The following is a 72,089-nucleotide window of genomic DNA, read 5'->3' on the forward strand; positions in this document are numbered from 1 at the left end:
AAAAAAAACTCGAACAGCCGAATTTTTTGCAAATCGTTCGGGTTCGTCGAACAACTCGAACACCGCCCAAAACAGCTCGAATTTGAGATTGGCGAACAGTTCTAGTCGAACACCGCTCATCTCTAGTGTTTAGGCCTCTTGATAAAACAAACGCCCTTTTAAAGGCTACCTGCAGTGAATACTAGGTTAGTGTTTAAAGGAGCTGCTCACTAGCTCCATAATACCACCAAAAATAGCTCTTTTCAGAGCAGAAGACACACAACAAAGTCAGAGTACAGGGAGGGAGAGATTGTGTATTAAATATGGAGAGGTTAAAGTGTTCTTCTAGTTTCCATCTTAAAACAGCTCTTGTCAGAGGCAAAGCAATATTTTTCCAGCACACAGTCGTAGCATTTTGTGCTGCCTTTTTTTTTAAAGCACCTGTCTATTTTCCCCACTGTTTTAGGGGTCAGAGCCTGGCTTCTGCTGTCCACATTAGTCCACTTAAAACGGTGTTTAGTGCCAAACGCAAAGCAGTAGTCCAAACATTTCCTACTGCCTCCTACAAAGCATGCACCAGCCCATTTTCCCTGCTGTTTTTGGGGTGACAGCCTTCCTTCTGTCCACATAAGTCCACTTTAAAAAGCGTTTAGTGCACTACAAAAAGCAGTAGTTCAAACATTTCCTTCTGCCTCCTACAAAGCATGCACCAGCCATTTTCTCCGCTGTTTTTAGGGTGACAGCCTGCCTTCTGTCTACATTAGTCCACTTAAAAAGGCATTTAGTGCCCTACACAAAGCGGTAGTCCAAATAATTCCTACTGCCTTCTACAAAGCACACACTAGGCCAATTTCCCCACTGTTTTTGGGGTGTCAGCCTGCCTTCTGTCCACATTAGTCCACTTAAAAAAGCGTTTAGTGCCCTACACAAAGCAATGGTCCAAACATTTCCTACTGCCTGCTACAAACAAGCACCAGGCCATTTTAACCACTATTTTGGGGTATCAGCCTGCCTTCTGTCCACATTAGTCCACTTAAAAAAGCGTTTTGTGCGCTACACAAAGCAGTAGTCCAAACAATTCCTACTGCCTGCTATCAAGCACGCACCAGGCCATTTTAACCACTATTCTGGCTGTGACAGCTAGCTTGGCTTGTGCCGTCAACATCTGAAAATCTGTCAACAAAACCCAAAATGCCAAAAAAGCCTGTTGTTAAGGGACGTGAACGTGGTGCTGTCAGTGGTGCGCAAGAATTCACTCAGTCTGTGTCAGGTCAGAAGAAGCTTGATGCATCCACTATGTTCCTGGAAAAATTTCCCGGTCTGGAATGTAAAAGTGTGTGGAAGCCAAAAGAGCGAGAGCAGATTCTGTCTTGGAGAGCAGACAAGGCCTTTACGCATTTGCCAAGCAGCAACAAATCTTCCACGACCACACAGTCTACTGTCGATACACAGAAGGCAGGCCCATCTAATTCTGAAGCTGGTTCTCCTTCCTTCCGCCATTATCAGTCACAGGAGACATATGACCCCAAGCTTGGCCACTCCGCAACTCTGTTTGATACGTATCCTTTGGTTGGCTCTGGCCTATCACCATGCAGCATTGAAGAGGGACAACAGGAGGTGGCGTGCGTTGATGCTCAAGTATTTGCGGACTTACGGCCAGAAGAAAGCCACTTGGAGGAACGTTATTTACTGTTTCCAAAGGTGGAGGCTGATGATGATGAGACACAGTTGCCATCAGGTCAGCCTACAATGTCAACTGGGAAGGAGGATGAGATGGAAGACGAGGTGGTCGATGATGAGTCCACTGATCCGACCTGGACCGTTGGCATGCATAGCCATGACAGCAACACAGAGGAAGATGGATATGTAGCATGAACACAAGCACCAAGGGGTCATGGTTTGCCCAGAGTGATAACTGGGTCAACTCTTCCCAAGAGCACCCCCGCTGTGGGTGCAAGGGCAAGGGGGTGTTCAGCTGCTGCGTGGAATTTTTTTCTGAAAGTCCTTCAGAGAAAAATATTTGTAATCTTTAGCATCTTGTTATGCACACGCCCAGGCTGACTGGCGTGTGCGTGATTTAGTGATCCCACTGGACCATGAACCGGGGAGTGCCTGGAGGGGCGTAACTAAGTATCTACCCGATCCGACAAAGGTCGCACGACGGCTAACGACGCCTGTGCACCAGGGAGGAACCGAGCAGAGGGACCAGGTGCGACTCCAGGTCAGACCCCGGACACAGTTGTTGACCCACACCGGGGAATACAGGAACAGGCAGGTTAGAGCACAGGCTGGGTATGGTCCAGTACAGACTAGGAGACGGGTTCTGAGCCGCAGGTGCGGTAATCAAGCAGAGTAAAGCGAAAGCACAGGTGCGGTGGACAAGGCTGAGCAGAGCAAAACCGCAGATGCGGTGGACAAGGCTGAGCAGAGCGAAACCGCAAGTGCGGTGGACAGGGCTGACCAGAGCGAAACCATAAGTGCGGTGGACAAGGCTGAGCAGAGCGAAACCGCAGATGCGGTGGACAAGGCAGAGCAGAGAGAAACCGCAGATGCGGCGGACAAGGCAGAGCAGAGCGAAACCACAAATGCGATGGACAAGGCTGAGCAGACATGGCCCCCTTGTTCACCTGATCTGAACCCCATAGAGAACCTGTGGTCCATCATAAAATGTGATATCTACAGGGAGGGAAAACAGTACACCTCTCGGAACAGTGTCTGGGAGGCTGTGGTGGCTGCTGCACGCAATGTTGATCAAAAACAGATCAAGCAACTGACAGAATCTATGGATGGAAGGCTGTTGAGTGTCATCATAAAGAAAGGTGGCTTTATTGATCACTATTTTTTTTGTTTTTTGTTTTTGCATGTCAGAAATGTTTATTTCTAAATTTTGTGCGCTGATATTTGTAAACCTGGTGAAAATAAACAAGTGAGATGGGATTATATTTGTTTTTTATTAAGTTGCCTAATAATTCTGCACAGTAATAGTTACCTGCACAAACAGATATCCTCCTAAGATAGCCAAATCTAAAAAAAAAACCCTCCAACTTCCAAAAATATTAAGCTTGGATATTTATGAGTCTTTTGGGTTGATTGAGAACATAGTTGTTGATCAATAATAAAAATAATCCTCTAAAATACAACTTGCATAATAATTCTGCAAACAGTGTAAACTGCCAGATTTCTGGGCAGCTGCTTGCACTTGAAATATGTCCTTTTAAGCTCGTGTAGACGGAAGCTTTTCACAACCTCATGCTGGCAGTGGCTGGGTGTCCATACTCGGTCCCCAGCCACCACTATTTCTCCCGGTATCGTCTCCGCCTTCCACAAACACGGGTCCCACAACATTACCCGTGCCCTCCCCAGTGCACTTAATGGGAAGGACCACCTAACCATAAACACGTGGACAGGTGAATGTGGCCAGGGACGGTATGGAGCCAGTCCATAACTTTTTTTGCTGAGCGTTGTATTTAGCTCGGTGAAAGAAATGGCATAGAGGGAAACCGTATCTACCCTGGGTGTCATTTCTCCCAGGAAGTCCTCTAATGCAGCTTGTTACAGAAGCAATGGCAGCCCATCCAACATCAACTCGCACTTGTCGGTGGTGCTTTGGCACACACACATCTTTCTTTGCGCATTAAATTTCTTGAATACAGAGTTGGACAATGGCCTGATCTGTAATGCTGTTTAAGAAATAACATGCATAATCTTGGCCAGTCCACATTAAAAAAGCAGCCATCGAGTGTCAGGGAACCTTCGGTCACACTTTTCTTAGCCAGGGCTGCTTCATGGCAGGGTTGGACGGGCCCACCAGGGAACCGGAGACTCCTCCGGCGGGCCCTGGCTTCTCCTTCAAGAGAGTTCATAGTGCCGAGGTGAGGCCATCATGATGATTGAGGCCACCATCTTCTTAGTTTTCTGTTACTTGGAATGCAAGTGCAAGTATGCAGCCAGCCACCCACCCACACACAGGCCGCAACACTAAACTGCCAGATTTCTGGGCAGCTGCTTGCACTTTAAATATGGCCTTTTAAGCTTGTAGAGGCAGAAGCTTTTCTCAACCTCATGCCGGCGGCGGCCGGGTGTCCATACTCGGTCCTCAGCCGCCACTATTTCTCCAGGTGTCGTCTCCGCTTTCCACAAGCACGGGTCCCACAACATTCCCCTTGCCCTCCCCAGTGCGCTTACTGGAATGGACCGCCTAACCACAAACACGTGGACAGGTGACTGTGGCCAGCAACTGTACGGAGCCAGTCCACAACTTTTTTTGCTGAGAGTTGTATTTAGCTAGGTGAAAGGACTGGCATAGAAGGAAGCTGTATCTACTCCGGCTGTCATTTCTCCGCCACCAGGTTCCGCCCATTGTCACACACGATCATGCCTGGCTGTATGTTCAGAGGTGAGAGCCACAGTTCAGGCTGCTGTGTTACAGCTTTCAACAACTCTGCAGCGCTGGGCGGTTTGTCAATTAAGCATTAAGCATGTTATCCTCAGCACAGCCTGTTGCCGCTTGGCCAAGGCAGCGCTGCAGTGCTGTCAGCTTGTGACTGATGTGGTCATTTCAGAGCTGGAGGAGGAGGTGCATTGAGGTGAAATTGGTGACACTGTTTTTTATACTAAAGAAAGATCCTATTGTTTTGGGGTTTTTTTACGTTATTTTTTAAGACAAATGCATTCACCGGGAAATGTCATTTTAACATTTTACAACCTTATCTGGCAATGTGGTGTGTGACACATCATCAGACACATCCTTTTTTATTTATGATGAAGGGACTCTGAAAGTCATAAAGCCTATTTTTATAGGGCCTTCAGACGGCCCTTACTATTCTTAAAAGGCCTGCAGTCGGCCCTCCCTATTGTTAGAGAGCCATCAGCCGGCTCTGCTTTGTTGTTCCCATTATTAACAAGTGGGTCTCCTATACTGTTATTGCGTATCCAGTGACTGCAAGGGCTGCCAAAAATTTGGATGCAACCCAAAACCCCTTTGAAGAGACATAGAGGAGGGTCTCAGTAAAAAAAATGTTCCCATTATAAAGGAGCGGGTCTCCTATAGTGGTAATGCCCATGCTGTGACTGCAAGGGCTGCCAAAATTTTGGAAAAACACCACTAATAACTTAAAGACACACAAAGCAGGGCCACAGTAACAAGTACGACATGTTCCCATTAGAAAGGAGAGAGTCTGCTATACAGTTATAGGGTATGCAGTGAGTCCAACGGCTGACCAATTTTAGGAAAAACCCCACTAAGAATTTAAAGACACATAGAGCAGGGCCACAGTAACAAGGTACGACATGTTCCCATTAGAAAGGAGAGGGTCTGCTATACAGTTATAAGCTATGCAGTGAGACCAACGGCTGACCAATTTTAGGAAAAACCCCACTAAGAATTTAAAGACACACACAGCAGGGTCACAGTAACAGGTATGACATGTTTCCATTAGAAAGGAGAGACTCTGCTATACAGTTATAGGGTATGCAGTTAGTCCAACGGCTGACCAATTTTAGGAAAAACCCCACTAAGAATTTAAAGACACATAGAGCAGGGCCACAGTAACAAGTACGACATGTTCCCATTAGAAAGGAGAGCGTCTGCTATACAGTTATAGGGTATGCAGTGAGTCCAACGGCTGACCAATTTTAGGAAAAACCCCACTAAGAATTTAAAGACACACAGAGCAGGGTCACAGTAACGACAAATTCCCATTAGAAAGGAGAGAGTCTCCCATAGTGTTGGCCTATGCAGTGAATGCAAAGGCTGCCAAAAATTTGGAGGCACTTTAGTGCCCCTTGGAAGAGACGTGGAGGAGGGCCTCATAAAAAAATGTTCCCATGAGAAAGCAGCGGGCCTACTATACTTGTAATGCCCATGCACTAAGTGTATTGGCTGACAAACATTTTCCCCTTGGGGAATACATGAACATACTGTATAAAAAAATTTTTTTACGGGCATCATAAACACCCTTTAAAAAAATTATATGGGTGTTGCATCACGTACCACGGTCACCCTGTGATATGGTGGTGGAGGATGAGGAGAAGGAGGAGTACAAGAGCTAATAGCCAAAATCAGGAAGCATATATCCATGTGTGGGTGTGAAAAGGTGCATGGGAATAAACCTCCCAAGAAAAGACATTGGATTTTAGTTTATGTTACGCTGCTATCATTCGGTGGTGTTGAGAAGTCTGGCCGAATCCAGCCCTTGTTCAATTTTATAAGAGTCAGTCTGTCAGCATTTTCAGTTGACAGGCGGATGCGCTTATCAGTTATAATTCCACCAGCGGCACTAAAAACCCACTCTGATAAAATGCTGCCGGCAGGGCAGGCAAGGACATCCAAGGCATAGAGAGCCAGTTCATTCCAAGTATCCAGCTTTGATACACAATAATTATAAGGCACAGCGGAATCACGGAGGACATTGGTACGGTCGGCAAGGTACTCCCTCAGCATCTTCCCAAACTTTGCACTCCTTGTGAGAGTACCCCGCGCCTCAGGGCCTGTGCGATGGGAAGGTCTGAGAAAACTCTCCCAGAACTTTGACAGTGTTCCCCTGCCTCTGCAGGATTGAAGTTGTGTCTCTCTCGCCTGTACTCCTTGGTTGTCAAACGAAGTGTGCCCTCTGCCGCCAGCGTTTTCAGATAAGAATTTTTTTAATAGCTCCGCAACAAGGGCCTTCTGTAACAGCCCCATTTTTGTAGACCTGTCCACCTCAGGAATAAGAGATATAAAATTCTCTTTGTAGCGTGGGTCTAGAAGTGTCACCAACCAGTAATGACTGTCACCCAAAATTTTGAGAACGCTAGGCTCATGGGAAAGGCAGCGTAACATAAACTCAGCCATGCGTGCCAGACTACTAACAGGCAAGACTTCCGTGTCCTCACCAAGAGGATGACTGACCATGCTCTCCTCTTCCTCCTCCTCCTCTCTGTCCTCAGGCCATCCACGCTGAACAGACGATATGACAGCTGTCTAGGTAATACCGTCTATAGTGCAGGAAACTAGCTCCTGTCCTTCCTCCTCCTCCTCTTCCTCATTGTCACCCAATCCACGTTGGGATGAGATGAGGTTTGGCTGTGTGTAATCACCCTGTATGGTTCCTTGCTCTTTGTGATTGTGCTCTGCCTGCAATGCATCCTCTTTGACTGTAAGCAGAGAGCGTTTCAGAAGACAGAGAAGCGGGATGGTGGCGCTAATTATGGCGTCATTGCCGCTCACCATCTTGGTGGAGTCCTCAAAGTTTTGGAGGATGGTACATAAGTCTGACATCCATGTCCACTCCTGAGGTCTTATGTGTGGAGTCTGAACTGAATACCGATGGCCTTGTTGATGCTGGTACTCAACAACTGCCCTCTTCTGCTCACAAATCCTTCCCAACATATGCAGTGTAGAGTTCCAATGCGTGGGAACATCACACACCAGTCTGTGAGCCAGAAGCTGCAAATGCTGCTGAAACACTGCAAGGGCGGCGGAAGCTGTAGCTGACTTTCTAAAATGGGCACACAGGCGGCGTTCTTTAACAAGCAGATCCGGCAGCTCCAGGTAGGATTTGAGAAACCGCTGAACTACTAGGTTAAGCACATGGGCCAGGCATGGTACGTGCGTTAGCTCGCCTCGCCTCAGAGCCGCCACCAGGTACTGGCCATTGTCAACCATGACCATGATTGGCTGGAGGTTTAGCGGTGTGAGCCACAGATCTTCCTGCTCTTTCAGAGCTGTCCACAATTCTTCAGCATTGTGCGGTTTGTCACCTAACCATATTAGCTTCAGCACAGCCTGTTGCCGCTTGGCCGAGGCAGTACTGCAGTGCTTCCAGCTTGTGACTGATGTGGTCATTTCTTAGATGGAGTCTGAAGAGGAGGAGGAGGCTGAGGAGGATGAGGTGCAGGAGGTGTAGACAGTGGGGGCAACCCTGATTGACCTAGAGCCCGGAATCCTTGGCGTCGGGATGACATGTTCCGTCCCAAGGTCCGACTGGGTCCCGGCTTCCACTATGTTAACCCAGTGTGCCGTCAGCGAGATGTACCATCACTGCCCGCAAGCACTTTTCCATGAGTCTGTGGTTAGGTGGACTTTACCGGTAACTGCATTGTTGAGGGCACGGCTAATGTTTTGGGACACGTGCTTGTGTAATGCGGGGACGGCACACTGGGAGAAATAGTGGCGGCTGGGAACCGAGTACCGAAGGACGGCCGCCGCCATCAGGTTGCAAATGCTTCGGTCTCCACGAGCCTAAAAGGCAACATTTCAAGTGCAAGCATTCGTGAAATGTGAGAATTTAGTAGTGTGGCCTGTGGGGCATTGGCTGCATATTTGCGCTTGCGTTCCAAGGACTGGGGTATGGACAACTGAACGCTGCTCTGGGACAAGGACATGGACGTGCTTCCTGATGCTGCTACTTGAGAATGTGCAACGACAGGTGCAGGGCAGGAGGCATCTTCGCATGCACCATAGACAGGGGATTGTCTTGCATGCACAACAGCGGAAGAAGCAATGGTGCCACCCGCAGACACTGTTCCTGGACCCTGGGGTTAAGCCCACAAAGTCGGATGCTTTGCTGCCATGTGCCTGATCATGCTGGTGGTGGTCAGGCTGGTCGTTTTGCCACCCCTGCTGATGCTGGCCTGGCAGGTGGTGCAAATGGCCTTTTTGGGGTTATCGGCAGAGTCTTTAAAAAGCAACCAGACTTGGGAAGACCTAACAGTTGTACTGGCAACTTGCTTCGTGTTGGTGTTACGGGGAACGGTTGCCTGCCTTCTGTCTGTGGCCACCACACTGCTTCTTCCTGCATGTTGGGATGCTCTGCCCTCCTCCCCCTATGTGCTGCTGTCCCCCTGCCAGGTTGGGTCAGTTACTATATCATTCACCACCTCATCTTCAACTTCAGCACTCTGGTCCTCCTCCTGACTTTCTGGCAATTGTGTCTCATCATTGTCCACCTCTTGTGACACTTTCCCACCATCGCCTTCATGTGACTGTGGCTTCTCAGTTATTTGGGCATTGCTACACGCGATATCCTCTTGCCCCGCTTCAAGTGGACCGGGCGAGAGGCCGAATCTATAAATGGAAAAGTGAACAGCTCTTCAGAGTTTCCAAGTGTGGGATCAGTTGTCTCTGGGTACTCAGCATGGTGGGAGGAAGGAGGACCAGGGTGAGGAATATGTGGTCCAGACTCACGGCTACTGAGACTTGACCGTGTGGAAGACAGGGTGGTGGTGGTGGCTAAGTGACTGGAAGCATTATCTGCTATCCCACCAACAATCTTTTGACATTGCTCTGGGTTCAATAGTGATGTGCTGCGGTTCCCTAGAAATTGGGACAGGAAGGTCAGGCGAGTAGATGTGGGTGCTTGTTGTGGCACAATTTCGGCTTGCCCATGGCCTTTTCCTCGGACTCTGCATGCACCATTACCATTACGTCCAGTTCCCTGTCCCTTGCCCATTTTAAATGGACATCCACATCAATGGGAAATTTTAATAGAGACTCATAGGTCAATATTAAAAACCCATACAAGTAAATTGTATACTGTGTCGACGCAATAAATGGCAGACCTTTCGGATGAGAACACAAAGAGAGAGGAGAACCACTGAATGTCAGGTCCAAAAATCAATAAAACATTGGCTAAATATAAAAGACCTTTATTAAGGTCGACAAAGGACGCTCCAGTCCGAAACGCGCGTTGGGGTTGAGCCGCGATCCCTTCATTTGGACCCAACAACCAGGTATAATCAGTCACTTTGGCTTCCTACCCTGCTATTTTGCATGAGTACTATCCCTTTATAACAGCATATCCACATGGGAGGATAGACATTGACTACATATATCATAGTTGGTTGTGCATGGTGCCTGGTGACACCACCACTTATTCACTTACCTGAAGTACTCTTTATGAAACATTGATACTATTATTATATTTTGTGTCACCATATGTATTCACCATCTATACTATAATTGTTAGACTGACTCTGATATACTCATTGTTATTGTCATACACCGGTTTATTTTGGGATACAAATGAATTATGTCCATTGCAACCACTGTATACCTATTTATTGTGATCTAATTTGATTATGTCTATCAACCACATTGATGTTGCATGCAAATTTTTGTGATTGCGGACAATCTTGTGTCTGTATTACCACTACTACTATTGTGTCTGTATTACCACTATTAATAAAAGTCTTTTATATTTAGCCAATGTTTTATTGATTTTTGGACCTGACATTCGGTGGTTCTCCTCTCTCTTTCCATTTTAAATGGAGGACAGTATCTTCCACGCTCACTACAAACGACTGAGATTGGAGCAAACTTATATGTGATCCGTGTGATGGAGAAAAGAGAGTTTTAAATACCTGGCCTGTAGGTAAGTAGTTTGAACAGCAAACTGCTGTGAATTGCTTCACTGACACACTAAAGGAAATTTTTAATGGAGGCCAGAAATGGCAGTATTTTCTGACAACGTATATGTGATCCGTGTGATGGAGAAAACACAGTTTTAAATACCTGGCCTTTAGGTAAGTAGTTTGAACAGCAAACTGCGGTGAATTGCTTCACTGACACACTGAAAGAAATTTTTAATGGTGGCCAGAAATGGCAGTATTTTCTGACAACGTATATGTGATCCGTGTGACAGAGAAAACAGAGTTTTAAATACCTGGCCTGTAGGTAAGTAGTTTGAACAGCAAACTGCGGTGAATTGCTTCACTGACACACTAAAGGAAATTTTTAATGGAGGCCAGAAATGGCAGAATTTTCTGACAATGTATATGTGATGTGTTTGACGGTGAAAACACAGTTTTAAATAGCTGGATTTCTAGCGCTGTAATATGAAAAGGACCTGGCAGTATTCTGCAGTGCCAACAAGCAAATGGCACGGAAAAACGGTGTTCTCTGGATTGCTATTTAAGCAAATAATGACGATTAAGATCCAAAGAAAAGTATTCCTGGCCCCTGAGACCTTGGCCTTTGTATAGAAATATCTAACAGCAGCAGAAGGCAGAATTGGAATGGAGTCTCTTGTGCTATATGCACTGCACTCTGCTATATACCCTGCCTGCCTATATACACTTCCTGCCTGATATCTCTGCAGATGGATTAGTTAGTCCTCAAAAGGACTGTTTGTTAAGATGGATATGTGTAATGTACGGTTTTTCTCCCTACACTACCTAATACACAAGCAAATCTGTCCCTGATGCAGCAGCACCTCTCCCTACACAAGCAAATGGCACAGAAAACCTGTGTTCTCTGGATTAGTGTTGAGCCACCCCCGTAGTGTTCGAGTTCGGTTCGGTTCGTCGAACACCTGTGTGTTCGCCGAACTGTTCGTCGAACTGTTCGTCGAACACCTTCGAACACCGTTAAAACAAATGGCAGGCAAACAAAAACACATAGAAACACATAGAAAACACCTTCAAAGGTGTCCAAAAGCTGACAAACTGCTCAGAAGACATAACTAACACATGGAAAAGTGACAAGTACATATAGTCATGCGAAAAGAAAAGAGGTGGAGGAGTAAAAGGAGGGGGAGACACAGATATAGGCATGTCATGCCCTTCTAAAACCAAAAAAGTGCGAAGCCGACACGGCCAGTCCGTTCCTGCCCGTGCGACCTCCGGGTCGCCGGGTTTGTGCCAGAGCCGCGGTGGACCCTGACGGCCAGCCCCCCTCTCCCAATACTGGTGCCTGTCCGCTGGTGGGTCGAGCCCCCCCCGCGGTGGGTAGGGAGTAACATCTGCAGAAGAAAGACCATCTTCCAGCCAAACTAAGATGACTACTTCTTTTCGTGGACAATGTGATACGATCCCTTTCTTACGGACACGCCCATCGCTACAAATTCCAGATGAGGCACAAAAACAGCAGGTGCTTCACCGGATATCAAGTGCTCCTTCAAGTGGGCTCTCCTCCACCTCAACTTCAACATCACAAATACTCCAGTCCTCAGAGGTGTCACCCCAATCGCACTGGCTTCATCACAGCTCCCAAGTCTCCAGCTGCCCATCTGAGTATGGGGTAACACAGATGGCTGAGTCTGCCCAGCTGTTTACTCATACTATAGCCTGGGAAACGGAGGTCTGCTCCAGAGCTTCTGTTAATCCAGATGAGGAAATGATCTGATCCGATGCCCAGAATCTTTATAAGTTGGATCCAGGACCAGATGAAGAAGGTTCTGAGCATAATGTAGACCCTTGTTCCCAAACTGTAACTCCTGTTGGTGGAGACAATGATGAAGACGATGATGAGACTCAAATACCTGATTGGAGCGACAACTTGACTTTTCGGTCAGGGCAGGAAGAGGTTGGCTCTGAGGGCGACGGGTGTGATAACACACAGGGTGATGATGACGAGGTTGGAGATCCCACTTACTGTCAACCCACAGTCAGACAGTCGATGAGGTCAGCAGAGGAGGTGGAGGAGGATGTGACTAGCCCTGGGGATGGGGATGACTCGGTACCCGGGCATTTGCCTGGCCTTGGGGATGTCGCGATGGTCGGCTCCCTGGCCCATACCCTGGGGTCTCTCTTTAAAAGGGTGGATAATTGTTAATTTTATAAGAGTTCATGACGCCACCTGTGGTATCTGGTGACAAGCACCAGCGCTGCAGCAGTCCACTGAGGCCGGTGATAAGGCAGCTCGATGGTATAGCTCCCCACAGGTGGAGCTAGGTCTCAGGGCAGCGTATGCAGGGGGAATGCAGGACAGGCGAGACCCAGCTGGGTCAGAGCAAGAACGGGAACGGACACGGTAGTCACTTCAGTACCTTTTACTGGTGGAAATTCAGGCACATCCCGGAGCAATGTAGGGTGAAGGGTGCATATCAGGATCCTCCCCAATGAGCGGGTGTAGGGCCTCCTGTTTCTTGCCTCTGCGTAGTAAGTTTCTGACCTGCCTGGAGCTAGGCCTAACTTTGTCTCTGTCCTGCGCTGGCTGACCTTGTGGTAGGGCCTTCTCTTGGAGTTCACGCTCCCAGTATGCGGGGCCTAAGCGTCTCCTGGCTCTGTTACATATCAGCACCTTAGCGATCCTGGGACTTGTAGTTCTCCAGGGATTCCGGTTATGCCTTACTGGGTCATAGAGATACCGGTAAGCTCGGATCCTGTGTCCGGTAAATGCTTCGGGGTGAGCTGGTTAAGCTCCTCTGCCCCTTATGTACTAACTCGCCACTCGCCTTCGGCCTACTCGGGCCCTCACTAGGCTATACACACTAACGGCAGCTTGCCGCGCTTCACTGATTTTACAGCACCGGCACACCTTAAGCTCTATCTGGGCTCCCTGAATCTAGCAAGCAGGAGCCTCGTGCTCCACTGCTGAACTATTAACTGCGTTCTCTAGACTAGACTGAGCTCCACTGCAGACTGACCTCTCTTAGGATTCTCTACTGCAGGAACTCTTCAGAGGAACTGAACTGCCTAGCTCCACCTTCCCTATTTATATCCCTAACGGGCTCCCTCTGCTGGTCTGAGGTGGAAGGTGGAGATGTGTGAATGTTTATGGCGGCCTCTTGTGGAGGATTCCATCAATGCACTCTTGTAGGATCTGTGATACCAAGCGCAGCGGGGCATCACAGATGCTATTGACGATGAGGTTAGGTTGCGCCTTCCTGAACAGAGACGGAGTACTGGAAGCACGTCAACAACTGCATCCTCAACCACAACTCTGCCTCTGACCACAAGTCATAGTGGCTCTTCAGGTCACATGGGCTCTAAGCCTTGCATAGCCTGGGCATTTATTCAGATCGATAAGGATGACCCAACTCGTGTTATCTGTAATATTTGTCAGCAAAAGCTAAGTAGAGGCCAAAAAATACATAGTTTGAGTACTTCATGCATGGACCGTCACATGGATATGAAGCATAAGTTGCAGTGGGAAGCTCACTGTGCTACAATGCGGCCTAGCCGGCTGGGCCAACCACCGTCTGCCCCATCTTGTTCATCCGCAGCCTCTTCATCCTCTGTGACTGGGGGGACAGCAGTCACACATGTTTTTGGACGCAGACCTGCCACCTCTTTACCCGCAACAGCCAGTGTGATTAGCAGGTCGTCAGTTCATTGGGAAGTGGAAACACCTGCTAGTGTTGAGCACTCTCCGACATCGAGAGCACCACCTTTGGATCAAGTCAAACTAACATGTCCGCCTGCATCTTCCTCACAGACCGGCAGTTGCCGGGGACACCCTACTCAACACTGTCTAAGCACAACAGCCAGCCCTCGGTCCCTCAGATGTGGAAAAGTAAAAGACCATTTCCTCCTAGCCATGAGAAAGCTAAGAGGTTAAATTTCACCATCTGCAAGCTGTTGGCTACAGAAATGCTGCCTTTCCACCTGGAGGACACAGAGGATTTTCAAGACCTTATGTCCGTCACAGTGCCCCAGTACCAGATGCCCAGTCGGCACTACTTCTCAAAGAAAGGTGTGCCTGCGCTCCACTAGCATGTCACACACAACATCACAGCTTCTTTGAGAAACTCTGTGTGTGACAGGGTGCACTTCACCACAGACACTTGGACGAGAAGTCATGGACAGGGGCGTTACATGTCGCTGACTGGGCACTGGGTAACTATGGTGACAGCAGGACAAGGGGCTGCTGTCCAAGTCTTACCGTCCCCACGAGTTGTGTGTTAATCCTCTTTATCTCGAACTTCCTCCACTGCTTCTGCCTCCTCAACCTCCTCTCGGTCCTCCACCTGCACTCAAAGCCTGTCTGGTAATGCCACCTGCTTTCTAACTGCGCAGAAGGAATCCTGCACACCTCCTTACTATGCTGGCAGCAGGGCTCAACGCATCAGTGTTTACTTTGAAATGTCTGGGAAATGTGAGTCACACAGCTGAGGAGTTTTGGTCAGCTCTGGAGACCCAGTTTCATGAAAGGTTGTCTCCACTGGACCTGCAACCAGGGAAGGCCATGTGCGACAATGCTGCAAACCTGGGTGCGGCACTTCGCCGGGGCAATGTCACACACGTGCCTTGTATGGCTCACGTGTTGAACCTGGTTGTCCAGCAATTTTTAGCCCACTATCCCGGACTAGATGGCCTTCTTCAGAGTGCACGGTCGCTGTGTGCTCACTTCCGCCGTTCGCATCCCGCAGTTCAACGACTTACATCTCTACAGAAGTCGTTGGGCCTGCCAGTTCACCGGCTGAAATGCGATGTGCCGACACGGTGGAATTCAACTCTGCACATGTTGCAGCGACTGTGGCAGCACCGACAAGCCCTGGTGCAATACGTTCTTACGTATAGCCTGGGCCAACGAGATCCAGAGGTGGGGCAAATCACGCTGGAGGAGTGGTCTCAGATCAGGGACCTATGCACTCTTCTGCACAGTCTTGAAATGGCGACGAAGATGTTTAGTGCTGAAGATGCCATTATCAGCATGACTATTACGGTGATTTACATGCTGGAGCACATGTTAAACAGAATTCGGAGTCAGGTGGTCGGACAAGAGGAGGTGGAGGAAGTAGAGGAGGAGTCGGATGCGGAAGGGATAACATCTCCAAGGTCCAGACGGTTGGCAGCACCAAGGCGGCAGGCATGGGAGGGTGGGGGAGAAGGATTAACCAGGGCGCATGGTAGCAGCCAAACTGTTGAGGAAGGTGCAGGAGCCGAGGAAGAAGTGGAGGACAAACTGGCAATGGGCATGGAAGACTCATCAGATGAGGGAGACCTTGATCACATTTCTGTTGTGCGAGGTTGGAGGGAGAGGGCAGAGGAAGGAAGCATGATTCTTACCTCGCTACCAACACAACAAGGACTTGGTCCTTCTGGATGCGCAAGACACATGAGTGCCTTCTTGCTGCACTACCTGCAACATGACCCCCGGATTGTCAGAATTCGAAGTAATCCCGACTACTGGGTTGCCACACTCTTAGATCCCCGGTACAAAAGTATATTTGCCGAAATAATTCCTGCCATAAAAAGGTATTGACGAATGCAGGAGTATCTGTTGCAGAATCTTACATGTGCTTTTCCACAAAACACCAGTGGTGCACGTAGTGAATCTCACAGTTCTAACTTGCCAACGGTGGGACTGTCGAGTCTTCATCACTCAAACAGTAACAGTAACACAGTATCTGCTGGTAACAGCAATTTTGTGGAATCGTTTCACCACTTTTTTAGACCATCCTTTGCAAGGCCACAGGAGACAAGAAGTCTGACACATAGTCAATGCCTAGAGAGGATGGTACAGGAGAATCTCCAAGTGAACATCGAAGCCATGACTGTGTCACTGGACCCTTGTTCATTTTGGTATTCCAATCTTGAAAAATCGCCGGAGCTCGCCACTCACGCCTTGGAGATCTTGTCATGCCATGCAGCCAGCGTTCTCTCTGAACGTGTGTTCAGCGCTGCTGGTGGTGTGCTGACAGATAAGCGCACGCGGCTGTCCACTGAGAATGTAGACAGACTCACGTTCATAAAGATGATCAAATCATGGATTCGCAAGGACATTTCTACCCCTGTGTCATCCTTGGGAGACTAAAAGCTTGGGGATTTGGTAAAATCACCTCACCAACCGTTTTAAGCAACAGTGGGGCAATTGATGCCACTTAACCCTAGAACGCATGACCATAAAAATCTACACTTTCACATACCTGGGGCCCTTTAGGCCCGTGTGCAAATAACATGGAATAACTCAAACTCAAATGACAAACAACTATATACATGAAGAATACCTAGAGTTTCAAAATTCTAACTAAAGCAATCTTGCAGAAAATAGAAAACAATTAACTGGGCGGGCCTGCAAGGCCACAGGTATGCGTTCTAGGGTTAAGTGGTGTCTGTGCCACAATTTTGGGAGTCCCCTTGCTGTGTCTTACGTGACGTTGGCATCGTCAATTCCAGGTGGGTTGGGTCGCACCCCCCCTCTTTTAACTGTAAGAAACTACATACACTATGGCTTGGGGTAACACAGATGGTTGAGTCTGAAGAGCTGTTTACTCAGAGGTCTGCTCCAAATCTTCAGTGTCTGCTAGTCAGCGTAGAATTTTTAACTGCATCTAGCCTAGGCAATACTTTGGGCGTAGTAGCCCAGCTGCGAAGCAAGCTGCACCGCCTGTGTATCTAATAAGAATTTTTAAATTAATCTAGCCTAGGCAGACTGTGGGGACCCCCAACCAAACCCAGATGCTCAGCCCCCCTACCGCCCTCCTTTCATGGACAACCCAATAATGTAACTCTTACAACTGGATGGGTGAGGATCGGTCACAGCTTTATTAACTCTTTATACTCATTCCATTAGAAAGGCATTTTATTTCTAAAATAATTCAGCTTGTTGCAGCATGCCCTGGGTCCCCACTCCGGCAAGTTGGCCAACAAGTGTAACTCTCCAACATGTCCTTTCTATTTCCAGGCCACGGAGGATCCAGGGTACTCGTATGCAGGACTCTGACCCCCACCCATCACTCTTAATGCTTGTTCCACTCCGTCCTGGAGTCCTGACAGGAATATGTCCAGTCCAATATCTATTAAGTGAACACCGTCGGGCCGTATGAGGCCTGCTTTATCTCCTTCCAGTTGTCGGTGTCGTATCACTACACCGCCTCTGTCTCTTCTAAATTTTGCCATCCGAATATTTATTACCCGCCTTGTCCATTCGATGGTCGTGATGTCTCGCCCACCTTGCCATACCGCTATCGGCACAATCTCTGGCCATACTATAGCTAATTTTGTGAAAAATTCTCTGAAGCGCTCAGTGTCTAGTTTCATTATTGCCATTAGTTATGCGCTCTTGTGATGACCTAGGTTGTTTCCCCCGGCCTGTATAACTAAGATGACCGGACCTCTTGCCTCTCTCCCTACCTTGATTACCTCCATTAGTACCTGTGGCCATAGCAGGCCTTTAATACCTCTCCAGTTGAAATATGTGTTATGAAACTCTAATTTCCTCCCGCCTGGGCGGACTTTCGCCCTTTTTTGTGCCCAATATATATACGAGTGGCCTATCACTCACACTGTTGGCTTAGCGTCACCTGTAAAAGAAACAAACCACGTTAGGATAACAAGTCCAGTCTTATGTATCTCGCCAAACACGTGGATCGCCATCTCCCTATCCTCTGAACTTCCGTTTCTGACAGTCCTGCTCTTGCTGCTTCCGTGGCCGCACCTATGCGGAATGAGTGTGTCCCGTAATCTTTGGGGTGGTTCCCTGCCAATGTTAGGCATTTATTAAATATAGCTTGGAACAGGTATCTTGATAATGGCGTTCCATCAATGTGTGATACGAAGAAATTACTTTGTGATCTGATGGTTAGATATGTTTTTACTATTGTTACCCGACTCAGTGTACCGTTTGTGGGTTGTAGAAGTACCCAAGTACCCCTGCCCGCTGGAACCGTTTTCGATTGGTGTATGCGTACACGTATTGCATTATTGGCTATGACTACTTCCTGGTGTAATAAGCATCCACTGGTGGTAATTTTGGATTGAGGGACTAATTCGCTTATACATAGCGCCCCGAAGAAGGCGATCACAAATGCAGTAGACATTAGTGTTGCTTCAAATTGTGAGTGTCATGTTAATGGTGTTAGGGATAAGATGTGAGAAATCAGTTTTAGTGACACGGGACGTCTACATTCCTGACTTGGCTGACCCCTTTTCCACCCTTTTATGGATTGTCTGATGATGAATCTTTGTAACATCTCCCCAATTCAGTAGTTGGAAGTGAAATGCTACTCCGGTCAGACACCGCTGCGCTGATGCCCCTGATATGCCCCTCATCATTAGCTGGTGGAGAAATTCTATGGTGACTTGTGATCTGGCTTGTTCACATTGGTCAACCCGTCTGCCTGCTACTAGTCGTGTCCACTCTTCCCATGCCTTACCGTATGCTTGCCACGTTGACAGGGCAACTGACGCTCTGATTAATGGCATCAACTATTCGCCACTAGATCCCATAGGGAGGGTGGGCAACTGTTGCCCGATGGGTGGGCGTTGTGGAAGAGCTCTGTGAAAATCTGCCAATTGAATTGTTATAAAGCGTTAGCAGCAGCTTTATACCCCTCAGCATAGTGGCTAGCGCTGACCCATACATTGTGCTTTAGGCATAGGAATACTAGCCTGCGTAGTAGGCCTAGTACTGGGAGAGACGATGATGCCATCTTATTAATGCAGTGCGCTAGGCTGGTGTTTTGTGTTATGAAGCGTATATTTTTGTTAGCCAGGCGCGCGCCCCATATTTCTATTGCTACCACTATTGGGAAAAATTATTTTCAGGGCTAGATGCAGCTAAAAATTATTATTAATTTCAAAGCTGGTGGAGCTTGGTATAGATGGCCTAATACAATGAGTCCCACACACTGCTAGAAGCCCAAATATTTTTTCAGAGGTAGATGCAGATAAAAATTATTTTTAATTTGCAACCTGATGGAGGTCAGTATAGATGGACTAATAGAGAAAGTCCCACACACTGCTAGAAGGCCAAATATTTTTTCAGAGCTAGATGCAGATAAAAATTATATTCAATTTGCAACCTGATGGAGGTCAGTATAGATGGACTAATAGAACAAGTCCCACACACAGCTAGAAGCCCAAATATTTTTTCAGAGGTACTGTAGATGCAGATAAAAATTATTTTTAATTTGCAACCTGATGGAGGTCAGTATAGAAGGACTAAAACAACAAGTCACACACACAGCTAGAAGCCCAATATTTTTTCAGAGCTAGATGCAGACAAAAAATTATTTTGAATTTGCAACCTGATGGAGGTCAGTATAGATGGACTAATAGAGAAAGTCCCACACACTGCTAGAAGGCCAAATATTTTTTCAGAGCTAGATGCAGAAAAAAATTATATTCAGTTTGCAAACTGATGGAGGTCAGTATAGATGGACTAATAGAGAAAGTCCCACAGACTGCTAGAAGGCCACATATTTTTTCAGAGGTAGATGCAGAAAAAAATATATTCAGTTTGCAGCCTGATGGAGGTCTGTATAGATGGATTAATAGAACAAGTCCCACACACAGCTAGAAGCCCAATATTTTTTCAGAGCTAGATGCAGACAAAAAATTATTTTGAATTTGCAACCTGATGGAGGTCAGTATAGATGGACTAATAGAGAAAGTACCACACACTGCTAGAAGGCCACATATTTTTTCAGAGGTAGATGCAGAAAATAATATATTCAGTTTGCAACGTGATGGAGGTCTGTATAGAAGGATTAATAGAACAAGTCCCACACACAGCTAGAAGCCCAATATTTTTTCAGAGGTAGATGCAGAAAAAAATATATTCAGTTTGCAACCTGATGGAGGTCAGTATAGATGGACTAATACAACAAGTCCCACACACAGCTAGAAGCCCAATATTTTTTCAGAGGTAGATGCAGAAAAAATTATATTCAGTTTGCAACCTGATGGAGGTCTGTATAGATGGATTAATAGAACAAGTCCCACACACAGCTAGAAGCCCAAATATTTTTTCAGAGGTAGATGCAGATAAAAATTATTTTTAATTTGCAACCTGATGGAGGTCAGTCTAGATGGACTAATAGAGAAAGTCCTACACACTGCGAGAAGGCCAAATATTTTTTCAGAGCTAGATGCAGATAAAAATTATATTCAATTTGCAACCTGATGGAGGTCAGTATAGATGGACTAATAGAACAAGTCCCACACACAGCTAGAAGCCCAAATATTTTTTCAGAGGTACTGTAGATGCAGATAAAAATTATTTTTAATTTGCAACCTGATGGAGGTCAGTATAGCTGGACTAATACAACAAGTCCCACACACAGCTAGAAGCCCAATATTTTTTCAGAGCTAGATGCAGACAAAAAATTATTTTGAATTTGCAACCTGATGGAGGTCAGTATAGATGGACTAATAGAGAAAGTCACACACACTTCTAGAAGGCCAAATATTTTTTCAGAGCTAGATGGAGAAAAAAATTATATTCAGTTTGCAACCTGATAGAGGTCAGTATAGATGGACTAATAGAGAAAGTCCCACACACTGCTAGAAGGCCACATATATTTTCAGAGGTAGATGCAGAAAAAAATATATTCAGTTTGCAACCTGATGGAGGTCTGTATAGATGGATTAATAGAACAAGTCCCACACACAGCTAGAAGCGCAATATTTTTTCAGAGGTAGATGCAGAAAAAAATATATTCAGTTTGCAACCTGATGGAGGTCAGTATAGATGGACTAATACAACAAGTCCCACACACAGCTAGAAGCCCAATATTTTTTCAGAGGTAGATGCAGAAAAAAATATATTCAGTTTGCAACCTGATGGTGGTCTGTATAGATGGATTAATAGAACAAGTCCCACACACAGTTAGAAGCCCAAATATTTTTTCAGAGGTAGATGCAGATAAAAATTATTTTTAATTTGCAACCTGATGGAGGTCAGTATAGATGGACTAATAGATAAAGTCCCACACACTGCTAGAAGGCCAAATATTTTTTCAGAGCTAGATGCAGATAAAAATTATATTCAATTTGCAACCTGATGGAGGTCAGTATAGATGGACTAATAGAACAAGTCCCACACACAGCTAGAAGCCCAAATATTTTTTCAGAGGTACTGTAGATGCAGATAAAAATTATTTTTAATTTGCAAAATGATGGAGGTCAGTATAGATGAACTAATACAACAAGTTCCACACACAGCTAGAAGCCCAATATTTTTTCAGAGGTAGATGCAGAAAAAAATATATTCAGTTTGCAACCTGATGGAGGTCTGTATAGATGGCTTAATAGAACAAGTCCCACACACAGCTAGAAGCCCAATATTTTTTCAGAGCTAGATGCAGACAAAAAATTATTTTGAATTTGCAACCTGATGGAGGTCAGTATAGATGGACTAATAGAGAAAGTACCACACACTGCTAGAAGGTCACATATTTTTTCAGAGGTAGATGCAGAAAAAAAAATATTCAGTTTGCAACCTGATGGAGGTCTGTATAGAAGGATTAATAGAACAAGTCCCACACACAGCTAGAAGCCCAATATTTTTTCAGAGGTAGATGCAGAAAAAAATATATTCAGTTTGCAACCTGATGGAGGTCAGTATAGATGGACTAATAGAACAAGTCCCACACACAGCTAGAAGCCCAAATATTTTTTCAGAGGTACTGTAGATGCAGATAAAAATTATTTTTAATTTGCAACCTGATGGAGGTCAGTATAGCTGGACTAATACAACAAGTCCCACACACAGCTAGAAGCCCAATATTTTTTCAGAGCTAGATGCAGACAAAAAATTATTTTGAATTTGCAACCTGATGGAGGTCAGTATAGATGGACTAATAGAGAAAGTCCCACACACTGCTAGAAGGCCAAATATTTTTTCAGAGCTAGATGCAGAAAAAAATTATATTCAGTTTGCAACCTGATAGAGGTCAGTATAGATGGACTAATAGAGAAAGTCCCACACACTGCTAGAAGGCCACATATTTTTTCAGAGGTAGATGCAGAAAAAAATATATTCAGTTTGCAACCTGATGGAGGTCTGTATAGATGGATTAATAGAACAAGTCCCACACACAGCTAGAAGCCCAATATTTTTTCAGAGGTAGATGCAGAAAAAAATATATTCAGTTTGCAACCTGATGGAGGTCAGTATAGATGGACTAATACAACAAGTCCCACACACAGCTAGAAGCCCAATATTTTTTCAGAGGTAGATGCAGAAAAAAATATATTCAGTTTGAAACCTGATGGAGGTCTGTATAGATGGATTAATAGAACAAGTCCCACACACAGTTAGAAGCCCAAATATTTTTTCAGAGGTAGATGCAGATAAAAATTATTTTTAATTTGCAACCTGATGGAGGTCAGTATAGATGGACTAATAGATAAAGTCCCACACACTGCTAGAAGGCCAAATATTTTTTCAGAGCTAGATGCAGATAAAAATTATATTCAATTTGCAACCTGATGGAGGTCAGTATAGATGGACTAATAGAACAAGTCCCACACACAGCTAGAAGCCCAAATATTTTTTCAGAGGTACTGTAGATGCAGATAAAAATTATTTTTAATTTGCAACCTGATGGAGGTCAGTATAGATGGACTAATACAACAAGTTCCACACACAGCTAGAAGCCCAATATTTTTTCAGAGGTAGATGCAGAAAAAAATATATTCAGTTTGCAATCTGATGGAGGTCTGTATAGATGGATTAATAGAACAAGTCCCACACACAGCTAGAAGCCCAATATTTTTTCAGAGGTAGATGCAGAAAAAAATTATATTCAATTTGCAACCTGATGGAGGTCATTATAGATGGACTAATAGAATGATGCTATGCCCAAAAGATTTTACTTCACTAGGTGCAGTAAAAAAATTGGTATTCTATACACAGGTGGTATATCTTGCAACACAGATAGGCTACTCCACTGACTAACACACTCTGCAATAGGCCAAAAAGGATTAGCTTTGCTAGATTCAGCCAAATGCTGTGAAAAAAACTTGCACAGCACTGGCACAGACCTGCCTGGTAAAAACTGATAGGAACTGATGTAACCTAGTCCTGAAAAGGACTCCAATTACAATTAGTCTTTACTCCCACAACCTATCTATTTAAGAGCACAGACCTGCCTGATAAAAGTCATAGGAAATGCTGTAACCTAGTCCTTAAAAGGACTGCAATCACAACTATTCCCTACTCCCAAGCTAACTGTAGATTTGTGCGAAAATTGGCTTGAAATTAACAAGGTATAGCGCACACAGCAACAGCGGTGCCGTCTAACACGCAGCTGCAGCAGTGAGAAAATGGTGGCGACGGGGAAAATGGCTTGGTCTTATAGGGCAAGGACATGTGACATACACTGCCAATGACACATGCCCTTGCTTGTGTGAAAAAAAGCACTTCGCTCCGTGTGTGCGCTGCTGATAGGCTGACAGATTGCACCTCCCCACTGTAAATGATGGAAAGAGAAAAAAAAAATGGAGATCTTCATTGTTCCTGCAGAGATCCATCCCCTGCCCCTCCCCCCACCCCGCTGTACACTCAAACTGCGTATTAACATTAATTTTCATCATTACTGAGAAAAAATCCAGTTATGATTTTGGTGCACGAACAGTTATCGAACATAACCTCGAACAGCCGAATTTTTCTCAAATTGTTCGTGTTCGCTGAACGGCTCGAACACCGCCCAAAACAGCTAGAATTTGAGATTGGCGAACAGTTCGAGTAGAACAACGCTCATCTCTACTCTGGATTGCTTTTTAACAAATAATGAGGATTAACATCCAAAGAAAAGTATTCCTGGCCCCTGAAACATGGGCCTTTGTATAGAAATATCTAACAGCAGCAGAAGGCAGAATTGGAATGGAGCCTCTTGTGCTATATGCACTGCAGTCTGCTATATACACTGCCTGCATATACACCCTGCCTGCCTGATATCTCTGCAGATGGATTAGTCCTCAGAAGGACTGTTTGTTAAGATAGATATGTGTAATGTAAGGTTTTTCTCCCTACACTACCTAATACACAAGCAAATCTCTCCCTGACACAGCAGCACCTCTATCTACACTGTCTGATTCTGGAGTGACAGTGACGAGCATGGTGACTCCAGGTCTGATATAGACCTAATGACGCTGTGCGACCAGCCAATCATTGTAATGCCCACAACCAACATGGCTACGGCATTACAGTGCATGCCAGGCAATCCCTGCATGTTCATTGGCTCTCTAAAGAGCGCCAAACATGCAGGGAGGGGACCTGAGTTCCTGCCCGAGCAACCTGGAAATACTCGGCGAGCGCCGAGCATCTCGAGCAGTGAGATGTTCGGGAGAGCACCGAGCAGTAGCGAGCATGCTCGCTCATCACTAATCATTAACTTTCCAACAGTTTTTCATGACTTTTCTGTTCTAGTGATGAGCGAGTATGTTTTGTTAACCCTTCCTCACATGTATTAAATCTGTCAAACAGTCGCAAATCATGTTCACGGAGCGATGAAAACTTAAAGCCCGAGCATGCTATAAATACTCGGTGCTCGGCCGAGCATACTCAGTAAAGGGGTTAACAACACATACTCGCTCATCACTAATCTGTTCAATGAATGCCAATTTATCCTATCGCGATGGATGACTCTATAAGGATCTCTCCATATAATGTTTTTTGTTTACATCCAACACGTAAGCAAGCATACAAGCTAATGTCCATTAAGCTACATTTTTAGATAAAGGACTTAAAGACTGTCCTTTTGGTCACTTTATGTACTTGTATATATTAGTTTGCTATAAAAAAAATGGTATGGAATAGTAAAGTAAACTATGTATTCTATTCTGGAGTGTTCAGCAAAAAAACACTGTTATACAATAAATGAATACATTTTTTAACATGGAAGCCTATGGATGATGAAAGCCACTGTATGGAAATTATAAAAGACATTTCTAAATCGATCTCTCATTAGCTTTTTAAAAAATTTTCATGGTATGTCCAATAAACTTTTTGCAACATTTCCTGTGGACTATTTAAAGGCTCTTGTTTTATTTGTTAGGCGTCCATTAGTCTCTGTTTATATGTACATCTTGGGAGCTTTTCCTGGCATAAACTTTAAACAGAATTAAAAAATAAAAAAAACTTAATGTGAACAGGACGTTAGGCATCCGTAGCAAACATCAGTCACCCTTAGGCTGTAATGCAAACTGTATATCACTAGGCTTAGCTAGTTCCAGATCAAGTGTTCAGTCATGTGGTTGAGAACTGGTAGAAATTGCCATCTGTAAATATCCCCAGTAGGTATAAGCATATCACAAGAGTCTTTTCCACTGTTCCACCTAATAGTCTAAAAGTGTAAGCAATTTTGTGCTAAATCAATTAAAAATATCTTATTGATAATTGAGCTCTTGTTCAAGTCTCCTCTTGGCATATGTCATTACTAGTGTTGAGCGATACCTTCCGATATCGGGAAATATCGGATCGGATTGGATCGGACCGATACCCAAAAAGTATCGGATATCGCCGATTCCGATACCGGAAACCAATGCAAGTCAATGGGACAGAGATATCGGAATAAAAATAAACCCTTTCTTTCCTTGTCGGTTAATTCTACATGAAGGAAAACAACTAAGAATAATGTAGAATGTTTTGGGGGAGGTGGGGGAGACAATAAAGGCATAGAGGTTTAGCCCAATCAAATGGAATAGCAGGAATTAATATTTTTTTAAGACGTTCGGAGTTACGGAAATATTGACTATGTTAAGCTTTTTTATATTTTGTCAGATATTTATGTTTCACTACTTCCATGCTCTTCACCTTCTTTTTTACTTCTCCCACACTTTCTCCTTCATCATCCTCAGCATCAGCATCTTTTTCATCAAATTCTTCTTCACCTTCTACATCTTCTTCTTCTTCACCTTCTTCCTATTATTCTTTTTTTTTACATTCTTCAAATTCTTCTTATTCAACTATTATTCTTCTTCATATTCTACTTCTTCATCTTCATCATATTCTTCTTCTTCATCATATTCTTATTTGTGACAGGCATTCCTGTAGTTGTTATCTATAAAAGTTTGAAGATTACACCTTTCGTTCTGCCCATCACAAAAGATCTACAACAAGATTTGCCCACGTTCAGTTTGGCCTGCAGAAGCAGGTCTTTTCCAGGGGCACCACGAGGAGGAACGGACTCACCCCCATACACTGCTTAGTCATCTTCTGTTTATAATTTAGATAATATCTTTAGCTCAGATTTTTAGTCTTATGCTTAATGTTCTTCCGCTTTTCGTACTGCAGCTTCTTGTACTTCTGCTTCTTGGTTTTCTGTCTCTTGTTCTTCTGTATCTTGGTGGTTGTCTTCTTGTTCTTTGTCCTCTTGGTCAACTTTTTCAGGGTCATCTTCTTGGTCTTCTTCGGGGTGGTCTTCAGTGTCGTCGTCTTCAGGGTCGTCGTCTTCGGGGTCCGCGTCTTCTTCGGGGTGGTCTTCAGGGTCCTTGTCTTCAGGGTCATCGTCTTCGGGGTCCTCGTCTTCTTCGGGGTGGTCTTCAGGGTCCTCGTGTTCAGGGTCGTCGTCTTCGGGGTCCTCGTCTTCTTTGGGGTGGTCTTCAGGGTCCTCGTGTTCAGGGTCATCGTCTTCGGGGTCCTCGTCTTCTTCGGGGTGGTCTTCAGGGTCGTCTTCAGGGTTGTTGTCTTCAGGGTCCTCGTCTTCCTCGGGGTGGTCTTCAGGGTCCTCGTCTTCAGGGTCCTCGTCTTCGGGGTCCTCGTCTTCTTCAGGTTGGTCTTCAGGGTCCTCGTCTTCAGGGTCCTCGTCAGTGAGATCCAGAGTGATTACCAAGAACCATTTCAAAAAGCTTGAACTTGGAAATGTAGCAGAAGGTACAAGAAGGCTGAGGAACTGCCGAGAACCAGCTGATGGTACTGGAACCCGGATGGGTAGCAGAAGGTACAAGAGCCAATAGACCTACCGAGGACCAGCTTACGGTACTGGAACTCGGTTACTAAGCAGGAGGTACCTGTGCCAGAAAGCACTACCAAGGACCAGCAGACGTTGGTGGAACTTGGATACCGCAAAGGAGGCACCTAAGCCAAAGGCACTGCCGAGAACCAGCTGATGGTACTGGAACCCAGATGAGTAGCAGAAGGTACCCATGTAAAAAAAAGTTGCAAGGCCGCGAGCCGGCCGCAGTTACCAAAACCCACAGTCCTACTGGGGGTGCTTGTCCTCTTGGCACTATGGAGCCAGCCTTCATTGCCAGATCCCGCAGCCCACTTAGGAGTCACCTAAACTGCAGGCACCATAGAGTCGGCTAACCCGACCGCAACACGACAGGACAACGCATTGGAGGCAAAGTGATGTTGACACTACCCGGAAACAGATGGCGTGCTGGAACCAGGCTGGGCAGGAGGGAATACCCATGCCAAAGACACTGTCGAGAACCAGCTGACAGTACTGGAACCCGGATGGGTACCAGAAGGTACAAGAGCCAATGGAACTACCGAAGACCAGCTGACGGTACTGGAACTCAGTTACAAAGCAGGAGGTACCTGTGCCAGAAAGCACTACCAAGGACCAGCAGACGTTGGTGGAACTTGGATACTGAGAAGGGGGCACCTAAGCCAAAGGCACTGCCGAGTACCAGCTGATGGTACTGGAACCCAGATGGGTAGTAGATTGTGCAAGAGCAAATTGAAATACCGAGGACTAGCTGACGGCACTGGAACCCGGATGGGTAGCAGAAGGTACAAGAGCCAATGGAACTACCGAAGACCAGCTGACGGTACTGGAACTCGGTTACTAAGCAGGAGGTACCTGTGCCAGAAAGCACTACCAAGGACCAGCAGACGTTGGTGGAACTTGGATACCGAGAAGGAGGCACCTATGCCAAAGGCACTGCCGAGAGCCAGCTGACGGTACTGGAACCCGGATAGGTGGCAGAAGGTACCCATGTAAAAAAGAGTTGCAAGGCAGCGAGCTGGCCGCAGTTACTAAAACCCACAGTCCTACAGGAACCAGCCTTCATTGCCAGATCCCGCAGCCCACATATGAGTCACCTAAACTGCAGGCACCATAGAGTCGGCTAACCCGACTGCAACATGACAGGACAACGCATTGGAGGCAAAGTGACATTGACACTACCCGGAAACAGCTTACGTGCTGGAACCAGGCTGGGCAGGAGGGAGTACCCGTGCCAAAGACACTGCTGGGAAACAGCTGGCAGTGCTGGAACCCAGGGTAAATACTAAAAACAGAGTGGAGCCAGAGGCGTAATTGGAACAACTTTAAAATCTGTAGTAGTGTGAATGTGGACAGAGCAAGAGAATTTGCCGGACACACAGCAGGGGAACAGCTGACGTTACTGAACCCCAAAAACACTGGAGCAAGCGTTGACTGTGCAGACGGCACTTCTGAGCAGCAACTAGCGGTATTGGAGCCCAGGGTAAATACTAAAAACAGAGGAGCCAGAGGTGTAATTGGAGCAAGTTTTAAATCATTAGTACAGTGGATGTGGACAAAGCAGGAGAATTTGCCGGACACACAGCAGGGGAACAGCTGAAGTTACTGAACCCCAATAACAATGGAGCAAGAGTTGACTGTGCAGACGGCACTTCTGAGCAGCAACTAGCGGTATTGGAGCCCAGGGTAAATACTAAAAACAGAGGAGCCAGAGGTGTAATTGGAGCAAGTTTTAAATCAGTAGTACAGTGGATGTGGACAAAGCAGGAGAATTTGCCGGACACACAGCTGGGGATCAGCTGACATTACTGAACCCCAATAACACTGGAGCAAGCGTTGACTGTGCAGACAGCACTTCTGAGCAGCAACTAGCGGTATTGGAGCCCAGGGCAAATACTAAAAACAGAGGAGCCAGAGGTGTAATTGAAGCAAGTTTTAAATCAGTAGTACAGTGGATGTGGACAAAGCAGGAGAATTTGCCAGACACACAGCTGGGGATTAGCTGACATTACTGAACCCCAATAACACTGGAGCAAGCATTGCCTGTGCAGATGGCACTTCTGAGCAGCAACTAGCGGTATTGGAGCCCAGGGTAAATACTAAAAACAGAGGAGCCAGAGGTGTAATTGGAGAAAGTTTTAAATCAGTAGTACAGTGGATGTGGACAAAGCAGGAGAATATGCCGGACACACAGCTGGGGATCAGCTGACGTTACTGAACCCCAATAACACTGGAGCAAGCGTTGACTGTGCAGACGGCACTTCTGAGCAGCAACTAGCGGTATTGGAGCCCAGGGTAAATACTAATAGCAGAGGAGCCAGAGGTGTAATTGGAGCAAGTTTAAAATCAGTAGTACAGTGGATGTGGACAAAGCAGGAGAACTTGCCGGACACACAGCAGGGGAACAGCTGAAGTTACTGAACCCCAATAACACTGGAGCAAGCGTTGACTGTGCACACGGCACTTCTGAGCAGCAACTAGCGGTATTGGAGCCCAGGGTAAATACTAAAAACAGAGGAGCCAGAGGTGTAATTGGAGCAAGTTTTAAATCAGTAGTACAGTGGATGTGGACAAAGCAGGAGAATTTGCCGGACACACAGCTGGGGATCAGGTGACGTTACTGAACCCCAATAACACTGGAGCAAGCATTGACTGTGCAGACAGCACTTCTGAGCAGCAACTAGCGGTATTGGAGCCCAGGGCAAATACTAAAAACAGAGGAGCCAGAGGTGTAATTGAAGCAAGTTTTAAATCAGTAGTACAGTGGATGTGGACAAAGCAGGAGAATTTGCCAGACACACAGCTGGGGATTAGCTGACGTTACTGAACCCCAATAACACTGGAGCAAGTGTTGACTGTGCAGAGGCACTTCTGAGCAGCAACTAGCGGTATCGGAGCCCAGGGTAAATACTAAAAGCAGAGGAGCCAGAGGTGTAATTGGAGCAAGTTTAAAATCAGTAGTACAGTGGATGTGGACAAAGCAGGAGAACTTGCCGGACACACAGCAGGGGAACAGCTGAAGTTACTGAACCCCAATAACATTGGAGCAAGCGTTGACTGTGCACACGGCACTTCTGAGCAGCAACTAGCGGTATTGGAGCCCAGGGTAAATACTAAAAACAGAGGAGCCAGAGGTGTAATTGGAGCAAGTTTTAAATCAGTAGTACAGTGGATGTGGACAAAGCAGGAGAATATGCCGGACACACAGCTGGGGATCAGCTGACGTTACTGAACCCCAATAACACTGGAGCAAGTGTTGACTGTGCAGAGGCACTTCTGAGCAGCAACTAGCGGTATCGGAGCCCAGGGTAAATACTAAAAGCAGAGGAGCCAGAGGTGTAATTGGAGCAAGTTTAAAATCAGTAGTACAGTGGATGTGGACAAAGCAGGAGAACTTGCCGGACACACAGCAGGGGAACAGCTGAAGTTACTGAACCCCAATAACATTGGAGCAAGCGTTGACTGTGCACACGGCACTTCTGAGCAGCAACTAGCGGTATTGGAGTCCAGGGTAAATACTAAAAACAGAGGAGCCAGAGGTGTAATAGGAGCATGTTTTAAATCAGTAGTACAGTGGATGTGGACAAAGCAGGAGAATATGCCGGACACACAGCTGTTGTTCAGCTGACGCTACTGAACCCCAATAACACGGCAGCAAGCGTTGACTGTGCAGTCAGCACTTCTGAGCGCCAACTGGCGGTGTTGGAGCTCAGGGATAATACTGAAAACAGAGGAGCCAGAGGTGTAATTGGAGCAACTTTAAAATCTGTAGTAGTGTGAATGTGGACAGAGCAGGAGAAATTGCCATCCGCACAGCAGGGGAAAAGCTGACGTTACTGAACCCCAATAACATGGCAGCAAGTGTTGACTGTGCAGACAGCATTTCTGAGCGCCAACTGGCGGTGTTGGAGCTCAGGGATAATACTGAAAACAGAGGAGCCAGAGGTGTAATTGGAGCAACTTTAAAATCTGTAGTAGTGTCAATGTGGACAGAGCAGGAGAAATTGCCATCCGCACAGCAGGGGAACAGCTGACGTTACTGAACCCAATAACATGCCAGCAAGTGTTGACTGTGCAGACAGCACTTCTGAGCGCCAACTGGTGGTGTTGGAGCTCAGGGATTATACTGAAAACAGAGTAGCCAGAGGTGTAATTGGAGCAACTAATCTGTAGTAGTGTGAATGTGGACATAGCAGGAGAAATTGCTGTCCGCACAGCAGGGGAACAGCAAACATTTCTGAACCCCAATAACACGGCAGCAAGTGTTGACTGTGCAGACAGCATTTCTGAGCGCCAACTGGCGGTGTTGGAGCTCAGGGATAATACTGAAAACAGAGGAGCCAGAGGTGTTATTGGAGCAACTTTAAAATCTGTAGTAGTGTGAATGTGGACAGAGCAGGAGAAATTGCCGTTCGCACAGCAGGGGAACAGCTGACGTTACTGAACCCCAATAACACGGCAGCAAGTGTTGACTGTGCAGACAGCACTTCTGAGCGCCAACTGGCGGTGTTGGAACTCAGGGATAATACTGAAAACAGAGGAGTCAGAGGTGTAATTGGAGCAACTTTAAAATCTGTAGTAGTGTGAATGTGGACAGAGCAGGAGAAATTGCCGTCTGCACAGCAGGGGAACAGCTGATGTTACTGAACCCCAATAACATGACAGCAAGTGTTGACTGTGCAGACAGCACTTCTGAGCGCCAACTGGTGGTGTTGGAGCTCAGGGATAATACTGAAAACAGAGGAGCCAGAGGTGTAATTGGAGCAACTAATCTGTAGTAGTGTGAATGTGGACAGAGCAGGAGAAATTGCCGTCCGCACAGCAGGGGAACAGCTGACATTACTGAACCCCAATAACACGGCAGCAAGTGTTGACTGTGCAGACAGCACTTCTGAGAGCCAATTGGCAGTGTTGGAGCTCAGGGATAATACTGAAAACAGAGGAGCCAGAGGTGTAATTGGAGCAACTTTAAAATCTGTAGTAGTGTGAATGTGGACAGAGAAGGAGAAATTGCCGTCCGCACAGCAGGGGAACAGCTGACGTTACTGAACCCCAATAGCATTGCAGCCAGTGTTGACTGTGCAGACAGCACTTCTGAGCGCCAACTGGCGGTGTTGGAGCTCAGGGATAATACTGAAAACAGAGGAGCCAGAGGTGTAATTTTAGCAACTTTAAAATCTGTAGCAGTGAGAATGTGGACAGAGCAGGAGAATTTGCCGGACACACAGCAGGGGAACAGCTGACGTTACTGAACCCCAATAGCATGGCAGCAAGTGTTGACTGTGCAGAAGGCACTTTTGAGTGCCAACTGGCGGTGTTGGAGCTCAGGGATTACAGTTCAGGTGGTAGAAGCATGAACACAACAGTAGACCTGGATACTGTTGCCTACCAATTATTTATTCTGGAAGAGGACTGGCAAATTCATGAGAGATCCAGGCCTTATTCAATTTGAGAAAAGTAAGCCAGTCAATGTTATCGGAGGATAGTCGCATGCGACGGTCTGTTAGTACACCACCTGTGGCACTAAAGACGCGTTCCGATAATACACTAGCAGCAGGGCAAGCTAGCACCTCCAATACATACTGACTAAGCTCTGACCATGTATCCAGCTTACAGACCCAAAACTTGAAGGGAGAAGAGCCATCTGGGAGTACACTGAGAGGGCAAGACATGTAGTCTGTCACCATCTGATGTAAACGTTGCCTCCTGCTGACTGGAGCCGTCAGTGATGGTGTAGACATTTGTGGCGGCGGGGACACAAAACTTTGCCACATTTGGGCCATACAGGTCTTGCCTTGTGCTGAGGCGCTGCTTCTACTCCCTCTTTGTGCAGAGCTTCCTCCACTGCCTCGATGCACTGAGCTGCTTTGTAAAGCACTAGCAGCACTGCTCTCGGTTGGAATGGAGAACATGATGGAATGCACCAGTGCGTCTTGGTACTCCCACATTTTACGCTCCCGATTCAACGGTGTTATGAAGCTTTGTAAGTTGTCCCGGTAGCGAGGATCTAGGAGGGTGGACACCCAATAATCAGCCGTGTTGAGAATGTGGGCGATGCGGCGGTCGTTTCTCAGGCACTGCAGCATGAAATCAACCATGTGCTGCAGACTGCCAACTGGCCAAGAAACGCTGTCCCCTGCTTGAGTCGTGATCTCTGCCTGCTCTGCATCACCCCACCCTCGCTCTAGATACTGACTACTAGAGCATTGTGTACCTCCCTCCTCTGGACAGATGTCTTCCTCCTCCATTGACTCCTCCTCATCCTCCTCACAAAGTGTCCCCTGCCTAGGCCTTTGTGAGGAACCACGTTGCGCAGACTGTAGAGAAGCAGATGGCATTTGTGACTCCTCATCATCCACCTCTTCCAAAACCTCATCCCTTAGTGCTTGCAGTGTTTTTTCAAGCAGGCAGATAAGGGGGATAGTCATGCTGACTAGTGCATCATCTGCACTCGCCATCCGCGTGGAATAATCGAAGGCACGCAAAACGTGGCAAATGTCCTTCATAGAGGCCCACTCAGTGGTGGTGAAGTGTGAACGGCGCGCACTGCGACTTGTTTGCGCCTGCTACAGCTGGTACTCCATTAATGCTGCCTGCTGCTCACACAACCTCTCCAACATATGTAACGTTGAATTCCACCTGGTGGGTAGGTCACATATAATGCGATGTTCCGGAAGACGTAATCGGCGCTGCAGAGCTGCAATGCGCGATCTTGCGTTGCTGGAATGCCGCAAGTGAGCGCACTCTATGCGGAGCTTGTGAAGCAGTGCATCAAGATCCGGATAGTCACTCAAAAAACTCTGCACGACCAAGTTGAACACATGTGCCAGACATGGGATGTGAGTGAGATTGCCTAGGCCCAGAGCTGCCACCAGATTTCGGCCATTGTCACACGCTACCATGCCTGGCTGGAGATTCGCTGGCACAAACCACACGTCGCTCTGCTGCTTGATGGCATTCCAGAGCTCCTGCGCTGTGTGGCTTCGATTCCCCAAAGTAATTAATTTTAATACGGCCTGTTGACGTTTGGCCATGGCTGAGCTCATATCGGTCATCATAACAGGTAACCATTCACGGGTCGATGTGGAGGTAGAACGTGACGGCTCCTGCAGCGCTGATTCAGAGGAACTGGAGTATGAGGATGAGTCAATGTGTACAGACTGGATTCCTGCAATCCTTGGAGTTGGCAGAACACGTACAGCGCCACTCTCAAGATCTGTACCCGGCTCCACAACATTTACCCAATGGGCAGTGAGGGAAAGGTATCGTCCCTGTCCATGCTTACTGGTCCACGCATCGGTGGTCAGGTGGACCTTGCTACTGACGGCGTTTTGTAGCGCATGTTTAATTTTTCCCTCCACATGGTGTTGCAGGACAGGGACGGCTTGCCTGCTGAAATAAAAGCGGCTGGGCACGTTGTATTGTGGGACTGCCAATGCCATAAATTTATGGAAGGTGTCAGTCTCCACCAGCCTGAATGTTAGCATTTCAAGGGCCCGTAGTTTAGCAATGCCAGCATTCAGAGCCTGTGCTCCGGGGTGGTTTGCCGAGTATGGGCGCCTTTTCTCCCATGCCTGTGCTAACGATGGCTGTAGACTGGCCTGGGAGTGTGAGGATGACAGGGAAAGTGGTGCTGTGGGTGGAATTACACTGTGTCTCTGTACAACAGTGCCAGAGATTCTTCCATGACGATCATGTGAGGAAGCCGAACCAGCTGTGTGTGAGCTGGAGGAAGAGGCTACAACACGAGCTGAAGAGGTGGTAGGTGGCGCTGTAGGTTGGCCTAGGTCTTCAGTGTGTTTTTGCAACTCCACCACGTGCTTTGTCCGCACATGTTTCCACATATTTGTGGTATTGAGGTTGCTGACACTTTTCCCTCTTTTCACGTTCTGATTACACAGCTTGCATTTGACAAAGCAAATGTCATCTGCAACTGTGTCAAAAAAGGACCAGGCACTGCAAGTCTTGGGAGCGCCCGCTTTGGATTTTAGAAGAGCCATGCTCCTAATGGGTGCCGAAGTGGAGGCTACAGGCAACCAAGTCTGCCCCCTCCCTCTTCCTCCTTTTTGGGCCGATTGGGGAATCTCTTCCTCAGAGCTGCTCCCACCACCTTTCAGTCCCTCACGCCATGATGGGTCAAGGACCTCATCATCTACACCACCCTCTTCAAACAACTGCTTCTCCTGGGTAGTCTCGACAGCACAGTACGCACCAGAAAGTGGCACCTGAGTCTCATCATCAGATGCGTACTGAGGTGTGCTGACCATAGGCACTGGCCCACCCGCCTCTTCAGATTCAGAGAGACAAAACAGTTGCGCTTCACTGCATACTACCTCTTAGTCAAATTCTCGAATTCTGCTTGGCTGGCCCCCTCTTTCCAAGCCAAGAGATTCAGAGAACAGAAGTAGAGATGGCTCCTGTCCAGGGCTTTCTGACTGCCTGGGCAATTTGGCAGGTGGTGAAGAGACAGATGGGTGATCTTCAGTGCTCAGGACCTGAGAGGATCTGGAACTAATTGAAGTCGATGCGTTAGCTGCCATCCATCCGACAACGGCTTCAATTTGGTCCTCCCGCAGCAGTGTGATACAGCTAGCTCCTACAAAGCTGCGCATAAAGGACTGTTCCCTGGTAAAACTGGGGGATGCTGAGTCACTGGTGCCCGCAGCAGGCACAGAATCCCCACGTCCTCTCCCAGCAGGCACAGAATCCTCACGTCCTCTCCCTGCAGAAACTCCACGCCCACAACCACGACCACATGCCTTACTCCGTGCCTTCTTCATCTTGGTAGACTGATAAAGATAGGCAGAAAAGTACTAAGGGCTTAGTGTGCTTATTCCTGAACAGCTGCTAACAGGTATAAGAAACACTAATTTTATAAAGTGTGGACTAGACTTTAATATGAGCTAATGTGGCCTACACAACTGTAAAGTGGAGTGTTTGGTGAACTTTATTTAGGTTTTTTTGTCACAAAAAGACACTGGATGTGCCCAAAGATATAATACCGATAGTATCACAAACTTTTTGTAGCTATTACAATGTAGGAAGGTAACCTACAATGCAATAGATGAGGCTACAAAAAATAGGCTAATACTAATCTGGCTGGGGCTGCAGGGCACAATGCTGCAGAAAGGCTCCTCTATCTACTCCTATATAGTGTGTTTGGAACCAATGTAGCTGAATATGGATGGAACCACCACACTAATAGGAGAAATCAGGAAAAATGTTTAATTAGCAAAAAAGGACAATGTATGAGGCAGTGACGCATGCTGAGCGCACTACAACCAGATGTGGCTGAAGCACACACTACAGGCTGAGCTGCACTCACACACAGAGACCTTGCAGACAGGCGTGAACAGTGCAGATGCAGAGCACTGTGCACTAGCGCTGCAAGACAAAAAATAAATTCTCTATCTACTCCTATATAGTGTGCTTGGAACCAATTTAGCTGAATACGGATGGAACCACCACACTAATAGGAGATATCAGGAAAAATTATGAATTAGCAAAAAAGGACAATGTATGAGGCAGTGACACACACTGAGTGCACTATAACCAGACGTGGCTGAAGCACACACTACAGGGTGAGCTGCACTCACACACAGAGACCTTGCAGATAGCGGTGAACAGCACAGAGAACTGTGCACTAGCGCTGCAAGGCACAGCGATTTATAAAGTAGCTTGGGTAAAGCAGAATAGACCAAATAGGTAGCTAAAACTGTCCCTCAGAACAACAGCGTCCTATCCCTAACTGAATTCACAGCAGAGTGAGCTCAAAATGGCGGCGGCGACTTTTATAGTGCATCATGACATTATTTCAGCAGCCAATCACAGCCATGCCATTAGTTAACATGCCTACATGCCTAACAGGATGTGCCCACACTTCTTAGGATCCTCATTGGCTGAATAAAATGAAACTGGCTCATTGCATTATGGGAACTTCCGATTCCGGTATACGATATTGTAAAAGTATCGGAATTAAGTATCGGAATTCCGTTACTGCGAATATCGGCCGATACCCGATATTTCAGTATCGGAATGCTCAACACTAGTCATTACATATCTTCTATCAATTGAAAGCTAGCTGCATTCATTACAAAGTTAGAAAGAAAACTGTTAATCTTAAGTCTCAGCTCCACTAAGAATCAAGGACCTAAAAAAATGATTCCATTTTGATTAGTGGGTAAATATTTTAAAATTCTATTCTCATATATTTTTCTAATATGGAAATGGTAAACCTACTCAGATTGAGATCTCGGCTTGCCAATAAGCCGAGAACTAAATCAGTGCATGAACCCCCAATGGCGCCATTTTACTGAACGCTGCTGGTAGATCAATCTATGCAAGCTCCACCACCGGCACTATTTTACTGAGAATACTGGGAGATCTGCTCCGAGTACTGTGTCCCTCAGTGATCCAGTAGAAGTATCTATGTCGCGTTAGCACTGCCGCCTATCAATGGACTGCAGCCTTCACAGTTTTGTCAAACGCAATTGTTTGGTGCAAGATACTGAATGATGTCAAGTTTGGTTTCAAATAACACTTTTTTTTGTGCCTTAATATCCCAGTGCTGTGTTATCTCCATTAAGGTAAACTTTGCTACATTCGGGAATGATTCAGGTTTAATAACTAAAGTATTAGGTCACAGGCAATACAGTGTTTATCATCAAAAATGCCAATCTCAATGTTTGAATCAAAGTTAATCCAGCAACCTATCTTATATCCTGTAAATGTTTCTATTATTTCTCAAAAAAAGCCTTTTGCCCAACAGTATTTTGTGGAAAATGAGCAAGCATATTTATCATCAAAGGAACTTTCCAAAGCTATGATTTAATTCTGTATGGCACCATGTTATTCACTGTTATTCAGTGAATACATTTTACTTGATATGTCCAAAAATTCATCACACGCAAAATGACTATGTCCATTTAACAGCTCTGACACAAGTATTTCATTTCGGCTTGAGTAAACCTACGTATTGACAATGTGTCACATTGATGAAAGTTAAAGGTACAATACAACTGTATGTACAACTATAAAAACCAACTTGTGATTATTGTTGACAGAATGATGATCCACTATAAATATAGAAACACTTGAATGAAAAATTATATTACAGCTTATAATGTATTTCTTGCAAAGTAAAAAAGTTGTCTTCAGTGTTGTCCATGAAGAAATCTACCTTTGCCAGCAAATGGTGTACTGTATCTCTCACATTAAATTCTTGGGCCTTATATGTCTCCATATTATTACAAGTTTCTATAATATTTGATGAAAAGTTATTATTCCTGGCTACTAGTTATGAATAGAATGGTACAGCAGAGGAAATGGGTACATTGTTTATTCAACAGGAAAATTGTGATACATAGGAAAAATCCCATATGTTTTCAATTTATTAACTAATAACTAGCCAGTAATTGACACACAAGCTGTTTGCAGCAATTACTAAATCAATATATGATGATTCACTGTTCGGACCAGTAGCTTGGCCCTGCCCTTGACGTTGGTATCATCAATCTGAGGTGTGCCGGTCAACTCCTCCCCTCCTAAAAAAAATGACAGACACCATGGATTGGGTGCAATTGGCTGCAGTGGCCTTTATTGATGCATGGTTAAAAAGCATTGTATATTCTAAGCATAAAGACGCGTTAAGGTCCTTTAAACTAAGAAGGGGTCTGGTGATCCCAATGACACAATTCCACTTGCTCCCAGCCGCCCACCACCAGCCCAGGAGCACCATGAACCCTCCCCCGCCCGGTGGGGGGATGGTCCAAGCGGTTTTAAACCACCACACCCGAGACTCGACCTCCATTTGTCGAAGTCCCACCAATCACCAGACCCCCAAGCCACATGTATAACCGAGTGATCCATGTCCTGTGGACACTCCCATACCAATTTAGAAACCAACTTCAAGGACCCTAAACTCACCACCATGAGAGTACCTGACACCTTAAGTACTCGAGACCCCCCTCACGCGGCACCAGTATATTTGGGGGGGGTGCGGCCTATGGGTACAACTTTTGTTACTACCTGCAATATCCTGCTCCCCCTTTATCCCTCTAAACCCCTGCCCTTGGGATGCTGAGTTGCTTTAGTCTCACCTCACGTCTGCTCGTGGCGCCTCCAGTTGATGTAGAAGTGGTCCATTATCCAGACCATCAACGGGGAACCTAAACGGAAGACAATATCGATATTAGAACACGAACACACAGATTCATTGTAGGTTAACTGTTGCCTCTGGTCTCACGTATGATAAAAAACATTTTTATACCCAGCTCCCTATGAGTTTGACGGTCTCCGCTCTTAGACGACACGCCGCCGCCTCTGTAGCAGCCCCAATACTAAAAGAGTGAGGGCAAAACTGAGTGGATCCAGTCCCACCTTCTTTAAACTTTTTTTTTTTTTTTAAATGCTGGTGAATTGGTATCTTGATAGAAATATGCTATCCTCGTGACACAATAGGGGATCGCTTAAATCCTCTCCAAACCTCTTGAAACACATGAAGGTTTTTAAAGAACACATTTCTGATCCCTGCATCGCTCCTAACCACAGTTTCTTCCCTTTTCCCAGTTGGTCCATTTAATAATAACTTAACCAAAATTCCACTCCTTCCTTTGTTGCCAACATGTCCCTTGCTAGCACCCCCCCCCACCTTCTTCTGGATGGGGCTACGAGTAGAGATGAGCGTTGTTCTACTCGAACTGTTCGCCAATCTCAAATTCGAGCTGTTTTGGGCGGTGTTCGAGCCGTTCGGCGAACACGAACGATTTGAGAAAAATTCGGCTGTTCAAGGTTATGTTCGATAACTGTTCGTGCACCAAAATCATAACTGGATTTTTTCTCAGTAATGATGAAAATTAATGTTAATAAGCAGTTTGAGTGTACAGTGGGGTGGGGGGAGGGGCAGGGGATGGATCTCTGCAGGAATAATGAAGATCTCCATTTTTTTTTCTCTTTCCCGCATTTACAGTGGGGAGGTGCAATCTGTCAGCCTATCAGCAGCGCACACACGGAGCGAAGTGCTTTTTTCACACAAGCAAGGGCAAGTGTCATTGGCAGTGTATGTCACATGTCCTTGCCCTATAAGACCAAGCCATTTTCCTCGTCGCCACTATTTTCTCACTGCTGCAGCTGCATGTTAGACGGCACCGCTGTTGCTGTGTGCGCTATACCTTGTTAATTTCAAGCCAATTTTCGCACAAATCTACAGATAGCTTGGGAGTAGGGAATAGTTGTGATTGCAGTCCTTTTAAGGATTAGGTTACAGAATTTCCTATGACTTTTATCAGGCAGGTCTGTGCTCTTAAATAGATAGATTGTGGGAGTAAAGACTAATTGTAATTGCAGTCCTTTTCAGGACTAGGTTACATCAGTTCCTATCAGTTTTTGCCAGGCAGGTCTGTGCCAGTGCTGTGCAAGTTTTTTTCACAGCATTTGGCTGAATCTAGCAAAGCTAATCCTTTTTGGCCTATTGCAGAGTGTGTTAGTCAGTGGAGTAGCCTATCTGTGTTGCAAGATATACCACCTGTGTATAGAATACCAATTTTTTTACTGCACCTAGTGAAGTAAAATCTTTTGAGCATAGCATCATTCTATTAGTCCATCTATACTGACCTCCATCAGGTTGCAAATTGAATATAATTTTTTTCTGCATCTAGCTCTGAAAAAATATTTGGGCTTCTAGCTGTGTGTGGGACTTGTTCTATTAGTCCATCTATACTGACCTCCATCAGGTTGCAAACTGAATATAATTTTTTTCTGCATCTAGCTCTGAAAAAATATTTGGCCTTCTAGCAGTGTGTGGGACTTTCTCTATTAGTCCATCTATACTGACCTCCATCAGGTTGCAAACTGAATATATTTTTTTTCTGCATCTACCTCTGAAAAAATATTGGGCTTCTAGCTGTGTGTGGGACTTGTTCTATTAATCCATCTATACAGACCTCCATCAGGTTGCAAACTGAATATAATTTTTTTCTGCATCTACCTCTGAAAAAATATTTGGGCTTCTAGCTGTGTGTGGGACTTGTTCTATTAGTCCATCTATACTGACCTCCATCAGGTTGCAAACTGAACATAATTTTTTTCTGCATCTAGCTCTGAAAAAATATTTGGCCTTCTAGCAGTGTGTGGGACTTTCTCTATTAGTCCATCTATACTGACCTCCATCAGGTTGCAAATTAAAAATAATTTTTATCTGCATCCAGCTCTGAAAAAATATTTGGCCTTCTAGCAGTGTGTGGGACTTTCTCTATTAGTCCATCTATACTGACCTCCATCAAGTTGCAAACTGAATATAATTTTTTTCTGCATCTAGCTCTGAAAAAATATTTGGGCTTCTAGCTGTGTGTGGGACTTTCTCTATTAGTCCATGTATACTGACCTCCATCAGGTTGCAAATTAAAAATAATTTTTTGTCTGCATCTAGCTCTGAAAAAATATTTGGCCTTCTAGCAGTGTGTGGGACTTTCTCTATTAGTCCATCTATACTGACCTCCATCAGGTTGCAAACTGAATATATTTTTTTTCTGCATCTACCTCTGAAAAAATATTGTGCTTCTAGCTGAGTGTGGGACTTGTTCTATTAATCCATGTATACAGACCTCCATCAGGTTGCAAACTGAATATAATCTTTTTCTGCATCTAGCTCTGAAAAAATATTTGGCCTTCTAGCAGTGTGTGGGACTTTCTCTATTAGTCCATCTATACTGACCTCCATCAGGTTGCAAATTAAAAATAATTTTTATCTGCATCCAGCTCTGAAAAAATATTTGGCCTTCTAGCAGTGTGTGGGACTTTCTCTATTAGTCCATCTATACTGACTTCCATCAGGTTGCAAACTGAATATATTTTTTTTCTGCATCTACCTCTGAAAAAATATTGGGCTTCTAGCTGTGTGTGGGACTTGTTCTATTAATCCATCTATACAGACCTCCATCAGGTTGCAAACTGAATATAATTTTTTTCTGCATCTACCTCTGAAAAAATATTTGGGCTTCTAGCTGTGTGTGGGACTTGTTCTATTAGTCCATCTATACTGACCTCCATCAGGTTGCAAACTGAATATAATTTTTTTCTGCATCTAGCTCTGAAAAAATATTTGGGCTTCTAGCTGTGTGTGGGACTTTCTCTATTAGTCCATCTATACTGACCTCCATCAGGTTGCAAATTAAAAATAATTTTTTGTCTGCATCTAGCTCTGAAAAAATATTTGGCCTTCTAGCAGTGTGTGGGACTTTCTCTATTAGTCCATCTATACTGACCTCCATCAGGTTGCAAACTGAATATAGTTTTTTTCTGCATCTACCTCTGAAAAAATATTGGGCTTCTAGCTGAGTGTGGGACTTGTTCTATTAATCCATCTATACAGACCTCCATCAGGTTGCAAACTGAATATAATTTTTTTCTGCATCTACCTCTGAAAAAATATTTGGGCTTCTAGCTGTGTGTGGGACTTGTTCTATTAGTCCATCTGTACTGACCTCCATCAGGTTGCAAACTGAAAATAATTTTTTGTCTGCATCTAGCTCTGAAAAAATATTTGGCCTTCTAGCAGTGTGTGGGACTTCTCTATTAGTCCATCTATATTGACCTCCATCAGGTTGCAAATTAAAAATAATTTTTATCTGCATCTACCTCTGAAAAAATATTTGGGCTTCTAGCTGTGTGTGGGACTTGTTCTATTAGTCCATCTATACTGACCTCCATCAGGTTGCAAACTGAATATAATTTTTTTCTGCATCTAGCTCTGAAAAAATATTTGGCCTTCTAGCACTATGTGGGACTTTCTCTATTAGTCCATCTATACTGACCTCCATCAGGTTGCAAATTAAAAATAATTTTTATCTGCATCCAGCTCTGAAAAAATATTTGGCCTTCTAGCAGTGTGTGGGACTTTCTCTATTAGTCCATCTATACTGACCTCCATCAGGTTGCAAATTAAAAATAATTTTTTGTCTGCATCTAGCTCTGAAAAAATATTTGGGCTTCTAGCTGTGTGTGGGACTTGTTCTATTAGTCCATCTATACTGACCTCCATCAGTTTGCATACTGAATATATTTTTTTTCTGCATCTAACCCAGCCAATAGTTTTGGCCTAATACCACAGTTTGGCCACTCAGCTCTGCTCGGTTCCCATCCATTGTTTTTTTGTGCAAACAACTCCAGAGTTGTGAATTAGTTAACCACCAAAATGAGTGGAAAAAGGCCTGCTGCTGGTGGAAAGGGGAATAGGCGTGTTGGGAAGGGGAAAAAAGGTTGTGTCCGTGGGGTAGGTGTTAAAGCAACAGTAACATCTGCAGAAGAAAGACCATCTTCCAGCCAAACTAAAATGTCTACTTCTTTTAGCGGACAATGTGATAAGATCCCTTTCTTACGGCCACGCCAATCGCTACAAATTCCAGATGAGGCACAAAAACAGCAGGTGCTTCAACAGATATCAAGTGCTCCTTTAAGTGGGCTCTCCTCCACATCAACTTCAACATCACAAATACTCCAGTCCTCAAAGGTGTCACCCCAATCGCACTTGCTTCCTCACAGCTCCCAAATCTCCAGCTGCCCGTCTGAGTATGAGGTAGAACAGATGGTTGAGTCTGCAGAGCTGTTTACTCATACTATAGCCTGGGAATCAGAGGTCGACTCCAGCGCTTCTGTGAATCCAGACGAGGAAATGATCTGCACTGATGCCCAGAATCTTTATGAATCGGATCCAGGACCAGACGCAGAAGGTTCTGACCATAATGTAGACCCTCATTCCCAAACTGTAACTCCTGTTGGTGGAGACAATGAGGAAGACGATGATGAGACTCAAATACCTGATTGGAGCGACAACTTTAGTTTTTTGTCAGGGCAGGAACAGGTTGGCTCTGAGGACGACGGGTGTGATAATGCACAGGGTGATGATGATGAGGTTGGAGATCCCACTTACTGTGAACCCACAGTCAGCCAAGTGATGAGGTCAGCAGAGGAGGTGGAGGAAGATGCTAGTGACGACAAGGTCAGGTTGCGCCTTCCTGGACAGAGACGTAGTACTGGAAGCACGTCAACAACTGCATCCTCAAACACAACTCTGCCTCTCACCACAAGTCGTGGTGGCTCTTCAGGTCGCATGGGTGCTAAGCCTTGCATAGCCTGGGCATTTTTTCAGATCGAAAAAGATGACCCAACTCGTGTTATCTGTAACATTTGTCAGCAAAAGCTAAATAGAGGCCAAAAAATACATAGTTTGAGTACTTCATGCATGAACCGGCACATGGACATGAAGCATAAGTTGCAGTGGGAAGCTCAGTGTGCTACAATGCGGCCTAGCCGGCCGGGCCAACCACCGTCTGCCATATCTTGTGCATCCGTGGCCTCTTCATCCTCTGTGACTGGGGGGACAGCAGTCACACCTGTTTTGGGGCGCAGACCTGCCACCTCTTTACCCGCAACAGCCAGCGTGATTGGCAGGTCATCATTTTCTTTGGAGGTGGTAACACCACCTGGTGTTGAGCGCTGTCCGACATCGATAGCACCACCTTTGGATCAAGGCAACCTAACATGTCCGCCTGCATCTTCCTCACAGACCGGCAGTTTGCCGGGGACACCCTTATCAACCCCGTCTAAGCACAATAGCCAGCCCTCGGTCCCTCAGATGTGGACAAGTAAAAGACCATTTCCTCCTAGCCATGAGAAAGCTAAGAGGTTGAATTTCACCATCTGCAAGCTCTTGGCTACAGAAATGCTGCCTTTCCGCCTGGTGGACACAGAGGATTTTCGAGACCTTATGTCCGTCGCAGTGCCCCAGTACCAGATGCCCAGTCGGCACTACTTCTCAAAGAAAGGTGTGCCTGCGCTCCACCAGCATGTCGCACACAACATCACTGCTTCTTTGAGAAACTCTGTGTGTGACAGGGTGCATTTCACCACAGACACTTGGCGAGTAGGCATGGACAGGGGCATTACATGTCGCTGACTGGGCACTGGGTAACTATGGTGATAGCAGGACAAGGGGCTGCTGTCCAAGTCTTGCCGTCCCCACGAGTTGTGCGTCAATCCTCTTTATGTCAAAGTTCCTCCACTGCTTCTGCCTCCTCAACCTCCTCTCGGTCTTCCACCTGCACCCAAAGCCTGTCTGGTCATGCCACAAGCTTTCTAACTGCGCAGAAGGGATCCTGCACACCTCCTTACTATGCTGGCAGTAGGGCTCAACGTCATCAGGCGGTTTTTACTTTGAAATGTCTGGGAAATGTGAGTCACACAGCTGAGGAGTTGTGGTCAGCTCTGGAGAACCAATTTCATGAATGGTTGTCTCCACTGGACCTGAAACCAGGGAAGGCCGTGTGCGACAGTGCTGCAAACCTGGGTGCTGCCCTTCGCCGGGGCAATGTCACACACGTGCCTTGTATGGGTCATGTGTTGAACCTGGTTGTCCAGCAATTTTTAGCCCACTATCCCAGACTAGATGGCATTCTGCAGAGGGCACGGTCGCTGTGTGCTCACTTCCGCCGTTCGCATCCCGCAGCTCAGCGACTTACATCTCTACAGAAGTCGTTGGGCCTGCCACTTCACCGGCTAAAATGCGATGTGCCTACCCGGTGGAATTCAACTCTGCACATGTTGCAGCGACTGTGGCAGCACCGACAAGCCCTGGTGCAATACGTTCTGATGTATAGCCTGGGCCAACGAGATCCGGAGGTGGGGCAAATCACGCTGGAGGAGTGGTCTCAGATCAGGGACCTATGCACCCTTCTGCACAGTTTTGAAATGGCGACGAAGATGTTTAGTGCTGACGATGCCATTATCAGCATGACTATTCCGGTGATTTACATGCTGGAACACATGTTAAACAGAATTCGGAGTCAGGTGGTGGCACAAGATGAGGTGGAGGAAGTAGAGGAGGAGGAGTTGTATGCGGAAGGGCTAAAATCTGCAAGATCCAGACGGTCGGCAGCACCAAGGCAGCAGGCATGTGAGGGTGGGGGAGATGGTTTTACCAGGGCGCATGGTAGCAGCCAAACTAGTGAGGAAGGTGCAGGAGCCCAGGAAGAAGTGGAGGACGAATTGATGGAAGACTCATCAGATGAGGGAGACCTTGATCACATTTCTGTTGTGCGAGGTTGGGGGGAGAGGACAGAGGAAGGAAGCATGATTGTTACCTCGCCACCAACACAACAGGGACTTGGTGCTCCTGGATGCGCAACACACATGAGTGCCTTCTTGCTTCACTACCTGCAACATGACCCTCGAATTGTAAGAATTAGAAATAATCCTCACTACTGGGTTGCCACACTGTTAGATCCCCAGTACAAAAGTAAATTTGCAGAAATTATTCCTGCCATAGAAAGGGATGCACGCATGCAGGAGTATCAGCAGAGACTGTTGCAGAATCTTTCATGTGCTTTTCCACAAAACACCAGTGGTGCACGTAGTGAATCTCACAGTTCCAACTTGCCAACCGTGGGACCGTCGAGTGTTCAGCTCTCAAACCGTAACAGAACCACAGTATCTGCTGGTAACATCAATTTTGCGGAATCATTTCACCACTTTTTTAGCCCATCCTTTGCAAGGCCACAGGAGACAAGAAGTCTGACACATAGTCAACGCCTAGAGACGATGGTACAGGAGTATCTCCAAGTAAACATTGAAGCCATGACTGGACCCTTGCTCTTTTTGGGCTTCCAATCTGGATAAATGGCCAGAGCTAGCCACTTACGCCTTGGAGATCTTGTCATGCCCCGCAGCCAGCGTTCTGTCTGAACGTGTGTTCAGCGCTGCTGGTGGTGTGCTGACAAATAAGCGCACGCGGCTCTCCACTGATAATGTAGACAGACTCACGTTCATAAAGATGAACAAATCATGGATCCGAAACGACTTTTCTACCCCTGTGTCATCCTGGGGAGAGTAAAAGCTTGATGATTGGTTAAAATCACCCTACCAACCGTTTTAAGCTTTCAAATTACTAATCATGTTTATCAGTATCTTGACTGGAAAATAATTTGGGCTTTGTAGCAGTGTGCAGCACTGATCCTATTAGCCCATCTATACTAAGCTCCACCAGATTTAAAATTAATAATAATTTGTAGCTGCATCTAGCCCGGAAAATAATTTTGGGGCTCCGAGATTCGCAAGACACATAAGTGCCTTCTTGCTGCACTACCTGCAACATGACCCTCATATTGTCAGAATTCAAAGTAATCATGACTACTGGGTTGCCACACTCTTAGATCCCCCAAACTTTTCGATCAACCTTTTCATTTTAATAAAGACCAAAAAAATGGTCATTTTTGAAATTATAAGCATTAGCAGGTTATTAGAAACTGAAATCAAACAGTTTTCAACTCAAAACTTTATTCTAGGTGATGTTACATTTTCACATAGGACCCCTTGTTCGAAAGGAGCTTCTGAACTCTCTCGTCCATTGAATTTGTCAGGTTTCGGATGGTTTCTGCTTCAATTGTTTTGCATGAGGACAGAATACCCTCCCAGAGCTGTTGCTTAGATGTGAACTGCCTCCCGCCATCATAGACACTCCTTTTGATGATGCTCCAGAGGTTCTGAATGGGGTAGAGGTCAGGGGAGCATGGGGGTCACACCATAAGTTTGTCCCCTTTTATGCCCATATCAGCCAGAGATGCAGATGTTTTATGTGCAGCATGAGATGGTGCATTATCATGCAAAAAAATGATCTTGCTGTGAAATACATGGTTCTTCTTCTTGAACCATGGCAGGAAGTGCTGTTTGAGAAAATCCACATACATTATGGAGTTCATCTTTAGCGCCTTCAGGGATCCTAAAGGGGCCGACAATCTCTCTCCCCATGATTCCAGCTCAAAACATTACTCCACCTCCTCCTTGTTGGCGCTGTAGCCGTGTTTGCGTGGGGTGTCCATCAACCAGCCATCCTCCACTCCATCCATCTGGACCATCGAGCTCTGCACGGCACTCATCCGTGAACAAAACAGTTTTGAAATCAGTCTTCATGTAATGTTTGGCCCACTGGAGCCATTTCTGCTTGTGTGCAGTGGATAGAGGAGGTCGACAGGATGGCATATGCACAGCTGCAAACCTCTGAAGGACCCTGCATCTTGTTGTTTGGGGGACGTTGGAGGCACCAGCAGCTTCAAAAACTTGTCTGCTACTATGACAAGGCTTTTTTGCCGCTGCTCTTTTAACCTGACGTAATTGCCTGTAGGAAAGAGTCCTCAATTTGCCCTTATCAGCACGCACACATGTGTACTGTGAATCAGCTACATACTTCTTGATTGCCAAGACACTTCATCCTGATCATCGCACAATGTTGATTGTAGTCATGCCTTGACCTAAACACTCCACAATTTGTTGCTTCTCAGCAGCCGACACATCCTTTTTCTTTCCCATTTTGGCAGAAAATGTAGGCTGCTTAATAATGCGAGACAGCCTTCTTAAGTAGTCTTGCCTTTCATTGGACACACCTGCCAAACTAATTAGCACAGGTGTCTGCAATTGCTTACAGTGATATAAAGAGCCCTGACACACATCACCATCAATGAGTTTAACTGACAAACAAACAAATTCTTCCCTTATCACTCCTAAACACTTTTTGCATAATAATTTGGAACGCAGTGTACATGTGCTTTTCCACAAAACACCAGTGGTTCACGTAGTGAATCTTACAGTTCTAACTTGCCAACCATGGTCTGTATGGAGTTGTTCAATAAAGGGCCCAAAATTAAGATAACATAGATGGGAGAGGTCTCTATGAATAGGAATTCCTAAGTATTTGATACCCTGTGAGGGCCAGGCAAAGGGAAAGTTGGACTGGATGGAATCCTATATGGATTTGGGGAGGGAGACACCGAGGGCCTCAGACTTCGCTGCATTGATTTTAAAATTTGACCATGTAACAAAGTGATCTATTTCAGCCATAACAGCATGGATGGATATATGTGATTGAGTGATATATATTAGTACATCATCAGCAAATAGAGAGCACTTGTACTCGGTGCCTCCCACCTCAATCCACCTAATTTTGGGGTTATGGCGAATTGATGAGAGCAGGTGCTCCATCACTAGGATGTATAAGAGAGGGGACAGAGGACATCCCTGCCTTGTCCCATTGGTGATTGTGAAAGGTGATGAAAATGTTCTGATGCACCCCCTGGGCCTTGGGACACCCGGAGCCGGACCCTTTTTGGTGGATGCTGGTGGCTGTAGTCTTCGTGGCGGCGACCCGGTTCCGTGGCTCAGGGTGGTCAAACCAGTGGCGGAACTATTTATGTGGTTTTGATGTTTAAATGTCCGACTACGCCACCCGTGGATTGCGGTCAGAGTGAACCGCCGCTGCAGGGCAGACCGCTGAGGCTGGTGTTGTGGGTGCAGCAGAGCGTAGCATAACTCCCCACAGGAGGAGTATAGCCTCAGGGCAGTGTATGCGGAGGATAGGGGTGATGGTGCAGGGCAGCAGCAGTAACGACACGGAGTCAGTGATGCAGTCCAGGGCCTTTACTCACAGTTCTTATTATCCAGACCACGTCTGCAGGTAACAGCTGCCCACGTCGTACTGTGCTCACCAGGTGAGGGGCTCAGACAACTCCCAGATAACTTTGGAGCGCTTCACAGGACACCCTTTGTGTGTCCTTTGTCTGGCCTTTCTTACCAACCCTTCTGTCCGGCTTCCTCGGGCCTCCTCTTGGTAAACTTGGCGCCAGTTTCCCTGACCCTATGTGCTGCCCTCCTAGCGGGTGTAGCGAGGGGCTGCGCCACATAAAATGTCACAGCCTCCGGTTTCTAGCTGAGGGTCGTTTCCTGCCTCCACTAGTTTCGGGGACCGGTCTCCCCCTTTGGCCTGACCCCTCCATGCAGGTGGATTCGGGCGTGCGGTGGCGACTCGCCCATCCGCACCCCTGGGATCCCTTCGTTCCTCGTTCCTGGAGCCTTCTCCGCTTCTCTTCCTTCCTTCTCCCTCTTCCAGGCCTGGGCCTCTGTTACTAGGCCCGCCTCCGGAGCAGAGCTCATGCAGAGCCCCTGCTCCCTGCCACTTCTGCTCAGACTTCTCTGCACTGAACTAAGATGGTGCCCACCTTTTATACTCCCTTCTCAATGCACCCAGGAACTGCTTCCTCCCTGCTCCTGCACTACAGTGTTTCCCTTCCTCAGTGTTCCCTCCCCCCACTCCAGCCAGGGACAGGGACTGTCGTGCCCATCTCAGGGGCATATTGGTCGCCCTGCCCCACGGCAATGTGGTGTAATGCATGCAGGTGTCGGGTCCTGATCCACACTCCATCCTAACCTGAGAGTGAGATATCACACTTCTGGGTGAGGTGCAATACCTCTGTAGCAACCGAGCCCTCAGGGTGCTACAGTTCCATTTATCTTCAGCCTAGGTGACGTATTGCGATACAGGGCCGTGATTTTGGCTATAAAAGGGTCCCCTAGACCCCTACCCCAAGCTTTTTAAGAGAATCATATATGGCGTGCCAGGAGACTCTATGGAATGCTTTCTCAGCATCCAACGAGAGTATCTAATTACAAATTTTTAACTGCATCTAGCCCAGGAAATACTTTGTGCATAGTAGCAGTGTCTGCTAGTCAGCGGATTATCCCGGCTGTTAAGCAAGCTACACCACCTGTAGTTTGGACACTTAATTTTTTCAAAGGAAATGCTTCGGGACCACGGGATACTCAGTGAAGAGCATCAGGAGGCACCCCAAGGCATAGGGGCTAGGACTGGCAGTAGGATGCCTTGCGGTGGACAGCCGAGCTCGATCCTTATAAAAGCTTTTTAACTGCAGCAGCTTTAGTGGACGCTACTGGAGCTGGAATTACGCGGCTGCTGGCATGAGACTTGCCCTCCAATAGATCCTTGTAAATGGATTTAAAGTGTATTCATTCAAATTAAAGAGACAATTTAAATTAAAAAGCTTAGAGCTGCCTCCACCACAGGGGGGCTCGCTCGACCCACCAGCGAACAGGCACCAGTATTGGGAGAGGGGGGCTGGCCGTCAGGGTTCACCACGGCTCTGGCACAGACCCGGCGACACGGAGGTGGCACGGGCAGGAGCGGACTGAACGTGTCGGCTTCTCACTTTTTGGATTTTAGAAGGGCATGACATGCCTATATCTGTGTCTCCCCCTCCTTTTACTCCTCCACCTCTTTTCATTTCTCATGACTATATGTACTTGTCACTTTTCCTTGTGTTAGTTGTGTCTTCTGAGCAGTTTGTCAGCTTTTGGACACCTTTGAAGGTGTTTTCTATGTGTTTCTATGTGTTTTTGTTTGCCTGCCATTGGTTTTAATGGTGTTCGAAGGTGTTCGACGAACAGTTCGACGAACAATTCGGCGAACACACGGGTGTTCGACGAACCGAACCGAACTTGAACACTACGGGGGTGGCTCAACACTAGCTACGAGCTCGCTAAGTCGTAGAGCCACGAAAAAAGCCCAGGAGAAAGCTAGCCGGAAGAGTGTTACCTTATACTCTGAGCTGCAGATTTCTAGCAGTTCTCTTCCCAAACGTTCCAGAAGTTTAAACGACACCGGGCGCCGACCATCCCTCTGCACCCGCCCCCGACAAAACCCTTTTACCGCTTGTTTCACTAAGGGAATCTTCGTCAGGTCTCTAAGTCCCCTGGGCCTAAAACCAAATCCCATGTCCACGATCACCCGATTTACCTTGGCCACTGACCACCCTTCCCGAGCTCCTTATCTTAACCATAGGAGCAGGAAGCCTACCTGATTGTCTTCGGACAAAGCATTACTTATCCCTTTTTTTGACCCTCCCACAGCCCCCAGGCTGTGTGATATGCCTTCCATGTGTTGAGGGATAAAGACAATTTAGTTAAAGGTTGGGCTGCATAAATGCCAATTTCCAGAAGTATTGAGGGCACTCAAGCCCCTTCTCCTCCGCCTCCTGGACACCGACCGAAAGCATTCCCACTGAGAATGGGAAAGGGCATCAGCGATCTAATTTTTCGCACCTGGTATGTGTGAGGCCGTTATACAGGCGTTTATCAATAAATATTCCAATACTAGCTGCCTTAAGACCCTTATTGGTGACGGGGAAGAGGCCGACAAACTATTAACTGCCATTACTACCCCCTTGTTGTCGCAGCGGAAACTAATCCATTTATTGCGCAGCTGCTGGCCCCACAGTGTTACCACTACCATGATTGGTAAAATTTCGAGCAACGCAATGTTTTTTTTTTTACTAGCCCTGCCTTCTTCCAATCGTCGGGCCATACCCCCGTGCACCATTGGTCCCTGAAATAAGCGCTGAACCCTGTGCTACCTGCCGCGTCCGTGAACAGTTCTAAATCGATATTGTCTATCATCTCCTACATTATCAATGAACATCCGTTATACCGTTCTGAGAACGTGGCCCACACCGTCAAGTCCTCGTTATGATATTTTGTTAGTCTGATGTAGTGATGTGGGGCACTCACCCCTGCCAACCTTCAGGAGAAGATGCGTCCCATGGGTATCACCCTACATGCTAAGTTAAGCGTGCTTGAACCGCAGAGATGGCTCTAACACAAGAGGGTGTATCTCTGGCAACAGAATCCAGCCTAGCTAAATAGTAGGCCACTGGTTTTTGTAATTGTTTGTGTTTTTGGGTAATGCAAGCTGCTGTATTGTGACATTTCTTTCCTCTGAAATGTCTGGTGCATTGTGACATGCGGGGTCCTAAGAAGACTACCTTCAACAGGTTCTACTGATAAAACTGTGGTTTCTTTTAGAGGCCTTACATGCACGTTCTGCTAGGGAACACAAAAGTGAGTTAGGTGACTCCTGACATGAGATTTGATCAGGACAAAGTAATAAAACGTCCACATACTCTAAACTAAAGCATCACAACCTCCAAATATGGAAGAGTCAACAATTTTTTCAAAATTGAAAACATTGCAAAAGTAGACATTATTGGTGAATTTTGGGCACCTTGTGATAGCACCATCCATGTAAATTGTTTATCATTAGGGAAAAGGAAAAAAAATAAAAATAAAATATAAACAAATAAATACTGGCAGTCTGGGTGCAGAGACATGGAAAAGAATGAATTTTCTAAGTAAATCACCATAACAAGCTTTGATGATTTCTCAAAGAAAACATTAATTGCATACATGACAGGCCTAGCTGCTCAGTATTTATCAAGAAGAAAAACAAATAAAAAAAACAAATAAAAATGTGTCTGGAGTTAATTTTAATCGTTGGAATAGAACCAGTAAAATTAGACTTCCTGTCATTTATAGTTTTTATTTACTGGTTTTCAATAATTAGGATGAAGGGAAAAGTCATTTACAGCTATCTGCTATGTGAGTGGGGGCTGCTGTCTGATGTGACCCCCCATGTTGTCCATAGTTGTAACAGGCCATATGCCTACCTGCAATGTTGCAATGTACATGGGTGAGGGTCGGCTGCATCCCCCACCCACCTTTTTCTAAGGTAAGGAAAGAACTTACACTCTTTGTTCTACAAGTTTGAATGAACTCCTGCTTCTTCCCTTTAACGAATTGTAAAAGGCATTCAAAATCCTTCCCTCTTTTCAAGACACATGTTTACAAGCCCCTCCCTAATGGATTCCTTATTTCATTCACAGAAGTAACTCCAAACATGGTCTCCCAATTCAATTCATCTACAAATGGCAAAGTATTTTCTATCATCTCATCTTTCTCTGAGGTAGATCATTTAAAATTAAAGATGGGTTGTTCCCTCTATTTTATCAAACCCCAATGTTGCAAGGCTTCAGTTCTCTTCCCCTGAGTCCAGATCTGCAAATATAAAGTACTTATCTACTAATTAGCTATTCTTTTGACTGTCCCATTCAATACTTTATTAATATGTGCAGTCATGGCTTTCTCTTTGCATTTATCAATTCCTCAGGTCTACAACCTGTACAGTTATATCTGACCTCCAATTGTTGGATGTCTGATAAAAGGAGACAAGCTTCTTATCATTTTAGTTAACTATTTTAGCAATAATTTATCAATTATTTAGTACTCAATCGTAGTCTTTTGTTAAAAATTGCTCTGTCAGCCTTCACCTACTCTAAGTTCACTCCTCCTCCCCTCTCCATGTGATTAGCTCTAAGGGAGGTGGTGTCTGCTTCCTATACCACATGTACAGTGTCCATTTTAGGACATGATCAGATATCAAAATCAAACATCAAAATGATGTCAGTTTGAGGCTAAATACCCTGTCTGAGAACTGATTTTGATAAGTGATTCTGACAAGTGATTTTGACGAGTGATTTTGATGAGTGATTTTGACAAGTGATTCTGACAAGTGATTTTGACAAATGATTCTGACAAGTGATTTGACGAGTGATTTTGATGAGTGATTTTGACAAGTGATTTTGATGAGTGATTCTGACAAGTGATTTTGATGAGTGATTCTGACAAATGATTCTGACAAGTGACTTTGACAAGTGACTTTTACAACTGTAATAATAAAAAAATAAGCAACTGTTCGCTGATGGGACTTGAACCCAAATTCTGTGTTCCAAAGCCAGTGCACTAAACACTGAGCTATAAACTCAATTGTGAAAACCTAGGAGTTCTATTTGGTTATATGATTTTCAGTGCAAACTTGTCTAAAACACATTGGGACTTATGCACAGACTGCAAGCAAGCCAAATTCAAATGATGTTTGATTTTGATGTGTGAGTCTGATCTGTGACTTTCTTCAAACATCAAAATCAGAATCACAATGACTTTTAGTCACCCTGAGTATTTTCATGGTTGATCTCATAAGACAAGAAAAGCTATTAGATAGTATCACTTGACTGGATAGCTTAATGGTAAGGCATCATTCTCTGAAACTCCAGTGTTAAAGTTCAAATCCTGATAGGAATAAGATTTTTTTTTTTTACTATGGCTATTAAGCACACAAACTACAGTGGTGTTTTACTTTTAATATCTGACACTCTGATTGTCATCCTGATGTGTTAAGAGTTTCTGACACGCTGTCTATTTGCATGGTAAATTACATTGCAAAAGTAAATTGGGAGTTTGCAGCCAGTACTTTGGTGGATGGAAATAAAAATTTACAATAAAGACATTTTATCATAAGAACCCTTTAAGAAATTATGCAATTATAAAGTCACTTGGAAATAGATATGTAGTAAATTATTGCCTCCCAATTTACTTTGGCTATATAATTTACCATGCAAATAGACAGCGTGTCTCAAACTCTTAACACATCAGGATGACAATCAGAATGTCAGATATTAAAAGTAAAACATCACTGTAGTTTGTGTGCTAAATAGTCATAATTCAGAAAAAAAAAAATTACTGCTGTCAGGATTTGAACTCTTAGCACTGTAGTTTCAGATAGCTTTTCTTGTCTTATGAGATCAACCATGAAAATAGGGTGAATAAAAGTCATTGTGATTCTGATTGTGATGTTTGAAGAAAGTCACACATCAGACTCACACATCAAACTCAAACATCATTTGAATTTGGCTTGCTTGCAGTCTGTGCATAAGTCCCTGTGAGTTTTAGACAAGTTTACACTGAAACTCATATAACCAAATAGAACTCATAGGATTTTTCAGCTGAGTTTATAGCTCAGTGGTTAGTGAACTGGCTTTGGGACACAGAATTTTGGGTTCAAGACCTATCAGCGAGTAGTTACTTTTTTTTTATTATTATTACAGTTGTAAAAGTCACTTGTAAAAGTCACTTGTCAGAATCACTTGTCAGAATCACTTGTCAGACAGGGTATTTAGCCTCAAACTGACATCATTCTGATGTTTGATTTTGATATCTGATCATGTCCTAAAATGGACACTGTACACATGTGTCTTTGTGATCAGACATTAAAATATTTAAGGAATTGGTAGTCGTCCTACAATTTGAACAACTATTTTCCCGTGCTGTATTCTGTACTTGTCCACTATCCTGGTCCATGAAATGGAGAAGGTACTGTTAATTCTGTCTCATTAAGTCTGTTCAATCCACTGTCAAAAGCATTCACACAATACTTTTACTTATAGTGGTTTTTCATCACACTTTCTGCAATAATTACTTTTAGAGCCCACATTCTTTAACTGCTCAGCTGTCTTGACCATGCTTGCTCTAATGAACAGCCTTCTCCCTAAACAATACAGACCAGACACCCCCCCGTGAGGAATTTCAGTCATTTCCATTGGGTTTTCTGTCTCCATTTACTCGACAAGTTTCCCATACTTGCCTCAATGTTAAAGGACATTATTCCGTATATTAATTATTAATGTCGGGTTTGACTATTAATAACCAATATCCGGCCAATACCATGACTGTTATGTACTCCGATTCCTTTGCTATACACTATACTAGATGGTGGCTAACTGAGACAAAAACTGTGTTATCAATAAAATATATTTATTACACAAGTCTACAGTTAATTCTACTACTTATTACCACACTATCACCACTGAATATAACAATGATACGGATATACAATTAACCCCACAATAACCTATTTATGCTTCCCACCCACTTACCTAGACAATCACACATACAGTACAGACCAAAAGTTTGGACACACCTTCTCATTTAAAGATTTTTCTGTATTTTCATGACTATGAACATTGTACTTTCACACTGAAGGCATCAAAACTATGAATTAACAAATGTGGAATTATATACTTAACAAAAAGTGTGAAACAACTGAAAATATGTCTTATATTCTAGGTTCTTCAAAGTAACCACCTTTTGCTTTGATGACTGCTTTGCACACTCTTGGCATTCTCTTGATGAGCTTCAAGAGGTAGTCACCGGAAATGGTCTTCCAACAATCTTGAAGGAGTTCCCAGAGATGCTTAGCACTTGTTGGCCCTTTTGCTTTCACTCTGCGGTCCAGCTCACCCCAAACCATCTCGATTGGGTTCAGGTCTGGTGACTGTGGAGGCCAGGTCATCTGGCGTAGCAACCCATCACTCTCCTTCTTGGTCAAATAGCCCTTACACAGCCTGGAGGTGTGTATGGGGTCATTGTCCTGTTGGAAAATAAATGATGGCCCAACTAAACGCAAACTGGATGGAATAGCATGCCGCTGCAAGATGCTGTGGTAGCCATGCTTGTTCATTATGCCTTCAATTTTGAATAAATCCCCAACAGTGTCACCAGCAAAGCACCCCCACAACATCACACCTCCTCCTCCATGCTTCACGGTGGGAACCAGGCATGTAGAGTCCATCCGTTCACCTTTTCTGCGTCGCACAAAGACACGGTGGTTGGAACCAAAGATCTCAAATTTGGACTCATCAGACCAAAGCACAGATTTCCACTGGTCTAATGTCCATTCCTTGTGTTCTTTAGCCCAAACAAGTCTCTTCTGCTTGTTTCCTGTCCTTAGCAGTGGTTTCCTAGCAGCTATTTTACCATGAAGGCCTGCTGCACAAAGTCTCCTCTTAACAGTTGTTGAAGAGATGTGTCTGCTGCTTGAACTCTGTGTGGCATTGACCTGGTCTCTAATCTGAGCTGCTGTTAACCTACGATTTCTGAGGCTGATGACTTGGACAAACTTATCCTCAGAAGCAGAGGTGACTGTTGGTCTTCCTTTCCTGGGGCGGTCCTCATGTGAGCCAGTTTCTTTGTAGCGCTTGATGGTTTTTGCAACTACACTTGGGGACACTTTCAAAGTTTTCCCAATTTTTCGCACTGACTGACCTTCATTTCTTGAAGCAATGATGGCCACTCGTTTTTCTTTACTTAGCTGCTTTTTTCTTGCCATAATGCAAATTCTAACAGTCTATTCAGTAGGACTATCAGCTGTGTATCCACCAGACTTCTGCACAACACAACTGATAGTCCCAACCCCATTTATCAGGCAAGAAATCCCACTTATTAAACCTGACCGGGCACACCTGTGAAGTGAAAACCATTTCCGGTGACTACCTCTTGAAACTCATCAAGAGAATGCCAAGAGTGTGCAATGCAGTCATCAAAGCAAAAGGTGGCTACTTTGAAGAACCTAGAATATAAGACATATTTTCAGTTGTTTCACAATTTTTGTTAAGTATATAATTCCACACGTGTTAATTCACAGTTTTGATACCTTCAGTGTGAATGTACAATTTTCATAGTCATGAAAATACAGAATAATCTTTAAATGAGAAGGTGTGTCCAAACTTTTGGTCTGTACTGTACATTAATTGTTATATCCCACCACCTATCACTATACTATCCCTGTGGTAAAGAAGGGGTTAAAAGTGATACTTAGCTTAACTTACCTACTTGATGGGGAGGAAGTTCATAGGCTCTTCAGTTCTTGGTGAGGCTGAAGATAAACTTCACACAGAGATAGGCAGCAGGGCTGAGGGATACAGAGGGGGCTATAAACTAGCAGCAGCAAAGGCACCCAGCAGTTGCAACAGGCTGAGGGAGACTTGTGTCGCGTCCGGAAAAGAGGAAGAAAAGACCAGGCCACTCCCTTTTTCGGCCTTATAAGCTGTCCACACCTGACCCCACCTTCTCTATACCTGTCATATCCTCTATAACACCTATGCCGCACCCCCGTCATGCTGGCTTCCGCCCTATTGCCTTGGGCCAATTGCTCCAGCCTTTTCTGACTTGTGTGCTCTTTCATGTTGCAAGCAGGGGCAGTTTTGCCTATACAGCATCAGAATAGAGCAGGGTCACTGAAACTGAAACTAGCTAGTAATCTGGCCAACTTCAGAGCAGTATTCTCAAGCTCTTTACTAAAAAGTTTACGAGTGCTGTTCTCCTTGCCTAAGAGATCGTCCATCTCTGATAGACTGCAATGCAGCTGGAAACGAAGAGTAAAGTATAAAATTGAAAATTCTTCCATACTTAAAGCACTACTCCACTGGAGTGCTGTAACTAATGTAGGTTCTCTGCCCTTAGTAATATACTTACCAGCTGCTGTCTTCTTCTGTTATTCGCTTCTACTGTTTGTGACCTACCAGATCGCTCTAGTGTTTCCTGGGAAAGTGCGTGGTCACTTTTCAATGTAAGTATCTGAGAGCCAGAACAAGGCCTACATAGACTTACATTCAGAGCTTTTAACCATTACCTCTAACTTACAGTCAGGAGCTGCGGTCACAAGATGGTTGCGCGAGATGAGAGTGGAGTCATAAGGAGCAGAAAGCAGAGTAAATTACTAGGGGCAGGAAACTTACTTACTTAATGACACCACTCCAACACTGAACATAAAAGAAACTGAGTGGTGCTTTAAGAAAGGAGGGGATATTTAATAAGAGATACTGTAAATCGCAAACTGCAATTTTACTGATTTATGAAGTTGAGACAACGCTTTAATAATGTTGGTCATATATAATAGTCTTGCAGACTGAAGCTGCTACTAGAGGGATATTAAAAGTATCCTCTTTAACTAGGGCCTTCAATGCATTACACTATGCTTTAAAGAGGTTGTCCAAAACCTCTTGTGTATTTTGTCCAAAGCGCTAAACACAATAGTTCTCTACTTTTCTCTTGGGGCTTGGGTAACAATGTAGCATTGTTAGACTTAGAATTAGACTTCAACCTCCAGTACTTAACCTGCAGTTTACCTTTCCACAATATTTTATTTTCTTACCTTACACACTAGGGAAGTTTTGGATGTACAGTGGCATGTAAAATTTTGGTACCCCTGGTCAAAATTACTGTTATTATGAACAGTTAAAGGTAACCTGTCTGGTCCCCCGTGCCCTCAGAACCACCAGCAGTTGGGTCTGCATATATAAACACCCTGCCTAACAGTCCCTGTATTACATTACACACATAAACAGATCTTTAGAATAAGTATTTATAAAGTCTGTCTATGATATGTAAATGAGGCCTTTGACTAGTCAATGGGCTGTTAGTGTCCCTAGACTAGTCGGCCCACTTAACATAGCTTACAAGTGCCGGCGTAATTGACAGTGCTTTTTTACATACCTCGTGTATGCGCACGGCTTCTTTCCTTCACTGTATTGATCCTCTGAAGCCAGGAGTACTTATGCTGGGTTCATAGAGGCGCACTATGCATGATTGAAATTGCAGAAGACTTCACATCATGCCCAGTGCTCATCTCTGAAGCCGGCACACATACACCCGGCTTCAGAGGATCATTGCAGTAAGGGAAAGACACCAGGCACATGCGCGAGGTATGTATAGCAATGATGCCAGCATTTTTAAGCCATGTAATCACACCCACAGGGGCTTGATAACATGCTAAGTTTGCCGACTAGTCTGGGGACACTAATACCCCATTGACTAGTCAAAGGCCTCCTTTAGATATCATAAACCATCTTTAGAAATACCTTTTCTAAAGATCGGTTTATTTGTGTAATGTAGTACAGTGACTGTTAGGCAGGGTGTTTATATATGCAGACCCAACTGCTGGCAGTTCCAGGGGCATGGGGATCTGACAGGCTCCTTTTATCAAGTTGAAGATGAAATGATCTTTAAAAGGCCTAAAGCTAAAGATGACCCATTTCCTTTGTATTTTAGGCAAAAAAGTATACATATTTTCATATTTTACAGTTTAATAATTACAAAAAGGAAAATGAGCCGATGCAAAAGTTTGGGCATTTTTGTGCTCAGATAACTTTGACCAAGGTTTCAAACCTAATTAGCCTGGTAGGGTTATGGCTTGTTCACTATTATCATTAGGAAAGGCCAGGTGATCCAAATTTCCCAGCTTTATAAAAACCTAAAAACCCAGCCTCCTCTGACCTTGTGCCAAAAATCAGCAGCAATGGGCTCCTCTAAGCAGCTGCCTAGCACTCTGAAAATAAAAATTGTGGAAGCCCACAAAGCAGGAGAAGGCTATAAGAAGATAGCAAAGCGTTTTCAAGTTGTCCTTTCCTCACTTTTAAATGTAATTAAGAAATGGCAGTTAACAGGAACAGTGGAGGTCAAGATAAGGTCTGGAAGATCAAGCAAAATTTCAGTGAGAGCTTCTCATAGGATTCCTAGAGAGGTAAATCAGAATACCCGGCTTGACTACAAAAGACCTTCATAAAGATTTAGCAGACTCTGGAGACAACTGCACAAATATGGCCTTCATGGAAGAGTCATCAGAAGTAAACCTCTCCTGTGTCCTCAACATAAAATTCAGTGTCAGATGTATGCAAAGGAACATCTAAACAAACCTGATACATTTTGGAAACAAGTCCTGTGGACCAATGAGGTTAAAATACAACTCTTTGACCACAATGATCAAAGGTATGTGTGGAGAAAAAAGGTCACAGAATTTCAGAAAAAGAACATCTCACCAACCATTAAGCATGGGGGTGGATCAATCATGCTTTGCGGTTGTGTTGCAGCCAATGACACGGGAACATTTCACAGGTAGAGGGTAGAATGGATTCAATGAAATTTTAAAAAATTCTTGATGCAAACTTAACACCATCTGTAAAAAAGCTGAAGTTGAAAAGAGGATGGCTTCTACAAATGGATAATGATCCTTAATACACACCCAAAATCCACAATAGACTACCTTAAAAGGCATAAGCTGAAGGTTTTACATTGGCCCTCACAGTCTCCTGATCTGAACATCTATAAAAATCTGTGGCAAGACCTCAAAATAGCAGTTTATGCAAGACAACCCAGGAATCTCACAGAACTGGAAGAATTATCCAAAAAAGAATGGATGAAAAGCCCTCAAACAAGAATTGAAAGACTCTTGGCTGGCTACAAAAAGCATTTACAAGCTGTGATACTTTCAAAAGTGGGTGCTACTAACCATGCAGGCTGCCCAAACTTTTGCATCGGCCCATTTTCCTTTTTGTAACTTTTAAAATGTAAAAAATGAAAATATATTAGTGATGAGCGAGCGTGCTCGTTTAACCCTTTAAATGAGCACTCTCGGGTACTCGCTGAGTAGTTTCATCGTGCTCGGCATTTCAGTAACAGTCGCTGCGGCTGCATGTGTCACATCTGTTAGACAGCTGTGACCCATGCAGGGATAGCCTGTCAAACACAGGCGAATACCCAAGCGTGGTCGTTTAAAGGGTTATACGAGCATGCTCGCTCATCACTAAAATATATATATATATTTATTTTACCTAAAATACAACGGAAATGTGTCATCTGTAATTTTAGGCCTTTTAGAGATCATTTTATCTTCAACTTGCATATCTGTTCACAATAACAGTTATTTTGAGCAGGGGTGCCCAAACTTTTACATGCCACTGTATAATACAACCATAAAATAATGTTTTTAAGAAATACGTATATATTTAATACATTTTAAAGAATATCTTTAGATACACCTGTACTTCTGAACAGATTCATAAAAAGTACAATTCTCACTACTCTTAGTGCTCTTATCTGTTGAATGCAGTGTTATGGTTTTACTGGAGAATAGGAGGCAATTGTGTATTTAAAATAATTAATATACAGAAAGTGAGAGTGAAGTAATATATACCATAAATCACAGTCGTCTGCCATTTAAGTCAGGAAAGAAACTTGACGTGCTTTGATAAATTTCGAAAAAGACACTCTCAATTACAGACTCACTTAAAAATCAAAGAACATTTGCTGGATCCCTCAAGACTTACAAAAACAATCTTTGCAATTATGTAGCAGTAATTACTCGTGCTGTCTGGATGAAGTAGGGGACTTGGGATATGGTCTTGAATTTCTTGTTTATGAAATAAAATAATTTCAAAACCAAAAGTGCTTGTTTCTTTACCAAGAATACTTGCCATGTGAACAAGATGTAAACAGAAGGGGAAGAAGGCTAGAAGCAAGCTTTTATTAAACACTTTCATGGTCAGATAATGTATTTTCTTATTGGATGAATTGAGTATTTTTTTTGTATTTATTGAAGTCTAAGACAATGCAATTGGCTGAATATTTTGTTTGGTTCTGTAACTTCCTACAATTTCATAATAAGGTCTGTATTTTATCTGTTCTATGGTCGACCTATTATTTCCATTGAGAGTTTGAAAAAAATGATATGTTCCTGTAACTAAGATAGATAGATAGATAGATAGATAGTGAAACTGATCAGTGGTATAACTACATTTGTGGGTGCTCCTTATATAAACTCAGTAAGTTGAGAGCTAAAAACATCATGCATCTTAACAATACTAATTTTCTGATCATAAGACCGGAGAATCCATTGTTGTGTCCCTGAGATTGATACAGAAAATGTAAGACTAATTAATGGATATGACCAGTGGAGTGAGAAAAGTCTTGCCTAAGCTGCTCACTGCACTCTTTTCCGTTCTGTTAGACATGACAGAGCTGATGCCTGGGTCAGGCTATAACAAGCAGTAAAAATGTTTCTGTTGCTGTAACTATAGAAAAACAATGGATGATCGGCAAATATAACACCAAAGGCTATTTAAAAATTATCCTAACCTTTATTTGAAGTATGACATAAAAACATATATGAAAATATATAAAAAACGGAATCATATGAGGACATCACCACCAAAGGGAAGTAGACATTTGTAATGGAAAATGATCAAAAATATCAGCATAATTTATAAATATATACGTAAATATAAAGGTATCAAGAAAAATGTGAGTAAGATAACACAAATGCAGTGGCTAAGTCAAAAAAGTTTATAAAAATCTAAAAATCAGCAAGTTCTGCTGTCATGATTCAAGTAAATAATAGTAGAACTGATGGCCAACGGACTATGATGGAGTAAGAAAGTATACAATGAGAAGCACAAATTCATGCCAATATAAACCATAAAAATATATTATTATATCAAAATAATGTCAGCAAGATGAGAACATGATAGAAATGAAAAAAGTATTTGGTGTAGTACCGGTGTCCCTGCACACTGTCCCTCATGCCCAGTAGGGATGGCAGCTCACTCACTGCCATGGCCCCTGTCCCACATTTCCTCCTTCTTCCAGGTCAGTGGCTCCCCGGGGTGCATGTACGGAGTGCAGATCCCTGGGCACTGTGCTTAGGGTGTGCGCAGGCTTCCCCCTCTCTTAAAGGGGCCACGCGCATCGCCCTAAAGTGTCCCCAGTCAATAGCTGTAGGACACTTACTATTTTTAGCATGGAGGTGTCTGAGCAACATTGTTTGTCTGTTCTAACATGCTTGCTAGCTCAGGTCCCAGTGCTCGTATTCAGTATACCAGTCTTGTTCGAAAGTCATGCCTGCTTGCCTGCCTGTCTATCAGCCATGCCAGCCTGCCTGTCTATCATCCGTGCCAGCGAGCCTGTCTATCAGCTGTGTAAGCATGCCTGTCTATCAACCGTGACTGCCTGTCTATCAGCCATGTCCACCTGTGCCAGCCTGTCTGTAAGCCATGCCCGCCTACATTAGCTTACCAGGATATCTGTTGTGTTCGCTAGTACCAGCCTGTGTGTCTGTCGTGCCAGCCACTGTACCAGCTGTGCCAGCCAGTAATTGCCAAGTCTGTCATCCCTGCCTCCATTCTATTAGGGGTCAGCTGCCATCCACCTGAGGTCAGTCCTGGTGTAGCACCTGGTGCCACCTCCTTTGTCTCTCCTAGGGTCGCGGTATCGTCAGCCGCCGTGTTTCTGACGTCTGACTTCGTGAGGCACCTAGTCATGCCCCTCTAGGCTTTCCTCGGGCCACGGCACAGTAATTCCACCTTCAGGTCCATTGCAATTGGCCATACAAAATTATAGAAAATACATAAATAATGTTATAAAAAGCATAAACGTTCACTAAAAATTAATATTCTCCCAAGGGCCTGATATCTGATGCAAGCCTATTCAGCCATTAATGATCTTTGTAATAAGGTTTGTTCAGATTCAGTCCACTATTCCCCAATGATGGCTGTTGTCTATTATTCCAGTAACTAACAAATAGTTTGTTCGTTCGTTCATCTATTATTCCAGGCTCACTCTTTTATTTGAAGAAAGGTCTAATGTGTTTCTTCATACAAGCAGCTCATTATCCCACACCATTGGAAGATTTTTTTGATGGAGAAGCTATTCTCCTGACACCATGAGGGGACTGACCAGGTCTTGATAACATTGAGCCCTTAGTTTATAATGGCTTGATAACCAAATTCAAGACTGTAAATGTGGACCAACACCTCCTCTTCTTTCCACCCTCTCTTCTTTCCTTTTTCCTCCTTCCTTCTAAATTTCTTTCTTTCATTTTCATCTTCTTTACTAATACCTGTTTGATAAAAAAAATAGTACATAGATAGTTGTCCTGCTTCTATCCTGCTTGACTTTTTGGTTTATTTAATGTTTGTATCTCCAACGTGTCTTTTAAGATGCTGGTTTTCATTCAGTTAAGTCTGACACTTGTTCTTGACTAACTTTCCGCTTCTGAAAACAAAAGTGATACAATTTTTTCTTTATCCAACAACTTTTAAGCTACCCTCCCTTTGTCTCCAAAACCAAACAAAATGTACATAAAAGGGAAGATAATGCAAAAAATAATCTGAATGTAATGTTTATTGAAAACTACTTTGTTCATACAAAAGATATATTGTTACTGTATGTCAAACTGTGTGCAAGTAGTAAAGTTAGATAGCAGTTAATGTAAAAAATTACACTTATACCTTTTGCTGGAGTGTTCAATTCGTGGACAATCTTTCCTGATGCTCCAACAATAATCAGCCAACATATGTACATACCATCTACCCTGATATAATCCCTCCATGACCCTCAAAACTTGGTGAAATCATTAACCTTGCTCATCACTGACTGCAGCAAGGTATTCAGGGAAGTTAGCAAGATGTCAATGCAGAAAATGCACCTTGATGCTTACGTTGCAACCAAGAATTTTGTAGCTCTCCAAGAGTTTATGGACAATTTTGGTGCAATTGTTTGCTTGTATATTTCCAAGAAAGTCCTTTACAAGGTCTTTGAATGATAATCAAGTATTCTTTTACAGTTCTAAAATTGTCCCAATGAAATGTTTATCTTTGATGAGTTGCCAAATCTGTGGACCATCAAACACACCTGCCTTTATTTTTTCAAGTCACAGGCTAGGAAATGCCAAAATGAGGTTCTAGAAACATTCTCATTCAGTTGACAAAGCTTTAGAGGGGGGGAATATAATAATCTTTCCATTAACAAGTGGCTCATGTGGAGTGCTTGGATCACCAGGTTTGAGGTCAGATTTTGGAGGCCAATTCCTCTCCATCCAATGCTTCTCACGAGCTCTGCTGTCCCACATGCTCTGAAAACTTGGATACTTGGTGTATCCGCATTGCTGACCAAGAAGTAAGCATACCATTTTAAGTTCAACACAGATGATCCAATTGTGTTTGTGATATTGCAACAACTCAATGACTCTCTTCATGTCTCCCTATTCCAGGGATGTCAAACTGAAATACACAGTAGGCCAAAATTAAAAGCTTGGACAAAGTTGCGGGCTGACCTTGATATTTATTAAAAAAATGTCTGCAATTGAGGACGTTTTTCCTTATTAAATATTAATGATGAAACGTTTTCTGTGGAAACAAAATTAAAGGGCTTGTCTCAAGAACAAAATACATTTTAATTAATAGATCTTAGAATAAAATTAGCACATAATTACAAATGGGGCATACTGGAATAATATAATATGTTATGTAAGAGCAGTAAAAAGCATATGGCCCTATGGCCTAATTTAAATATGTAATAAAGGATAAAAAAAGCTTGAATTAATAAATAATACAGATAATAAAGTATAATTCCAACAAACGTGCCCCCAAACACAGTATGATACCCCCACAGTGAATTCCTCAATAGTACCCTTAACACACCTGATATGCCGTCATTACCTTAGTAGGGAGACAAAGCCTGCATCAAGGGGAGAAAGGCACAAGTGCCAAAACGCGAGTCGGGGTAAATACATGCTGATGCAGGCTTTGTCTCCCTACTAAGGTAATGACGGTCGATGGTGGCCATGTATGAAGTGAGGGACATTGATATATCGATATATTAGTATTCTATTTATTATGTGAATATGTCTCCTCCTTCTCTCTGTTAGCACTTTTTCCTTTACTTATAGCTGAGGCCTAATACAATTCCAGAGAGGTGTTTTACCTGCATTGTACATGTTATGTATCTGCTTTTAATCATTTTTAAATGCATATGTATGTATTTTTTGCTCCCCTCCTCCCCACATTTCTTGTGTAATATTTATAATAAAGTTTTTTCATCTTTTTCACCATAATGGGCCATTTGATCATTTTCTTCTTGCCTTTGGGACCCTCTTGTTAGCAGGGTAATGACTTGTATATAAAGCAAAATAAATAACCTTAAACAAAAATGCTCTTCCACACCTTGGGCTGTATTCACACATAGCGTTTTTGATGCGTTTTTACACTTTTGCATTGCTTTCAACCCAGACAAATGTATTCACTGGGAAATGCCATTTTACAACCTTATCTGGACATGTGGTGTGTGACACATCATCAGACACATCCTGCTTTATTTATGGTGGAGGGACTCTGAAAGTCACAAAGACTATTTTTATAGGGCCATCAGGTGGCCCTTACTATATTTAGAGGGCTAGCAGTCACCCTCGCTATTGTTAGAGAGCCATCAGCCGGCTATGCTTTGTTGTTCCCATTATTAACGAGTGGGTCTACTATACTGTTATTGCGTATGCAGTGACTGCAAGGGCTGCCAAAAATTTGGAGGCACTCCAATGCCCCTTGCAAGAGACGTAGAGGTCAGAGAGCCTCCTAAAAACAATGTTCCCATTATTAGGAAGTGGGTCTTTCATATTGTTTGCCTATGCAGTGAAGCAACGGCTGCCCAAAATTTGGAGGAACTCAAATGCCCCTTGCAAGAGACGTAGAGGTCAGAGAGCTTTCTAAAAATAATCTTCCCATTATTAGGAAGTGGGTCTCCCATAGTGTTTGTCTATGCAGTGAAGCAACAGCTGCCAAAACCTTGGAGGCACTTCAATGCCCTTTGCAAGAGATGTAGATATGTTGATATGGTACATATGGTGGTGATATGGTGGTGGAGGATCAGGACACAGAGAAGGAGGAGGACAAGAGCAAAGAGACAAAATCAGGAAGTGTATACCCATGTCTGGCTGTGAAGACAGAGGTGCATGGGAATAGAGTTAGGCCTCCCCAAAAAAAGACACTGGATTTGAGTTTATGTTACACCGCTTTCATTCGGTGGTGTTGAGAAGTCTGGCCCAATCCAGCCCTTGTTAATTTTTATAATAGTCAGCCTGTCAGCATTTTCAGTTGACAGGCGGATGAGCCTATCGTTGATAATTCCACCGGCGGCACAAAAAAACAGCTCTGACAAAACGCTAGCGGCAGGGCAGGCCAGGACCTACAAGGTGTAGAGAGACAGTTCATTCCACATGTCCAGCTTGGATACCTAATAATTATAAGGCACAGAGGAATCACGGAGGACATTGCCGATGGAGTACGGTCGGCAAGGTACTCCCTCCGTATCTTCTGAAACTTTTCATTCCTTGAGAGAGTACCCCTCGCCTCAGGACTTGTGCGATGGGAGCGTCTGAGAAAACTGTTCCAGAACTTTGACAGTGTTCCTCTGCCTCTGCTCAATTGCATTTATGTCTCTCTTGGTTGTCCAACGAACTGTGACCTCTGCCGCCAGATGGGATTTTTTTTAATAATTCCGCAACAAGGGCCTTCTCGTACTGCACCATTTTATTAAGCCTGTCCTGCAAGGGAATAAGAGACAGAAAGTTCTCTTTGTAGCATGGGTCTAGAAGTGTCACCAACCAATAATGACTGTCACCTAAATTTGGACAAAGCGAGGGTCACGGGAAAGGAAGCATAACATAAACTCTGCCATGTGTGCCATACTGCAAAGAGGCAAGACTTCTGTGTCCTCACCAAGAGGATGACTGACCATGCTCTCCTCCTCCACCTCCTCCTCTCTGTCCTCTGGCCATCCACGCTGAACCGACGGTATGACAGTTGTGCAGGTAGTACCATCTATAGTGCAGGAAACTAGCTCCTGCTCTTCCTCCTCCTCCTTCTACTGGTTCCATGCTCCATCTCATCGTGCTCTGCCTGCAATGCATCCTCTTTAATTGTGAGCAGAGAGCGTTTCAGAAGACAGAGAAGCGGGATTGTGATGCTAATTATGGCGTCATTGCCGCTCACCATGTTGGTGGAGTCCTCAAAGTTTTGGAGGATGGTACATATGTCTGATATAAATGTCCACTCCTGAGGTCTTATGTGTGGAGTCTGACCTGAATGCCGACAGCCTTGTTGATGCAGGTAGTCAACAAGTGCCCTCTTCTGCTCACAAATCCTTCCCAACGTCTGCAATGTAGAGTTCCAATGCATGGGGACATCACACACCAGTTGGTGAGCCAGAAGCAGCAGATGCTGCTGAAGCATGGCAAGGGCAGTGGAAGCTGTAACTGACTTTCTAAAATGGGCACAAAAAAGGCGTACTTTGACAAGCAGATCTGACAGATCCGGGTAGGTTTGGTGAAACCGATGAACCACAAGATTAAGCACATGGGCCAGGCATGGTATGAGTGTGAGCTTGCCTCAGAGCCGCCACCAGATTCCGGCATGAACTGGCTCTCTACGCCTTTGAGGTCCTGGCCTGCCCTGCCGCTAGCATTTTGTCAGAGCGGGTTTTTAATGCTGGTGGAATTGATAGGCGCATCTGCCTGTCAATTGAAAATGCTGACAGGCTGACTCTTATAAAAATGAACAAGGGTTGGATTGGTCCAGACTTCTCAACACCACTTAATGATAGCAGCGTAACATAAACTCAAATACAGTGTCTTTTTTTTGGAGGTCTAACTTTATTCCATGCACCTCTGTCTTCATACCCAGACAGACTTCATCCTCATCCTCCACCACCATATCACCACCATATGTACCATATCAACACATCTACATATCTACATCTCTTGCAAGGGACAGTATGGGAGACACACTTCCTAATAATAGGAGCATTTTTTTCAGGAGACCCTACGACCTCTATGTCTCTTGCAAGGGGCATTGGAGTTCCTCCAAATATTTGGCAGCTGTTGCTTCAATGCATAAGCAAACAGTATGGGAGAAACACTTCCTAATAATGGGAGCATTTTTTGCAGGAGGCCCTCCGACCTTTATGTCTCTTGCTAGGGACATTAGAGTTCCTCCAAATTTTTGTCAGCCGTTGCAGTCACTGCATATGCAATAACAGTATAGGAGACTCACTCGTTAATAATGGGAACAACAAAGCATAGCCGACTGCTGGCCCTTTAAGAATAGTAAGAGCCGCCTGATGGCCCTATAAAAATAGTCTTTATGACTTTCAGAGTCCCTCCATCATAAATGAAACAGGATGTGTCTGATGATGTGTCACACACCACATGGCCAGATAAGGTACGAAAATTTTAAAATGACATTTCCTGGTGAATGCATTTGTCTTGGTTGAAAGCAATGCAAAAGTGCAAAAACGCATAAAAAATGCTACCTGTGAACATAGCCAAAAGTGTGGAGGAGCATTTTTGCTTTTGGTTATTTATTTTGCCTTATATACAAGTCATTACCCTGGAAAGGATGTTCCTTTACATATTTCCAAGGAAAATCCATTTTGGTTTCGTTTTTGTATGTTTTATTGTGAGTCTGTAAAAGTGGCATAATACCTCTGACAATGTTGTTGACAGCAGTGACTTGGGAGTCAGAAATGCATCCAGGAGTCTTGCCCATGCTGTTCCCATGTAATTTGAGCACTGTTCCCATTGATTTGGTCAATTTTTAGGCCCTCTGCCGCTGGAAAAATGTTCAAGTTTCCTGTAGACTTACATTGGACTCGTTACTCGGTCCGAGCACTCAAGCATTCCAATTTGCTTGACTCAAACAACGAGTACCCAGGAATTTTAGTGCTCGCTCATCACTATTCCTTATACCTAAATCAGAGTCCTGTGTTTTCTCAAAAGCTTGTTTTTTCAACCAGTATAATTAGCCAATTTCAAGTACCCGCAATGAACTTCCTTTTGGCATTTACGGCTAGCATGGTACAAGAATCTGCAACCTTTACACTAACAACACAGATTTATAAGAGAAAATGTGAGTAAAGGAAAAGCCAGTTGAAATTTACTTCGATCATACAGTACATGGTACATTTTTTCGCTGATCACAGGATCAGATTAACTTAAAACTTGTGGTTCACCAATTGTTTACTTTCAAGAATGATAGTTTTAACTGTAGATTATCTAAAGCCAAGCTAAGAAATCATATACAACAGCAAAACAAACTCAGCAAACCATTGGATATTTAGAACAGCCTCAAAATCAGCTATTTCTAAACTTAAAAAAACAATAACAAAACTATTGAACTTTTCTGTTTCTTTTTACTTTTTAATTCAAGTCTAGCCTGTGTCTGCAGAACAAACATACCATGTACTTAAATGTGTATTACATTGAAACATAACTAATGTCTAATGATAATAGAGTTGACTTGTCTACTGTCTCTTATTCTACCTCTTTTTCCCAGGTACATATATCACTGACAAAAAGTTCTATAGAGAGCTCCACCTCTGAATATTCTAGCCACACGTTCTAAACCAAGGGTTATCTTACTTTCATCTCCAATATCAATTCAGATGATATTAATAGTAGTTCCGTTAACAACATCTGTCTAGTAAGGGCTAGATCAAGATTGAGCTCTCAATTCAGTAACAAAGTCATAAAATACACAGCTAGTTCAACCCCTTACTGACTGAGCCAATTTTGATCTTAATGATCAAGTCAAATTTTTGAAATCTGACCAGTGTCACTTTATGTGGTAAATTTAGGCCAATATGTTTTGCTTTTATTTGTGAAAATATCTGAATTTTGGTGAAAATTTAGAAAAATGTGCAATTTTCAAATTGTAAACTTTTATATGCTTAAACTAGTTAGTCATGCTGTACAAAATAATTCATAAATAACATTTCCCATATGTCTAATCTACTACTGCATCATTTTTCAAATGTCATTTTATTTTGTTATGACGTTAGAAGGGT

The sequence above is a fragment of the Phyllobates terribilis genome, unplaced genomic scaffold (assembly GCF_046119375.1).
Source record: "Phyllobates terribilis strain yellow unplaced genomic scaffold, ASM4611937v1 Scaffold_1__5_contigs__length_1240528914, whole genome shotgun sequence".
In the NCBI taxonomy this organism is placed as follows: domain Eukaryota; kingdom Metazoa; phylum Chordata; class Amphibia; order Anura; family Dendrobatidae; genus Phyllobates; species Phyllobates terribilis.